The sequence below is a fragment of the Cuculus canorus genome, chromosome 10 (genome assembly GCF_017976375.1).
Source record: "Cuculus canorus isolate bCucCan1 chromosome 10, bCucCan1.pri, whole genome shotgun sequence".
NCBI lineage: Eukaryota > Metazoa > Chordata > Aves > Cuculiformes > Cuculidae > Cuculus > Cuculus canorus.
In genome coordinates, this window is record NC_071410.1 from 15,373,893 (window position 1) to 15,445,981 (window position 72,089).

The following is a 72,089-nucleotide window of genomic DNA, read 5'->3' on the forward strand; positions in this document are numbered from 1 at the left end:
CATCCCTGTGTCTGCATGGTACCAGTGGATCAGTATGTTAAATGTAAACTTTTAGAAAACTGTCACAGTTTAGCCCCATCTGGCTAAATTTTGGCAGCTAAAACCGTGCAGTTGAGCTTCCAAAATCCCTCTTCCCACTCTGCAGAGGAACGGGAGAGGGAAGTGAGAGGAAAAAGGCTTATGGGTTGGAAATTAAAACTACAGCTTTAATGAAATGAAAAATAATTAGAAAATAATAAAATATAGACAAATATATGAGATCGTGCCCCCACTCCTCAATGACTGTGCACCACCACAAATGCTGCAAGGCAGACACGAGACAATGGATCCACAGCTAGGAGGGAGCTGGACCCAGGAACTGGATTCAGGAACACACATATCTGGGATCAGGAACAAGCAGACAGATGAGGTCCTCACAGGACATAGGCCATCACAGAAGAGGATGAGACCCTTGTGATCTCTCAAGTTTATATCAAGTATGATATATATGGGGTGGAATACCCTTTTGGCCAGTTAAGGGTCACCTGCCCTATTCGCCCCTCCTCACAGGCGTGTCCCCCTCCCACCAGCTTGAGGGTGGCCTTGGTTCAGTATGAGCTTTGGCCTTTTTGCATACCAATGCCCTGTGTTATCACTTTCAGAGAGGAACACTCTCTCAAAAACATGCAGTTAGTTTTCAGAGAATCAAGTTACAGCAACTTAGTCACAAAACTGAGTCTAATTTAGCTCAAACCACAACAAAAACATCTTTATTGCTGTCTAACCTTTGCAGTCACCATCTAGCAGTGTACAAATGAACCTGTGGTTGTGTGATGCAGTGTCAAAAGATGTACCACAAAACACATATAGTCTATGAAGTGAGTAGATGAGTGGGAAAAATAGCAGCTGAATTTAAGCTGCCAAAATAGTTTAGTGGGGGGAGACTGTAAAGCATTTTTCATAGATTGAAATGAATTGCTGCAGGTTGTGATGCCCATGACCTTTAGATATTTTTGACAGTAAAGCATAACCTATTTTCATGAGAAGAAAATCCCCGCCACAAAAGGACACCTCTTACATTATTCAGTCGTTTGGTGTGTATGGATAAGTCATTTTATTTGGAAAAGTTGGTATGATTTCATCACAAGGATGCTCTCTGCTTTAATTCAATCTCCCTGACCTAAGTTCAAACCCATCACACGTTGTAGCAACTGCAAATAATTCCTTTGTAAAGATTGTCAGAAGTGAAATGAGGTTAAGTCAAAACCCTACGGCTCTGCAGAATGCATGACTAGTGCATATGAAAGGGTGATTGGCAACTGCTGGCCAGAAGTGTCAGCTTTAAATTGTCCTTGGAAGAGTTGTCATCCTCTATCAACGGTTCAGCTCAATGACAAGGAAATTAGAGAAGTGCCTGTAAGAGCTGATCTCAACTTGAAAATGCTCAACGAGAGGGTGAAAGTTTAAGAAAATTTAAGAAATTATAGAAATGTAACTTTCTCTCCGCAAGAATATTAATGCCTAGTCCTACAGGCTACTTCCACACTGATTTTTACCTTCTGACTTAGCCTTACTAGAGGAAATTTATAAAATATTCTGGGACTAGACATGCAAATAAAAAGCGGAGTTTTCAAAGCATAGGAAAGGATAAACAACTAGGTCTGTCTAGCTGCCTGTAGGACTTGGATATTCAGCCTGACTGGATGTTAAGGTATGTCAGAGGAAAACAGGTTTTTAGCTTCTACCTTTGAGAAGTATTTCAGCCTTTAGAGTCTTCTCATAAAAGCTTTTTTAGTTTTGGGTTGGTGTTTTTGTTTTTTTTTTTTGATGAGATGCATTCAATGGTCTTTTTTGTTTGGTTTTTTTTTTTTTAATGTAGATTTTATTCTGAAGTAGAGTTTAGAAACTTGGTGGATTAAAATAAGGTACCTGTACGCTAACAGACACACAATATTGAGGAGTTGTGTGATGCAAGTGGAGATCTTAACTTGACCTTTGCATCGGTGGTATGCTCACTCCTTTGAGCAGACTCACAGCTCATGACTTTGCATCAAAAAAAGAAGCTTCTTCTTGGCTTTTAGTCAAAGGTTGATATTTAAAGATTTAAGTCCCACCTGTATTAGGAAGGGGGGAAAAATGCATCAGTGTAATTATATTACTCTAGTTAGGCTGGTGCTGGCTTTCTGAAGTAACCACCTTTCTTGCCTTGTTTTTGCTAGAATTAACCTCCCACCTTACCTCCAGAAGAGCAGGGAAAGACACCAGACACAATGAGTTATCACTGAGCTGAAATTCAGCAGCCACTGAGAGATGGGGCCAATGGAAATAATGGTAGTCTTTTAAAAGCTGAGACAAGAAACAAACAAAAAAACATCTATAGGGCTCAGTTTTATTAATGTAACAGCTGTGAAAACCTTAGTCTTTAAAAGAAAGGAGAAACTAAAGGGTAGGAAACATAAAGATTCACTGTACCTTTCTTTTTCTCTCCGTTTTTGAATAATAATGCAAAACTCCAAGAGAAAAAACAGAAAATTCTTTGCCATACTTTTTCTGCATATGTTTAGAATAAATAGAAATGTCTATTTGTGTAGAATATTCAGCTACTTTTACAAGCTTCTCTGCAACATATCTTTCAAAGTTAAGCCTAACTTGACACCTTTCTCAGTGACGGTTAATTCGGTTTGTAAGAGAGTCTGGAAACCTTTGATATTGATATTGTATTGATGCAATTACTGCCTATGGTCCTGAGGCCATACTAAAATAAAAAGGCCTGCATAGTTGGCTTTTAAGTCAATCCCTTAGAGGCTCAATCAGTTTGATTTCTGAAACCTGTGCTTGGCAGTGAAGCTGATTAAATTCTGTTAGTATCAAGGCTCTGCACACTAGGTTCAAAACTTAAGTGCAATGTCACGTTGTAGTAATGGAGATTATTATACCAAATTTTCATGGTTTAGAATCCAGATCAGAGAAAAAAAAAAAGTCTTCAAAGTGCATGAAAAGACACATGTGGAACTGAGCAGCAAATGAGCTCAAAAGAAGTAAATCAAGAGTTAAGGAGCGCAGGGGTTTTGTTCGTGTTAATTTACTTCGAGCGTGTTTCTTGCAGTAGTAACAGAGAGCGCGGGTAGGAAAATGATCCAAGCAGCACAGGGACATCGAGTTGAGGCAGAGGTAGAAGACATGAGCGAATTAATGCCTACACTTCCATGCAAATTTCTGTTGGTTTCTGCAGTATAAGGAAATGCAGTAAATTGCGTCAGAACTAATTCCTTGTAATTAGAACCCAAGGAACTGCTGACTGCCCTGCAGATTAACAATCCACAATGTTTAAAGTCTAACACAGCATCCAGTTTCCAAGATAAATGATAGAGAAGGATGCGGATTTTACTCATCAATTCAACATAAGTTTAGGACTCTCATGGATCTTTCTGGCTTTGAGATAATCTGCATTAGCTTTTGTATGACATTTTCAGGCTTGTATAATATGCAGCTGAAGAATTTGTATCGGAGGAGAACTGATTCCTCCATTTCCAGAGCCACAGAGTTGCACGCTCCAACCTCCTGTTACATCAGACTGTCGAGAAGTGTCCTAGATTACTATTATTATTTTGGTTAAAAAAGCAAGTCTCCTTTTTACCACCAGTGCTCTCATGAATTATACTGGGAAATGTCTGTCATGCGCTAGGAAGCAACGTACCCTTGGAAATGAAAGGGACGGAACTGTTAAAAATAATCCACTCCTCAGTAATTGTAGCGTACATTTCCAAGCCTTGCAGTCAGGGCATTGAGCCAGACAAAAATAAGAGCTGGGTAAACGGGAGAGAGAGATTTTACCTCCTTGTTAGTTAAGGTAACATTTGTGGAACATTGTGAGCCCATAGTACGTCAGCCTAAAAGCCTCTGTCTAACAAGGCGCTTCCTTAAAAGAGGGTTTAATGATTCTTGGTAATTCCTGAGAAAAACTTAAGTCCAGTGAGTGATCATGGAACTCAGTAAATGTAATCTTTTTGAGGGATTGCTCAGTAGTGCAGAAGTCTTGCTTTAAAATAGACATATTAAACTACTGCCCAAAGATTTTATTGAGTGAATTGAGAGCAGATTTGAAGATGAAGAACACTGAGCTATCTTTCCCAAGTATTGGCTGGTGTAAATACTTGCGCTTGTGACCGTCTATAGTTTCTATTTCTCATTGGCTTTCTGAGAGGAAACATCTTGGCAGAAACATTTCTATCACTGAAGTGATTTTAAACATATATGAACGGCTATCTATAAAAAATGAATGGTATTCTTAAAGGTAGTCACATGCCTGAGGATATCTGGTTGTAAGCCTTTTATTGCTGTCAGTAGGAAAGGAAAAATGCTTTCCTATAATAAAAAATAAATTAATCATTTTTTATTCAGTATGTATGTGAACAGAATTAATTCATATCCTCATTAATTTCTGCATCCAGATAACTGAAGAAAACATAAATAGGATGAGCTGTTAGAGAAGGGGGCGTGGGAACTGCAAGTTCTTGCTGTAGATTAACTCTCCCGGGTGAGCAAAGCTGTGAATGTAGCTGTGCAGTACTGAAGGTGTAACTAAATCCTGTGCAATGAGTTCACTATCTAGCGCTGCCCTGATGAAAGGCTTTGATTCTGGTTTTCTGCAGTGTAAAAGAGTGGCCGGTTTTATCCAGCACACTTGTAATTTTTCAAACTCCGAGCTCTGTTACAAAAACTGCCAGCGTCCATCTAAACCTACAATTTCTTCCCGTGGAATTAATGAACCACTACACTGCAGTTGAGCATGGCTGAAATAGCTACTGGGATCCTGACGCTCGTGGGGCAAGGAATTTTCCTGTACCAGAGGAACTTTATTTAAGTGACCATAGTTACTTGAATTCTTCTTAGGATTGGAGGCAAATGCAATGTTATTACTTTTAGTGAAGGTGATGTAGATCCTAATTAAGCGACTCATTAATGTGAAACAAAACAACTACATGACTACATGCAGCTGATGAGAGAAGGGCCCTTGATTTCTCTGAATTAATCAGAAATAGGGAATAAAAAAGTATGAGGCATTATTCTAAGCATAAGAAAATGCATCAGTGAAATGATTTCATTATGGGATAACAGACTTGCGTTTTATGGTATTGCTTTACAGAACGGAAATGAAAAAGCAGTTCTTAAATAGCTATGTATTTACTTTCTAAACAAACTGGATCCCGTTCATTCTCAGCCCTCTTGTAATCCTCTCTTGTTGATGCAGGTTGACCTTTTGCTCCAAAATTTAAAATCAAAATGCAACTCGTCTCTGTGGACACAGATATAGCCCAGAGTGAATGATAAGGTACTTGGAAATAATAGTATAGTTGACATGCAATTGTACATAAGACATATAAGGTCAAAGCAGCATCTACAATCAGTTCTTGGTTCAGGGGAAGGCTGCACTTTTTCATTCGTCCAACAAATACAGCATCAGGAATTTCAGGTTGCTTAATATATTTTTTTTTTCTTTCCCCAAAATAAAAAGATTTTGAAACAACGTAAATAACTATAGAGACAATAAGCAAATTTTAAGTGGAACGTAGTTTGTCTGGGCTTCTAAGGGCAGGCAACAAGAAGGCATGTTCACAAAGTACTGCATGAAGCTCTTTCAGTGGGTTTCTACAATATATCTAAACCTCCTAATCTCTTTTGATCCCAAATAATGACTCACACAGATGTCGAAGCTAAACAGATACAAAAATGTTTTCAAGCCTGTGGGGGTATGGGAGGTTTTTGATGTCTCTTACTGATGTTTTTGACAACTCTGACAATTGCTTATACCTCTGTCGTAACCTTGATGGTCTGGGCACAGCATTGCGTGAATGCTCTTGCTGATTAAGGATCACAACCATAGCAACTCAGCTTTAGGGATTTGGCTGATTTAATGTTTATGCACTCTTGAAATGTGAAGTATCATATCTCACTCTAAACCCAGAGCTCCTATTCTTTGAATTCCATGCATCTCTGGATGTGTAAATGAAAAGATTGCTTCCCCTGAGCTGATTACAGCTTTATTTTTTCCATCTGGGTTCTTTTTTTTATGTAAGAATACATTGATTTTTTTTTTTTATTTCAAGCATTTCAATTTTATTTTTATTAAAGCAGGAGCAAATAGTCTTTGCTACCATAAATCTGAATATTTGTCTTCTACATTGCTTCATGTAAATTGTACTTCATGTGCCTTAAATCCTTTCTAGCACTGGGGCTAGATAGAATGGACAGATGAGTATTGTGGATGGCTATAATTTTTTCTTTCTGGCTTTGCTGCCATGGTGCGTTGGAGGAATGTGTAGGCTTGTGTCAGCAATTACGTAGCAAATAATGATCCAAGGAATAATACAGATCCTGCAACAAACTACCACTGAATGGATGTGTGAGGAACCTTTCACCCTGTGAAAAGTGTCTGAACTTTTTGATTTTGTGGGGTGTTTTTTTCTGTCACCTCCTGCTTCCAGTAACTAATGTTAAGGCATTGTGGTTTGTGTATAAAGTTTGGGGGGAGGTTTTTCTCTGAACAAAATTTCTAGGGTTTTAATAGTTGTATTTAATGACTTCAAGCTGTAGAAGCTAATTGTTGGACCCTATGCTATTTATTTTAATGCATTTTTCCTCAGTGTATAATGTTTATTACTGAGTTGACATATTGACCAGTCCAGCAAAAGAACAGTGGTTCAGAAGTGTCCTCAGCAACTGTTAGACCTCATGACTTTCTTCTTCTCTCATACTTTTCCTGTGGGTCATTCAGACTAACTCTGCAAACTGAATGGAAGGGACGTGCATCAAGTGCTTTGGTTTAGCAGAAATTTAATTAGACCAAGCTTAGGAGTCTGGTAAATGAAAACCCAAGACATTTGCTGATGTGTCCTTGCCTCTACTGTACTGCATTAGGAATTACCTCCAGGTTCAAAAGTGTAAAATGGACAGTATCAGGGTGAGTTATCTTTAACTGATAATTGATCTACAGGTTCTAAGCTACATGAGGAAAAAGCTTAGGAACTTCTTTTAGCGGACAGAACAGGCCTATGCAATGGATTACAAACTGTGGGTTTCTACAGAAGCTATGACACTTAGTGGCATTTACATCTTCACAGCGTGTTGAAGGAATCCTCAGTTGTGCTGAATTCAGATGTTTTCACATTTGGTGGTGGAACAGAAAGGTGCAGGGCAAATTGTATAAAAGGTTTTTCGGTGCATCCTTCATTGAAACTATACCAAATTATTACTTTTCTTGGTTTTCATTAATGCATTTGGCTTTAAACTTAAGAAGAAATTAAATCTGTATTAAATTTCTAAACTCTGGAGAGGGAAAAAGTAGAAGATATTGCAAAAGCAAATGTTCACTGTAAGCATTAAGTATTTCAGGTCTTCATCAGGACTGGAGATGGTTTTTAAGGCATTTTATGAGCTTTTCTTAGTCCTTCCTGTGAAGATATGCTTCTCTGCAAAGGAATCTTTGCTTTAAGTTTTTTTGCTATTTATCATATTGTTCAGAATTCTGCTTATAAACTTAATCCTTAAACAGCACATTTGTAGAATCACATGAAAAATTTCACACTGAATTTGTCTCAGTGTGTTGTGTTCAAGTTGATTATCAGTTATTTCCTGGATTATCTGTTTAGAGTGAAGGTGTTAGAACCGTGTTTTTCTCAGAATTACCCTTTTGGGTTGTATAACAATACAGATTTTTTTATCTGATGTAACAACAGTGCCTCACTTATGGAATATGGTAAAGCAATTCTTAACACTTGGATAGCATTTGAGATCTTCTAAGCAAAGTAAAACCTTGAACTAATCCTTCTAAGCAATACTGTGACAATCATCTATGGCTGCATTTTGCAGTAATGCAGAATGAGAACACCGCGTGACTTGCCACAGGCGAGGAAGTGGTAAAGCAGGGTTTAAAATTTGAAAGCTCCTGGCTTTCAAGCCTACACTCAACCCACTAGATATCACTGACTTTTCTAATCAAACCTCTGAAACTACAATATCTTACCATCTGTTGTGCAGATTTCCTCGGGGAACTTCAAGGCACTTTCTCTTTTACGTTTCAGGCTCTCTGAAAAATGTGTTTTTTTCAAGAAAAAGAAGATAGAAGAGAACTAAAAATGTGTAAGTCATGCATTTATTCTTGTGGTGTGTTGGTTTGGATGTGGGAATTGGATTATTATTGAAGAAAACAAAAGGTGTCTCTGACAGTACATTTCAAATTTTTATCTGCTAGGTAAAAAGTTTTTTTCATGATGAAAACAAAAGGGAAAAAAACCCAGCTTAATTATTTCCATCTTCCAATCGCCTCTATGACACTCCTTTTGATTCAGTGACTTGCCAGAATTTACCCATTGGCACAACAGTTATTTTTAGACATGTTGCTAGATTTCAAGTAAAGCTCACTGGTGCATACATGCAAATTATTCATTTAAGCATTGATTTGAAAATAATAATAATAATATAGATCTCTCTAACAGTATGTCAGGAAAGCGTTAAATGTAGTCATTCTGGAAGCAGTAGTTGTAAGCAACAGTTTATCGAAAGAACATTCAGGTTTGAATGGCAACAGAAAATGCAAGTCACAAATGAAGAAAAGCAGGAATTGAAGTGCCTGTCCTGCACTGACACGCAGAAAACACCAGCTTGCCCGCAGCAGTGACAGCCTTGGAGCGGTATGCTAGAAAACACTTGCTCCATTACCACTGCTGCTTTACAGCAGTCTTGTCTCAAAGGCAGTCAGCTCGGAGAAGCAGCTCACGTGCCAGGGCAAGGAGGGCATTTTTTTACACCTGTTAGCTCATCACCATGGCACAGGTGATCTCGACTCTCTTCTGATCTGGAGCCTCTCCTGCAGGCCATTAATACTTAAAAGGAGATGCCCAAATGCTTTAACATCCTTCACTGTGAAGCACCAAATGATATGCATTTAATTAACATTTTATAACTTTAGCACTGGCCAATGCTCCAACACCTTTGCAATGGTGATGCCTTCATATTTCGGATGAAGTTCTGCATCCACCTCAGTCATAAGTAACTTTACTTGCCTGCACCTTGTTTTATTTAGGTCTCTCCTTACTCATCACATCAGCTGTAAGCTGCTTAGGTACCTAACACCTGGCAGGACATGATTTTTATCCCATCTCATTTATCAGCACTTGTGTTCTGAAGATACTGGCTTTCCCTTGCTTTTTTTTGAATTGTCCCTCATGCAAGAAGTAGTCTCTTTAGTCTGATTTGGAGTTGTTTTGGTCCTCCATCTGTCCCTTTTGTAGAGATTGCTGGCTTGGAGGAGCTGTACTGAAACCGTATCTGTTGATTGGTTGTGGGAAAGTCTGTGGGAGTGACTGCAGAGGGAGATGGAGTGTATCAAATGCAGTGCATGATACCTGTGACACTGTAGAGATCCATGGCAATAAGCCAATGATGTCCATTGCTTCTCTGATTTCTCTTCTTTAGGTGATGTGCTTTACCTATGATACACTTTGATTCTCCTGAGGGAGCAGTTTTAGGAGCACTGGAAGCTATAAGGCCTTATAATGTGGCACTACATGAAGCTTTGTGTTTCTCACAAGGGCAGCGCTGAGCAAGAATGTTTCCCAAGGGTTCTAATCTGTCTCAGCTAGAAACTGTTTCCTCAGTCTATATAGTATGGGGGACAAGAAGGACCTGGTCTGTGTTTAAAGCTCAAGTGGCCTCTGCTGTCCATGTGCAGATTAATCCGTATATGAAGTACGTACAACTCAGTGCTGTAAGAATTTATTAGTATTATCCAAGTCTGTGGTGGAAAACCTGCTCTGAATGTACTTGTCGCCTAAGCATCATCCAGTCTTTGAGAACTATCAGATAGTGACTGTTTGCATATTGTTTGGACAGTGTGCTACATAATAAACAAACTGAAAAAGTTATTGATATTCAATAGAATCCACAAGGCAGGGCAGATGGATTTTTAAAGGGCTTGGACTGTACATATGTGCGTCTGTTTCTACTGTCAGTAACTGTTTTATTTATGTCACTTATTGAGTTGTCTCTGATAAAATATTTACCGACTAGAATTCATCCATTTTTTTTTCCTACTGTAATGTTTGTTTTTGTTAAAATACATAAACTGAAGCCCTTTCCCTGCTAATCAAAATAATTTAGAAGGTTGCCTTAATGACTCCACTGGGACCTAGTCCCCTTAAAGCAAGGCTCTTCCTTGCTATCTTGTATATTTATCCCCCCAAAAAACAAAACAAAAAAGAAAAGGGAGGGGAGAGGAGAAATCCCTCTTTTTTTTTTAAGGATTAATTATCTGTCATGAAAGCTGTAACTTAAACAGGAGAGAGGATCCATTAACAGATAGTGCTAGGAGAGATAAGAAGTAAAAGGGGTTTTCTGTGGAGGGTGCTAATAGCTTGTGCCTTGCCTGAAAAGAGAATTCAGAGTAGTTAAGCTGTTTGTGTGGCTGGTCTACAAACAGCCTGTGTGTCCCGATACCCATCAGTGTAGCATGGAGATACTCTGATTTTATTTAGGGTTTTTTTTTTTTTTTTCAAATGTGGTTATCAGTTCTGACTGAGAACTGTAGCTTCCATCTGCTTCTCGTTATTATTTTCTTTGGGAAGACATTCTGGATATGAAATGGCTTGCTGGCAGATTACAGCTGACTTGAGATTAGTGTGTACCAGAAGAGGTGTTGTACTTCATTCATTCCATTGCCTTTTGTGAACACCCACTTGGAGGAAGCAGTTTTGCGGTTAATAACAAAATCTTGTTTTCTGGGGCAGGGTGAAAGGCAAGAAGGAAGGAAAAGCATGTCCTGCGTGAAAGAGCATAGTGTGCACTTGCCTTTGGGTGTTCTGTGTGTGCTCTGGCTTTACGAAACAATGCTGTCTCCTCACTAAAGGAAGGTGCCTTACAAGTGTTTTCCAAGTAAAATTAAACAAAAGCAAATGAACTGGAAAGTCAAATTGTGCTATTCAGACTCCTGTAGTCCATGGTATAATGAATATAAGTAGCCTTTGTTGTCTGGAGTTACCGATATCGGAGCCCTGCCATCTTTCTCTCATTTTGGACTCATAATCTTTTCTTCAGTGAAACCACAAGAAAAGGGGGAGTGACTGATGTGATTCCTGGCATTTCTAGAAATAAATACAGTGGACGTGGCTAGCTGGACATGAATTAGCTTCCTACTTCAAACTAATTAATCCAATTCATTTTTAGAATGGGATTTCAAAAACAAAACTGAAGTATTAGTATGTAGGCGTTTGTGTTCCCATGGTTAATGTGCATGACAGTAATATTTCAGCCCATTTGAAACAGTGCAAATACAACACAGAGCTGGAACAACTCTGCCAACTGGGTACCATTACCACCCAAGCTTTAGCCCACAGAAAAGTACAGGAATGCTGGTACAGGAAATAGTTCCATAAATCATATTACCAATATGTAAGACACGTGGCTTCACATTAGTTTTCTATTTCCTCAGACAGTAGTGGCTTCACTCTCCTGTTAAAGGGCTATGAATAGTTCTCACCCCCATTTTATCAAGGTAATCCTACTAGGCTAGAGAGGAAATTTTCTTATTTCTGCTGAGAAGCATAGCAAAGGCTTCTGAGTTGAACTCTTACTAACATTACATTGCATAACTATGATAGAAGTGCTGTTCACTTCATAGCTTTGTATTTGAGATATTTCAACCAATCCATGGGTAGTATTTAAACAGGCAAATACTTTGCAGAGAAACTCTTTGAAAATCTTGTTAAATATGTTATTTGACAACCGTTCTTAGAATTGAAAGACCTGGAGGGAACCAAATATACATAATGCATTGGATTACTTGCGTTTACTGACAAATGATGTCTAATACAGTTTTTATAGAAAGAATTCAAATGTAATGTTAAACTACATTAAAGAACCATCATTAAGGTTGCAAAATTAAGCAATTCAACATAAGGTTGTCAGTGCAACCCTGATTCAGGCCTTTGTGTATATGCATTATGACACAGTCTTTAATTACATGATCATATACTATTTGTTTTCCTCCTGCCTCATTCTGTGAGCAGGATGAATAGCACTCACTAAATGAGTAGCTATTCAGTGTTATGTTTTTCCCATTGTTCAATGTGTGGTACCATGCTTTATTTATGGCACACTATTCAAACCCTGCTCTGAAAAGGAAATCTAAATCTCATGGGCTTTTTAACAGCAGCCACCACTGCAGTGTCTGAGAGCTTCACAAGCATTAATGATAACTTTATCTTCACAACAAGCCTGTGAGAAGAAGCAGTGACAGCAACTTGGGGAAGTGAAGCAAAAGAGATAAAGGTCAGAAGTCTTCTGCCAGATTGAGGTGCTCAATTTAAGACCTTTAGTATCTGATACTTTAGTGCCAATATTGCACTCTAACTGTTTAAGGGTAGTTTCTGTAAACTGAGTATCTCTGTCAGGATCCCTTCTATTCTCTGTCTGATAGCATTGCTTAGTTCCCTTAGTTATGAGAGTCTTCAAATCTCATAGTATGGCCAACATGGATAGTCTTCCATGAGGATAATACAGGGAATATCTCTCCTTATTGCACGCCTAATGAATTCCAAATGTTTAGCATCTCTAGGGCTTGGAAGAGAAACTTCAGCTGCTAAGAATTTGATGCTGTGGTAGGCAGTATTTGGCCTTTTTGGTCACATTGTGATGTTTTCCTTTAAAAAGATTGAGTTGGGTAGGGCTCCTGATAGCGAGGAAATTACTCCTTTCCCAGAGAGATAGTGACACTGCTCATCAAGGAAAGGATCAAGAGACTGGAGGGCATAGGCAAGGAAGAGTCTCCTAGCATCTCTCACAGAGAGACTGATAATTCCAAGATCTGTCAGCTGGGCCACTGGGATCACAGGGAAAACTTCCAAAGGACCGTATGAGGCTGGGCAGAGTTTCCTTCCACTCTGTCATCGAGTTACCTGCCCAGTCAGGCTGGTACGTTTCCTTACTGTGTTTATGTGGTGGATGGGACAGTGCAGTAGACGACTAACTTCCATTCTGTTTTCTTTTTGAATTTTTTCTCTATTTAAGTGAAATATTCCCACTTCTATTCTAATAAAAGTCTGACTTTTGGTTATTTTGGGAGACCTCAAAGTAAAGAAATGTATCTAGACAGGTCTCATAGCTCTGACTGAGGGTCACGGAAGAAAATCCGCATGTGCTTTCTTTACTATGCTGTAAAAAACAGCTGAATTATTTTGGCTAAAGTTTGTATGTACTTCAAATCAGCTGGAGGTCAAGACTCATTATAAAAATATTCAGTATTGTGTATATTGGCTAACCTCAGGGGGGAAGAGGAAACAAGCTTTTATAATTGGAAGACAAGGAGTCTTAATAATGCATAGAATTACCAACCTTAGCAATGTAAACGCTAAATTTTCAGCTAGCACCAACGGCAATGACTATACGGACCTCACGGGTGGCATGTTGATAGATCAGCTGACAGTCTTGCTAATATATTTCCTAATAACATCTGTTAAAGATATAACAGAAAAAAAATAGCTGCATTGCCATCTGTAAGGCCCCATTCTGGACACTACTGCATCAAGATACGAAAATATATAATGTGGCACATTCTGTCACAGTTGCTAACAAAATTCAGGTATTTATGAATGTTCTTTCTCACCAGTGCAAAAACCTCATTTTTCTCTACCAATTTGTTCTTTTACTTTACTGGAGCTTTTTTTTTGTGAGGGGAGGCTGGTGAGGGTTTTTTTATTATTGTAGGGTGAAGTTGGTGATAAATCTTTTTAGATTGTGCATTTGTAAAACACCATATCAACCTCCATTTATGCAAAAATCTCCTTCATGACTTTTTTCCATTATCTGGAATCAAGTGCAAACTTGAAGCTTCATAAGTCATGTTTTGGTGAAAATCAAAAGGTTCTTCAACTCTGCACTACTAAACTGAGTTGGCAATCTTTTTATAGGTAGGGTTGCATTGATGGCAATTTGGAGAAGGGTAGAGAGAGGTGAGAGAGAAAGTGGAGAGGACATCTCTAGCGAGTTTTGTAGCTGAATTGAAGTATCCTGAAGATATAGGAGTAGGCTGTCTACAAAAACCCCGCTGGTATTTGGAAACATAGTAGAGTTTGCAGTGCTGCCTCCTTGAAAGCAGGAACTCCTACCTTGGCGGTCTCATTCCATCCTATGCAAAATACTGACTATGATGAATTCCCAGATGTGTAGCACACAGATTTGCCCTGCCTGGAAAACAGTCTGATTCCTTCAATATATGACAGGCTGGCAAACATCAGGTGTTCTTCCTATATTATATAAAGCTGAAGCTACTGTTGAGTTGCACGTATGGGTCATCCAGTGTTTCTGACCAAATTTTTCTGTTGCAGCGATTACCAATGAAGTCCGATTAGCGACACAGTTAGTTGCACTGGCCAAATTGTTCACTGGCTCAGCAGGAAGTATTTCTTTTTGAAATTGTTTTCTATGTGGTTGAAGGAAGCTTTTCTACTGATAACACCACATCAAGTAACAGTTATTCAAATGCATTGAGGTTATCCAGACATTAGAGGTTAGATTTTCAAACAGGCTGATGTGAATGTTTTAATTCAGTAGATACTTTGAGTAGGTAAAAGAGCTCACAAAACCCGTTAATGGTGGTATGCTTGTTTAAAAATACGGTTCTGCAGCTTTTGTATACGTGCTTCATTGAGTCTACATACTACAACTACATACTTATAGTTAGCTAATGCAGCATAAGCATGTAGCCACAGGTTTAGCTGGCCCTGGCCCACAGGTTTGTAGGTGGCTTTGGGGTTGACCTGCTGAATCTGCTAGTCTAGCAGTCTAACTCTGTACTTTGAAAAATCCAGAGAGGAATTTTCTCTTCAAAGCCAATAATAGCCAAGAAACTTGGGAAGGGTCTTCCTTAAACTACCCTTCTCCAACTGCTGACATATCACACACGGTTTAACTTGCAGAAGCTATTATAGCAGACAGTGAAAAGTCATTATAATCCTGTAGTGTGCTGTTCCGTCCTGCATCCCGATTGCACATTCTAATGGGCTGCGTTACAGTGGGCAGCATAGTAGGCTGCCTCTCATACTTTGCACAGGCAAAGCTGCTGCATCTTGCCAAGAATTACAGGGTTCAATGTATGATATTAGGAGCCTGCTAGAGCAAGGCTTGTGTGTGCTGCTGTCAGGAGAGGACAATGAAGGTTTTTGGTTGGTAAAATAAAGGACTACTAGGAAAACTCATTTTTCAGAAAGTACTTTGGGTACTGTGTGGTCTGGCTACTTTGTCAGTACCAGACAAAGTACTGACAAAGTACTTTGCGTTTACTTAGCACCCGTTTGGAGAATAGGAAAACAGTAGCATCTGGAGCAGGGATTTGGGCTGTCTTCTCTGTGTTACCCACACATTCAGAAGTGGAGCAATTCACTTACTGTAGTGCTTGTGCAGTCGAGAAGCGAAACAGCATGCTGGCCTGCTTCCTGGCATAGCCAATTTTTTTGCCAGTAGCTCTAGTGGCAGGATGGTCAGCCTTAAATGTCTAATATCTTAGATGTGTGATGTTTGTCATGGTATCTATCCACAGATTTTGAGGTGAGGCCATTCTGACTGAATCATACTCCTCTCAGGCTTGTCTCATAATCCTCACAGCCAGGTATTTTCCAACTTGTTTAACTTGTATTTCCTCTTCAGAAAGAAAAAAATATCTGTCTATCCCTTACTTGCTACTGAAGTTCTTCTGTAGTATAAAGGCTATCCCATTTTTCACTGGGATGGGACAACTTTGGTAGTGCTCTGATTTTAAACACCCATATCTGAGGGTTTCTCATCTAGCCACAATTACAAAACACTTTTTGCACCCAGCTTAGTTTTAGTTAGTGCTGGTACAGTCAAGCTTTGATAGGAGGTGGAGGCAGGACTGGAACAGAGCTGAGATTTAGTGGTGCTGAGCAACAGCCACAAAATTTTCTTGGCAAGAGCTCAATTTATGGCTGTACCCACAGCCTTTCTGCTTATGTTCTTTCTTTTAGGGTTCTAAAAATGCACTCAAGTCACTTTCAAAAGGCAAAGAAAGGTGCAAAGAGTTTTAAGTTTGCGTGGTGTTTGAGAATGTTCTTCAGACAAATTTATTTTTTATTCAGAAGGTGGCTCCAAATGGTCTCTGTCAAAGACAACATTTTCTATTAAATGTTTGTTCAAGTTTAAGATTAGTGAAAACGGCAGAAATCTGTAGGAACCATACTGGGACAGAATTTCAGAAGCCTTTTGAAGTAACAACTTTTATTAGCTTTTGAGTTTCTCCTGCTGGGATTATAATGGGTTAAACTATTTTAAAGCACTATTTTTTTAATGTAATTGAGAACCCTTAATAAGCTATTAGCAAAAGAGGTTGCTGCTGTGATTTTGCTCAGAATACTTGGGCAACAAACTGAAGGAAAATGAATTCCTTACATTTTGGCACTTGGTCTGGAGCAGCTGTCCCCGAGCTGCGAGTATAGAAGACTTCTTTTACGTGGGATAATCTTTGCTTACCTACTAACTTCTGTTTGGGAGGAAGAAGTAGAAAGAAACAAACTGGAACACAGGAAATTCCACCTGAAAATGAGGAAGAAGAACTTCAAAGTGAGGGTGATGGAACTCTGGAAGAGGCTGCCTGGAGACGTTGTGGAATCTTCTTCTCTGGAGATATTCAAAACCTGCCTGGATGTGTTCCTGTGCGACCTGCTCTAGGTGACTCTCTTTAAGTAAGGGGGTTGGGCTGGATGGTCTACAAAGTTCCCTTCCAACGCCAACCATGCAGTGCTTCTATGATTATAAATGGAAGAGCAGGGAAGACAGACACTAACGTTCAGATGAACATGTAAATCTTCAACATAAATCCACATAATATCTTGCTTTAACAGTAGAATTATCTATCTCTACTGGTGGATAGAATGAATTAATCCCCAGAGCCAAAGATCATAATTCTGAGCGAATCCTTCAAATTCTTTTATCAGGTATCACCTACTAGCTACTTCAGTGGGAAAAAGGTCTTGCTGTGCATAAATGTAACATCGCTTTGGCTTTGAAAATAATTAATGCTGTCACACAGTGAGACTGGTAAATAAGCTGTATTCAATATAGGACTTGCTTTCAGAACTGCACAGTTCATTGCTGACTGTTGTTTGGTCATGTATCTCTCCAGACCACATTGCCAACTTCTTTTTTCCTATTAGTAGAATCATATTATTATTATTTTCTCTGGAATCTTGGCAAAGAAAAAAAATATTTTAAGCAATTTCAGGCAATGGTGTTTCCCAAGGATAGTCACACTTTGAGTGCACTAAAGGAACTTGGCTACAGTTTCTGCTCTGTTGAATCTCAGAGGGATGATTAGCGTGTGGTAAAAGTACCCTTGTGTGTTGGTTTTTGTTCTTCATATACTGTTCTCTCATCTCCTCCTTTATGATAAATCCCTGCACATCCTTTACCACTGCCCTTTCTTCGTGTCAGCCTGCTCAGAGAACCAGGGCACAGATACTGGTTTTACGTGTTTACTGTTGCTGTTAGAGCACTGCTGGCCTGGCGGCAGCATGGTGGGCTGGTCTGCAAAACTGAAAAAGTGAACACAGAGACCGCTTGCTGAGGGAAAAGTGACAGGGGAGTCCTTGAGAAAAATCTTTCTGCAGAAAGACAAAATGCCAGTACACGTGTCCTCACGTGCTGGGCATCATCCATCCCACCACAGGGCAAGGCTGGTGATGGCTTACCTCCTGAGAAGGCCTAGGGCTGCTCTAATTTGGGACAGCAGGACCCTCCAGCAGAGGCTGTTAATGTAGCTTGAGCTCTAGCCAAGGTTCGTGTGAAATGAAGTCCCTGATGTGAATTGAACTTATGAGTTTAAAGTGGCTCTCAGGGCTTGCTGCATCTGTCTACTGCAAGGGTTTGTTTGCTTAGATTTTTCCTTTAGAATGTGAGTGCTAAGGAATGGGCTTTCCTCTGTTCTGTTCGGATATGAGCTTTGAAGAGTACCATAATCTTTTGATGGAGAGAGAGACAGGATATGAGAGAAAATAGGCATCCAGTGTCTAGTGCTGCTTAAATTCAGTATACTGTCACTAGGGCTTCTTTCATGTCCTGTGTCAGATTCTGTCCTGACTCTAATGTGATACTGAAAAGCTCGAAGCTTTTTATGGGTTTATTACTAACAATATTACGAATGCAGACCACAAAGACCAATATTATGTTTGTATTGAGTTTAAATCTTATTTCCACTGAATGTTGCACATTACCATGAAGTACTTGATTTTTCTTGGCTGGCATGGGGAAAGGATCAACCACATGAAAAGTAAGGGACAATATCATATTTTCAGGGGCATTTTAGGGAACTTTAATACTCATTGGTATACCGTATATTTTCCCCATGTTTACCTTTGTATTGAACTGCAATAAAGTTAAACTTATGATTTAAAGAGTTGCTTAACAAGGAATATGTTTTCATTTAACTATGATATTTTCAAAACTTTAAAGCATTTGATTTAGCCACATTTTAATAGTTTAAATATTTCTAGATCAGCTTTACTGTTTTTCAGCCATCTACTGACAAATGTTTATGAAAATCATATTAATACTCCAGGATTTGAAATATTAGTAGCCATAGAGGGGAAAAAAATTCTACTTCTTGGCCAAGTCTATAATTGTTTTCTCATTTAAAAGTGGAGCTATTGTATTGTTGGCAGTACACAAATATTTGGTCTTACTGCGATGTATAATTTTTGTTCTCTTGGGGAGAGGGGGTCTATTTAATTTGCTTTTTCAGTTAAGTGATCTCTGATTAAGTCTGGATGATACGCTTTCGCTGTTTCTGTAGCAACCACCTATTTTTTTGTCTGTATTTTCACATTTCTTTCCAAGAAATTTTTTTTTAACAGTTTTGTTCTCAGAAGTTTTTCTTGAATTATTTTTATGTTCTTCATTTGCACGCTGTATATATGTGGCAGCTCACCACGAGCAATTGAGATACTGTTGTGTAAATTGCCAAAAGCATTACGACGATTATAGCGATTACTAGAGATCCTTATGCTTTCTGTAATGAGTGGAAAACTGATTTTTGTAACTAGGCTTCTTCCGTTGGAAGATGATAGTCTTACCTGATGGAACGTCACTTTTGCAGTCACAGTGACAATCATGATTTGTGTAGTGGTATAACTCAGCCAAATCTACAGATAAGTGAATCCCAAATTGAACTTGAAATTGTGATTGCTGTTTGCTTTGCATTGTTTATGCAAATAATACATCCCAGATATTTTAGTGCTTGATAAAATCACTTTTTCTTCCAATGGCAATGGCTGAAGAATTCAGTATGGATTTGAGACTGCCTGTATACAGAGTGTGTTAGGAAGGGTGGGAGGTGTCATTGTTTTTCAAACCTAAAAGGATCCTCGTTGCTTCTGTGTGTGCGAGACAGAGGTCTCTGAAGGTTTCTGCGAGAGAAACAGAGAGAGACAGAGGTTTCTGAAGATGTTGTTTCATTTTATCAAACCTTTTATAACAGTTCCAGAAGTCTCTCTTTGGATGATGGTGAATAATCATCCCAGTTATCTCTTGCTTTTAGATTCTCTATTCTCAAGCAATAGGTATGCCTATTTTCACAAGATAGTTTTGGTGGATTGACCTTGTGTGGCTGCCTGACACCCACCCAGCCACTCTTACTCCTCTCCTCGTGCCCCTCCACAACAGGATTGGGGACAAAAAGAAGATGAAAAACTCGTAGGTTGATTGAAAGGTGGGGAGTTTGCTTATTGATTACTGCCATGGGCAAAACATGACTGACTTGGGGCAAATTAATTTAATTTATTGCTTGTTAAAACTAGGTTAGGATGATAGAAAATAAATAAAAAATATAGTCCCCCTTCCCTCTCCAGTTCAGACCAGGTTTGACTTCACTCCCACCCCCCGCCTCTCCTGGCTACCCTGCTGCAGTGTGGGAGTCCCTGCCTGAGAACTGAGGTGCCTCCTCCCTCCTCCTGCCTTGCTTTTGGGGTTGTGAGACTGTTTTTTCACACTTTTTCCCTTGCTGCAGCAGAATTTCGCCCTTTCCTAAGCCTGATGGCCAGCAGCCTCCACGCAGCTGGATCTGTCTGTGTCCAGTGTGGCTCAGCCCTGCCGCCAGCACTGGGGCACAGACACTCAGGACAGTTGTTGATCCTTCTTTTTTTTTTTTTTCTTTCCTTTTTCATCTTTATTTTGATTAACTATTTTTCCCCTGTGGATCTGCCTCAAGTGGGCATCCTTGCCTGTGAAACAGTTGGTTTCTCTTTCCAGTGCCATCCCCTGACACCAGGTCCTCCTCCACTCTCGTGACCACTAGCCAGACTGTGGAACAGGGTTCTATAAATCCTGTCTCGACTTTCATCACTCATAGGCTGTGAAACTAGCAGGAGATTTGCAAAACTACTTGAGTATCTCCATATATGCTCGGGCTGACGTGCACTGCTTTAATGGGCTGAGTATCTAACAAGAAGCATCACCCATTGTTGTAATGAGTAGCGTGAAACCTAGTGCAGGTTTTGGGCTGTGTGAAAGAAAGGACAAGACAGCTTTCCTTAAGTGGCTTCAGGTATTTTAGTGTGTTATAAATGCCTAAAAAATTATCTATGCATTTATAAAAGCAGAGATACTCAGGAAGTACAGATTGCAGGCTTCAGAACTGTTGCACTTTCAGCTTTCCACGAAGGTATATCACACTTTATACCTCTGTGCTGTTGAGGCTTGCACATGAAATGACAAAGCAAGTATGTAGCCAGGGCAGCTGCTGCCTTTAATTAGGCTTGATCTGCTTAGTACTTTCATGTTAATGAAGTCAGGAGCTTTTTGGTATTCTCCTGTAATCTAAGAAAGCATCAATATTTCCAGTGACAAATGGATGTTGATTACCTGGTGAAGATTGATTGCAGGCTTTAAATTTGCTGGACTGAAGCTTCTGTTAATGTCCTCCCTCTAATAATCATTCAATTTACTCAAATCTACTCTAATTTTAGGCCTACGATACAAGTACTTCTACTTTCTGGTGACAGTTAAATCCTCATTGATATGAGTTAAGCCATTCGGACAATGTGGTGCAACAAGAATGATGGATGGCTTTAATTTGATATTCTTAAAATGTCTTTGATGTTGCTCCTGCACCCGTGAAAACTTGCTACAGAATTAAATTAAGACTGCATCTGCTTGTGTTTGTATTCCAATAGCCAGAGGGCATGTAAACCCACATTAAAAAAGTAAACAGAAACTTCTTTCTGTGGTTCAATTGGGAGTGGGTGGGTGGATCTGAAACTCTCGATTGAAGTGACAAGGCTAATAGCTAAGACTTCAGTTTTCCTCTTACAGCTGAATTGGTTGTATCCTTTCCTAGGAGATAATAACACTACATTTCTGCACGTATGTGTATTTATATTGCTAAATGGGCAAATAATCTTTTGAGGGAAATGTTTCCTTTTTGTGGAGAGTGTCGCAAGATGTCCCATATTACAAGAAAGTGATGAAATAAAAATGGGGGAAAATATGTACACATAATTAAATGGTTTTTACCTCATGTTGGTTTTGTCATTCACACTAGCAAGTTGAACTTAATCAGTCCTGAACCTTACGTTCTTCTTATACAATAACTTTATCAGTCTGAAAGGATGCATCAACTTCTCTTTCACATGACCACGCACTGTTACCCCTATGTAAGCAAAAGAGGCAGAATGTCTACATCTGTTTGGGTTTTTTGGCCCAGTCCAGGGAACTTAACAGCATAATGAGAAGTTCCAGCAATTTATTAAAAAAAAGCTCTTGCTAACGATGTTTGTTTGTTTGTAAATACAGCAGTTTGGGGTTGACTGTTTAGTGATGATTTCAGAACAGGCCTTTCTATGAGTTTTTCTGACAGCCGGCTGACTGGGCTTGTGTTTGTTTTGGCATGGCCTGGAGATATGCAGGAGGTGCAGGTGAAGGGCAGTGGGTAGGTCTGCTGCTCTACAGGCAACAGCAAGAGGCGCTTTTCTTCCTTTTGGTTCTTTTCCCTTGTGTCCTCTCCTGCTTTCTATGCTAAGCTGCTTTCCTCTTTATGCTGTGGCAGCCTTACACCATGAGGATGCAGAGACTTTCTGAGGCAGGAGAGAAGCTGTTCCCGGGTTTCTTCTTGCTGTGCTGATTGAACCATCAGTTGGCCAGCAAAGGCATCCAGCCTGCCTGTGGTCTAATGGGCCAATCTCATCTGGGCCACCAGGTAAACTCTGTGTCTTCATCAAATGTTTCTTGAAAGTGGAAGTGCTTTAAGTAGTTGTTGTCAACATAATATTGTTTAATCTGCAAATATTTATGTATTCCTTTTGATACCCTTGGTAATTACTCAATCACCCCACCTACCCCTTTGTAATGTGTGAATCCTGAGATAAACAATATCATAGTATCACCAGGTTGGAAAAGACCTCTTAGATCATCGAGTCCAACCATTCCTATCTGCCACTAAACCATGTCCCTGAGCAAATATGAAACAAAAATGTTTTCTTCAGGTTCTAATTGGAAGAATTTTCACATGAAAATATCTTAATTAAACTCTTCACCTTTGTGAAATTTCAGTCAGGTGGCAATTATGAGGATGAAAATGTCTGCCACGTTACACACAAAACTGAACAAATCTATTTCCAGCTTCTGGAGTTGAAACAGCTGAGTTCTCTTTTTAAGCAAAGATTGGAGTAAGGGTAGCGGTGCATATTTGGGGGATAAAGATGCTGTTTGTTGCTCTGGAAGAAAAATCAAACTGAATAAAACCAATTACTACTTAATCTGAAGTTTGCTCGGATCAATGAGAGCCTTTCTGATGACTTGAATGGGCTTTGGATTGAGTCTTAGTGCACAATTTATAAATACTGTAACTAGGTCACTTTCTTCAAGAAATACTTTGAGCTAGAGACGATTCAATTTCCCACTAGCATGTGCCCATTTAAGATAGTTCCTCAAATAGTAACACACTCACTGACCTAAGTCCAGTCTATTTTACTCTGCAAAGGCCACAAGATCAAGATCTTGATAGACTTGTCAACACCTCCACCAGTTCCGTTTGCTCAGTTTTGTGGGGACTTCAATCCATTCAATAGCCTGAATAGATCCGTATCAGTAAAAGAGAGAAAATGAGTTTTACACTGTTGAGGTGAAGCACTATTTACAAGATTCAATAAGATACTTCCAAAGCTTAACCTTCCATTTGGACGGTAAAATAAGTATGGGTGAAAGTGTGTACTGTCTGGGCTGCTCTTTTGTTGCATGCTTTGTCCTTTACAGGCAATGTGCATCTATAGTTTTAATTAAATGTCTTCCTGTATCCCATACGAGTAATTTTTTAGAATATTCTAGATACACAAGTTATTGAAATACTCAGTTGGCATTTCAGAGTGTGTGTGATCCTGTACTGGCAATGTTACAGGGGTAAGAGTCTCACTAGAGCTGCACAAAATAACTGTTTTTATTTCAATATATATCTGAGAAGATTGCTTGTAGGAGGAAATCACTGAATATGTGTTCCTCCTGCACTGGAGGAAGTTTAACTTCCCTCCTCCCAGCTTCATTCTCCCCTCACTGGAGCTAAGTTATCCTAGTGCCAGGGCACAGAGAAAGCCTGTAAGTGGCTGTTCGTCATCCATGAAAATTAAATCCTTCTGACTTGGACACCTAAGGATACTGAAAGAAAATTGCACAGATTTGGCATTCAAAGACTTTCACTGTTCTTGATGGTTTTAATCACTATGAACCAATTCTCACTTTAAACTTGAGATTCAACTGACTTGATATCAGGAAGGGAGCCATAAAAGAAATATATATTTCACAGAAATATTCACAGCTGTAGGTTGAATAAGTGTGTTTTTGTTTATGACAGGATGAATCCATATTGATTTAGTCAACTTATCTTTTGGCATGTGAATTACAAAGAAGAAAAAAAGTAATTTTCTTAATAGTTTTGGGATTTGTACAGATGTTTTCCAACGTGTGTGTCCTAGCATTTCCTCTGAAGTTTTAGATCAGAACACTGTTGAACCCAGCATTACTTCCTGGCCGTTAGGCATGGAATCTTTTCTGTTATATCTGCATCTTTTTTTTTTTAGTTGCTTATATTAGTTTCATATTTAAATTGGCAACACCTAGCCTCTCTAATCCCCCAGTGGAGGGAGAATGGAGAGAATACCTGCTCACGTTTGTTGTTTTTTTCGGTCTTCATTACTATTATCAATAGGACATCCACACATCTACCAATATATCAGCACGGCTTATATTAATACGTTTTCCCTTGCTCCTTTTTTGATTACTGAATGTTTTATAACTTTATTTCCTATGATATTTTTAACAAATAATGCCTTTATATTCTTCTATGTAATCATGGGATTCTATGATTACAGGATATTATCGTAGTATGAATAGAATACTAGGACTATCAGGAACTTACATTCCTTGGCCAGTATAAATTTGGTTGTAAATTGAATGAAGTAGGTGCTGAACAAACTCATGAAAAAAACAAAATTTCCCTAATTTGTGTTTGCAGTTGCTTGGCAGGACTTGAGAAAATCCTGAAATACCCTGTCCAAATGGTATTAATGCAGGTATTTCCCGTCATCAGTCAAAACTTGCAGCACCTCTGCCTTGGAGAAAAGGTGAATCAGTTTCTTAAACATGGGTTTTAACTTTGGTTTTTCTCAAACAAGGCGTTAGTCTCTTAGGTCAGCAAGGAGTAAAATTTAAACTTGAACAGCATATCGTTAGTCTCCCATCAATCGTTGTACTAAATACTCACGCTGCACTTACCTATATGTACTGTGATAGCAATCACAATTAGTAGGTGGAATAGTGCATTTATATTGTATATGAGCATCCCGATTTCTGGGTACTCTGGCAGTGAACCAGCAGATGTTTGAGGATATGCTTAACTTCAGGAGAAATGAGCTTATTCTTTCTTTTACTGAAATCAGCATTCATGGTGCAAGTTCAGAGCTCATTGGAATTATTCTGGTAAGGCAGCAGTGAGGATTTTTGGCGAAGTATAAAGGATAAAATCAGTGGAAAAGGCTACCCATATCTTTAATGCACACAGAGAGCCTTTATTTGCTAATGCCAGAGTTCTCAGTACCTTGCATGACTGAACCTATTGTGAGGACCAGAAAAAAAGAGTTCAACATCTGCCGTTGATTGTTTAAAATAAGAGATTGGGGCTGGGTACTCTGTCTGGTTTACTATGCTATTGCGTGCTTTAGTTATACATTTATTAAAAATGGTTTGTGAAGTTGAAATAACACACTCATTCCTGGCTTACAATGTGATTTGTCCTACTTAATCTATTTTGCTTATCTTCGTTTCCCTTATCTATTTTCAGATTGACTTTGTCCATTTTTTTTATAACTATTTTTAGAGACGAATGTCCTTTGTGGTATATTTTTAATCATGCTGAGTTGCTATATTATGTTAAAGTCTTATTAATAACTGACATGAACTGAGAATAGTTCATTGTACTGGGCAGTAGAGTGCAATAACTTATGACTTCTTAAAATATCTTTGGTGTTTTGATTTCTCATTTTCAACTTCAGAGAGGCTGGAATAAAAAAAATTAGGACCTTTAAATCCCTTCTGTTACAACATCATAAATCCTTTGCTTATCTGCATTGCATTATTAGCATCGAGTGACAAAGAAGAGGGAGGGGAAAGTTTCTAGTACTTGTCCTCATCCCCTTTCACTTTTGTTTTGAGTCAGCTGCATTTACGGGTTGAATCATTTGGGAGTCTGGATGGTTACCTAATGGATACAAGGTGCCTGTATCAGATACATCATTGAAACCCGCACCTACAGAAATGCTCAGGAGACCTTAGTGGGTTGTTCTTACTGATTGGTGGGCAGGAGAGATGATAAAGATGACCTTTATGGGGACAGAGTTCTTCGCATAAGCTGCTGACTGATCTCAGTCTATGTGCGGTAGGTCTGGAAACACGAGCCTCGCTACTACATTGTCATCCTGAGTACTTCATGTTTTCTAGCACAACTGTTAGTAAGAAAAAAAGGCCCTGGCCCCTGTTTCAGGACTGTATGTAGGGATTTATGGCTATCAGAAAGGCATCAAGGCTAACTCTCACTTTCGTTCTGGTGCTCTCCTAATGCGTTGTACCACACGGTTGTTAAAAATGATGGCTAAGGCATACTTCCATGAACTTATGACCATTTATGGAAGTATTTGTATGGACTTGCTGTGGATGTGCCCAGTCTCTACAGGGGTCTGGCACTGCATCTGTCCCTTGCTGTAGACTCACATCTTTCACAGCCTTCCTACTGCTGGAAAAGCATGTGATAGACCTCACTGTGGTCAGTAATGTTACCTCTAACTAGCCGAGACTTAAATGTAGGTGACTCCTTAGAAGTGTTGGTAACAAACGATAATGGAATAAAGGTACTGTTGCTCAGTGAAACGCCGAAGAGAAGCACACCACATTCAAAGCTAACCATAATTAACTAATGGCAATCACATTGGCTAATTTTACTTCAGCAATGAAACAAGATTCTTGAAACAGCCTCCTTAGGTCCCCTCACAAAAAACACTGGATCTTGGGAGCAAGTTTTGTTCTTTCAGTCATGAATTCAGGGAGGTGATATCCCTGGCCAAGAGGAGTTATGGTGAAACTGCCTAGGCAGAGTGAATCTCCTGTGGGTGGTGGCACTAAGCTAAAATGAGGTCTTGGAGTTCTTTCTGTGAGTGCTGCGGGACTTACCAGCCCGGCTGTCTCAGGTGGAGTGCAGCAGTATGTGGTCTGGTGTCTCAGGTTGTATAAACCAGCATTCCTACAGCTGTTGGCATTATCCATGAGCTTCCTTTCCCAGCGATTTTGGAAATAAGGTGTCCAAAGATAAGGATCAGGTGAAAAACATTTTTTATCTCTTTTTTTCCTTTCTATTCCCATACTAGAGAGTCTGGTTTTATCTTGTTTTCTATTTGTACTGTTAGCTTGGTATAATCCATTTCTGTTATCAAACTGCCCTTCTGTGCACAGATTGTCCCCTTGATTAGTTTTCCCCTCAACAAGAATTAGAGGTATGTGTATGAAGGAAAAAAGAGGGCTGTGAGAAGGGTTAAAGGATTGATAGATCTGTCTCCTCTTTGTCAGTCCCTGAGTGATGTAGAGGAAGAATGCTCTGCTCACTGGACCTTCGCAGCAAACTTCAATGTTACTTTCAATAAGACAAAATGTAAAGATTTTATAATCCTCTTACAAAAGTTTATCCATACCACGTACTTACTCATGGTGAGGTGATATAGGTGCCACGTGCGAGGAAGTTGTGTAGAACTTGGATTTGGAACCTGGAGTACTGTACTGTGATATGAGATTGGACAGGGTTTATTTGAGTGAATGCTTCAGTTTTGTTTTTGTCTTGTAATCTGAGTGAAAAAATAAGAAGTTGATAGGCAGATAGGAATGGTTGGACTCAATGATCCAAGAGGACTTTTCCATCCTTGTGATTCTATGATTCTAGAATTTGCTGTTCTTATAAAAAGTGCAGTGTTAATCTGCCTTTAGAGATGATAATGGCTTAAATAGAGATGTCTACAAGTGTTTTCTATCTTCTTTTTAACATTGTAATCTTCCACTATATTTTAAACATGGAATTAGTGGTATTTAATTTTCTTGTTATGGTCTTAGCTTTGGACTTACTTGGGGTTAGATGCATTAAGAGGTTTCAGGGACATTTGAGGACAACAATAGAATCCCATTTGAAGCTGGAAGGGGTTTCACCTGTAGTTATCACTTTGCCTGCAGGGACCTCTCTAAATTGCTCAGTCTGGACCCTGATGTGCTCGAAGTCTCTGCTCTGGGGCACTAGCTGGTGGCCACACTGTGGCTGCGACTGAGTTGGATCTGTAAGTTTGGGGAAATGACATTTTGAGACAGTCTAGTTTAAGTAATTGTCATTTGGCAGTTCTCAGTTGTTTTAACCTAGGAGTTGTTCCTAGGACAGAAGCCTGACTGCTTCAGTGATACTGGAAATTCTCATGGGTTTTAATAATGCAGTACTTTTTTATAAGTAGACAGAATCATCTCATCAGACAAAGACTCCTCAGATTGTTGATGCATTGGATAGCGGAGTTGGTGAGGTCGTATTTCTGAACTTCCTCTCTAAGCTTTGCCTAGAAAATAGTTGTTTAACAAACTCCAGGGACGTAACAGGTGCATAGGCTCTGTGTGTACGTGTTTGCTTGTGAAACTGTGTTCTCCATTTTTCCTGACTTCTGAGTATATGGGTTGTGACTCCTCTCATCTTTAATGTCTGTGGGATCTCTGAATCTGAACTACCACCTTGCTAGAGAGTATTGACCCTGGCTACTCATGTAGGGCTTTGCCCTTAGCAGTAGTAATAAACACTACTGTTTTCCAATATCTGAGAAAAGAAAGCGAGCTCTAAAGTGACCTTTCCTGGGTTCTCATAGAACCGTAAGATCTTCGCCTTTGAGAGCAATAAATCTGGGCTCTGCCTGGGCATACTTCTTATGAAAATCATTCTTCCCATCATAAATTGGGGGTCAGGGACTAGAGTGAAATTTCCGATTCCAATAAGATGTCATGAGAGATATGGGGAAGAGAGCTTTCCCTTCCCTTCTCTGGACCTTGGACCTTTGTGCTCTGTCTGAAAAGCAAGACCTGAGCATAGGCTCATTCCTGTCCTCTTAGTATAATTTCCATAGAAACAAAATCCAAATGCAGGGGCTGTGTAAAAGCTGTGATGTGCTCCAACAAATATAGATTTGGCATATAATACCAAATCAATAAAACAAGGTAAGTGTATCAATGCAGCATGGTTTGTGTGTTGTAATCCAGTTTTTGCCCTGAAAACCTTGGGCTAATTTAGGTTTTGGTGCTTGTTTTACTACAGACTTTACGTGAACATCAATCTCTTTGCTGAGCTTTGGTGAAGGGGATCTTGCTGTGCAATGGCTTGGTTAAGGTATTAGTTAAGGTTCTCTTGCATGGTTTCATGGCTACTGATTAAGCCTACTCACTCTGTTTCAGATAACTGTGTGTTTTCCCCAGATCAGTTCAGAATTCAGGTACAGATTAAGCCAGTCAATTAGATCCATATGGTTAGGCACACTAGTTGGCTTCAGCAGCTTTGTTGGCTTTCTTAGTCGGTTTTCAGCAACATGAATGCAAAGCAGTGGGAGCCTGCTGGAGGATGTCTTTCTAATAAAATGTGCTTGTGCTATTTCAAGACATTTGATTGAAAACTATACAAAGAGCTTTCTTTGTTACGCTGAACTATTCTTTACCTGCAACTTTTCCAAAGAGTATCTTTGCTTTGTAGATCTGGAAAAAAAACAGCTGAGCTGTCTGCTTTCAGTTGCACTGTAGAAATGTTCACAAAAGACTGAGTTGGAGTAACTCAGTGCAACAACCGGCAAAGCCAACTCCAGGAATGACCACTGTAGGGTTCTTTAACGAGCTTCTGCTACATGCTGTTGCATGTGAATTATTTACCATCTTACACTTATGAATAAAACACATGCCTGAGGAAGTCCAGCTGGTGTGTGCCCTTTTTATACTGCCTCCTGTCTTTCCCTTCCTGCTCCCCCAACGTTAAGTTTACATCCATGTTTTCTGCATTTGCAGGCTAGCACAAGTTTTGTGATTTAGTCATAAGATTCTAGGGAGTATCTGTTATACTTGAGCCCATTCAGAAACAAATACATCAGTGCTTATTAGCTTTTTAGTAATAATTATGAGTTTTCTAAGTGGGGATTTTCTGCACTTGCTTGCTGTGTGTTACAGAGCACTCTTCACAGGCTGACTACGCTCTTTCACTGTATTGGTAGACACACTAGCAGAAGATATAAATCTTTTAGGCTTTAATGCATTGTAAACTTATTCCCATCCTCAATGCAGAGTGTATATTGGAAATCTTTTTGTACTCTGGTAAAATAATATTAATTTTCCTAAAACATCGTAGGTAATATGGTGCTCACTTAAAACAAACACTACCACCCCCCACTGAAAACCATAATCCCCCAAAGTTAAGTTCAAATAATAAGTACACCCTCATGCCTCCCACCAGCACCATGTTTGAAAGGCTTGCAGTATAGTTAAGTGCTGGAGAAGATATCCTTTCCTTTCATGTATCCTTGACTTGAAATGCCCCTGGTCTGGCACTGGACATTTACTGATCAGAGAATGTCAAATTCAACGGAAGTCTCTTGGTTACTTGTTTATGTCTTAACGGATTAGAATTAGATCACAAAACTATTTTTTTCCCAAAGTTTAAAGGATTTAATTGTTATAGAAGGGGAAAAAACAGTGCGTTGACCTCTTCATGAAATCTGTAATCCTGTTTCTTCCTCCCCAGCAAGAAATATGGCTGTTTTATTAAATAAAACATTCAGTAGATTTTACAAATCTTATTATCGGTAGACAGACCCTGGTTCAGTTATTGTGTTTGCCGCTGCACTCACTTGGCTCTGCAGGAGTCAGATAGGAAGAAACCACAACAGACTGAAAACAAATGTAGCCCTTTGTTATGGTTTTAAGACTTGGTGAAAGATCTTGGGTGATCAAAGTTGCAGTGGTGGGTCTTGTAAGTGTACTGTAGCACTAATAATCATAATAGTGATAAAGATACTAATGAACTAATCAAACAGTAGTTCTAACAGACATGCTTAAATTCAGGATTATATTAGAAGCTTTGTTGTGTAATGTAATAAATTCCAGGACAATGCAGTACAGCTCTACACAGCCTTTCATCTCAAAGGACTGTGAACGGCAGGGAAAAAACTAGTGTTCATAGGAACTAATAACCTGGCAAGAGACTTCATAAGGGCATATTTTTCCAGATGCATTACCTGGAAGTGGAAATCTTTTTGATTGTTTTGTCCATGTAATTGCCCTTTTGGACAAGCTGAAGTACGCTAGGAAGCAGTGGCATCACTATTCAATGGACGTGCAAGAGAATCCTTACTTCCCGTCCCTCTTGTGTTGGGCTTTGCTGCCATCTAAAACCCTGCTTGGGTTGGCCAATGCAGGAGTACAGTCGCCAGTTTATTTTAAGGGCTTAAACTGGTCATTTACTGGGTGACTGCTCTGGGATGGGGCAAAATAGAAGTAAGGGAGAAAGTCATAAGCAAATTTAGAAGAAACTTATCTTCATCCTTCACCAAATTTGAATTTAGTTTTAGGCTCTTTATGTTAAATATAGAAAAGATTTTATGAATAACAGAATAATGGTGGAGAAGCAACCTTTAATTATTAAGGGCCCTAATATCATTGCAATGTACCCTTCACATATCCTCTGACAGTAGAAAACAGTGCAATGGCAGCTTTTCTAGTGGAAAAGAGAAACTTGAATGATCAGTATTGTGTTTTTTTCTCAAATTGGTTTCCCCTTCTTGGTATCCATAGAGAGAGCTTTTTTCAATCAAATATTACCGACAGCAGAAACATTATCTAGTGTATAGACAGATGGCAGGACGATAATTGTTTAGAGTGACAGATGGTAGTTTCTTGTACCTACTTTCTAGTTTCTGTGTTTTTAAAGCTCAGCAGTTGCATTGTGCAGCATTTGTGGTGCCATAAAATACCAACCTCTTTAAATAACTCTGAACCAGGCTTTCTGAGTGATTTGTTTAAAAGGAGCCAAGCCTATTTAAAACATGATCAGCTGAGGATGCCTAGATATTTGACAAAGCAGATTGTAATTTAGAGAAATAGTGCCTGACTTGAAGCTTGTATTCTCAGCAAATGCAGAACCACTCTGCCTGCTTGCTGTTGGAAATAAGAAGGCTGAAAGTACAGAAGAGGAATATTCCTTTTTTTAAAAAAGGAAATAAAAAACTAACTGAGCACTAAAAAGTGGGCACCACAGGAATAAAAATAATGTATGAGTTGGAGTGAGCTGCCACCAATATTTTTTGTGGCAGACATGCCTGGAATTCCAAGTTAATTTATCCCACAGACTACAGTGAATGTGATTACACCCATAATGTAAAGAATCTTCTACATAAATGGCTTACAATGGAAAAACAAATACCTAGCTGCCCTGTGAATCTGAGGATTACATGAAACAGCTTTATATCTCTCTACAAAAACAAGGAGATTTTTTTCAGGAGTAATTTTGTGAAATGCATGGGAATGCTTCAGGCTCAGTCTTGCATTGTTTAACAAACCTTTACCTTGGAACGTGCTGGAACACCTCTTCTTCCTTCCTGCCCTCCCTTTTGTTTCACGTCTGATTCTTGGTAACGTAAGCAAAAGGAAAGAAGAGACATCTGTTCCACAGGATTTCTTTTCAAAGTTAGATTGATGGGGAAGCTTTCAGCATGACTGACAAAACCTTCATCTCACAGGACGTCAAGAGTCTACATCATGAGATTGTTTTCTAGTGGGCTTCTTTGAACCTCTACATAGTTCCATTTTATACAGCGTGTTGAAATATTTGCAGGCTTTCTGGAGTGGGGCTTTCATTTGGAGGTGAACTGCACGGATTCTTGCCTTTGCTTACTGTTTGTACAAGTATAATATATTGTAATGAAAATTACACTGAAATAGGTACATATAAATGGAACATTATGAAGTTATTAATACAATAATTTTTGATATAGCAATAGCCATAGGCGAGAAGCCTGCATTCCCAGTAATGATCACATGGCTTCGGGGATGGCGTTCTGCTTGAAGAGGGAAACAAATTAGCCACCTGTAACTTTCAGTGCTCAACTTTCAGGATGCTATGCTATGCTACGAGAAGCTGTTCAGTCCAAGATAGATGTAAACCACTAAAATAATAGTTTCAATGAGTTTTAAAAAAGATCTTTTATATACGTTCTCTATTAAGCTCCTGTTAAATAACTTTATGGAGAATGCATAGGGAAAAATACAAATTTTAAATTAACTTTTAGTGAAACATGTGAATACTGATCTTTCAGTACTGAACACAGACTTCTCCAGTACTGACACTTGTGGTAACCTAATCTAGGAAAGGAAAAGTGTGCAACACTAGGCGAATCAGACAATTCAACTTACTTTGGTTTTTTTTTTGTTTGTTTTGCTTTTTTATATCTTGCATAGTGACAATAAACTGCTTATGAGCAATCTGGAATCTCTGAATTATTTGAAAAAGATATTTTGCAAATAATTGCGAATAGGGAGCATACATGAAAAATGCCAAGTGTTCTTGGACAATTTGCAAACAGGAAGAAGCAAAATTAATCAAGTAAATGATTCAGTACATATTAGTTCAGTTTTCTTTCTGAGCTTGGAGCCTTGTAGAGATGAAAATAATTTTTGTTTTTTTATTAAACCTTTCTTGTTTCTTCTTTCATACTGTAGTCATGGGTTTTGAACCATTAGTGTCAAAATAAATATAGAGGAACTAAAAATATTAAGAGACTTTCTTTAAAGTTAAACCCCTTCATGAGCATCACTGTCTGCACAAACACACACGCAGAGCCCTGCAACAGTTAAGAGCCTAAATTAGGTGGGATTTTGCCTTTAAAATTGTACTAGCCTGTTTGATGTGAGCCTTGCCTACCGAAGTGTTTTTTATATGAACTGAATGTGGAGGGGTTAATATTTTCTTTTTCCTGGGGGGAGATTATTGAATTTAATATCTGATACCACTTTTTGGGGGTCAGCCTCCCCTTCTGACTTTAGTGGGGAGAGTCTGGTGTCAGTGCTGAGCACCGTCTCTAAATGCCACTTTGCAGTTGGTAGGCTGAGTCCCTATCTGTTGTATGCATTGATGCAACTGGCGTGTTCATCTGAGAATGCTCTGGCTGTCCAGTGGTGTTGCCCTTCATTTCCGCTGCTCCAGTTAGCTTAATGCTTTTCCTTAACTGCTTCTGAACTCTTTCATGATAGCAGATATATAGCCAGTGTCATCTGACAGATTTTCAGGCATCTCTGTTGTAAACATGTAAGTATTCATTTAATGCTTGAGTTGCTTTACCATCCTCTGTGGCTCTATTTCTCATTCCTTTCTGAAATGATCTTTCTTCATCCTTGGCTGAGTCCCTTTCTATGCTCTGAGAAAAAGCTTCTTGATATCCAACACTGCCAGCTATACTTCCTCCAAATTTGTTTCAGATTCTTTCTTGATTCATGTGTTTGTTTCTGGTTTTTTATTGCAAGCTCTTTCTTCTTGTGCTCTGTTGTCTTGATTCACTCTATTTTTTTATTTTTTGCATTTTTATTTTAAACTTGGTTGGAATCTGAAGGTCTTCATAAAAACTTAAAAAGATTGCTTAAGAAAAATCACAAATGGCTGCATTGGTTGGTTGTTTTCCTGGCCTAGAGAGCAAATCTGAGCTGACCATACCTCAGCCAACTCTCGTGTCTAGGAGGAAGACTTTCCCCCTGTATTCCTCCCAAACGGCAACATAACCACTGAAAAAGGATTTCTTTGGCTGTTGACATTTATTTTCTTGTGGAGAAGTAGCAGAGCCATATAACTCTCAGTAGTTGACTGGGGAAGGTGGCAGGCATTGCGCTGAAGAGCCTTGGATGTCATGGGTTGGTCAGTGCTGTATCCCGGCCATGTCTTCCTGACCTGCCACAGCTTGATCCTGATGTGGAAGGTGAGATCTGGGCTGTGAGGACCCTTCCTGATGACACGGTGTTTAAGGTGCTCTTACCAGCGATCTTGTTGTAACCCACTCAGAAGCAGAATTATTCTTGTTTGTATGCCCAACAGCGATATCTCATAACAACAGAGTTCAGAGGAGTAACTACAATGACTAAATCTTTGAGGGGAAGTCATGAGGCAAAATAAGATAGTGATAACATTCAAAAAATTCTCTGTATAGGAAAGCCTGGTCCTTTGAACTCTATGATGAAACCTTAGCCTTCAGAAAGACATGATTATCTTGTTATTCATAGGAATGGTACTATCTATTCTGAAATCTATTGCACCTATACAGAACTATTTCTAAATTTAAAAAAAATTCTTCTCTTGTCATACAAACTCCCCAATTCACGTATGTCTTCCTAAACCAGCTACCTACGAGAAGACAATGTTTTCTGTTAGCCTTCGTAAGTTATGGAAAGCATACTTCAAAAATAAGGGCAGTTGAGTGTCTGTGAGATTATCAGAAAATATTTGCTACTTCATGAGTCTTTGATTCCCCTTCATTCTCCATTAATCTATACTACTTTGGAACAAATGTTTGCATTAATTGTGCCAACTTTTGAATTAGCAATAGATGAATCTCTAGCGGCTTAAAAATTGGCTTAAGTAAACAACCAATGAATCACACATTCCTTGAGGGCTTTTTGAAAGTAAACAACATTTTTTTTTTCCAGTATGAAATGGGACATTTCTGTTTTAAAGATAGACTTTCTGCTTGAGATTGGACATAGACATAACTTTTCTAATGACAAGACAATTTTTTAGAATTATAAAAATGCAGATTTCTGGGCTTAAAGAAATGATACTTTTAATGACTTGGAGAAAGGCTGCCCTTTCTGGCAACACTTAGCTTTACTTTGAATTGACTTGAATTTGAGGGTGGAATCAGGCCAGCTACAGCAAAGGAGCTGGCATCTTGCAAACTGTTGTCTCCTCAACATGTTCAGTGTTGTGCTGTCCTCTGTGCTGCTGTAACATGCTGACATGAATGATTAATCCTTCCTTCTAACAGGGCACCTCAAAAACTAAAACCAAGTGTAAACTATAGAAGAGGATCACTTCAAGAGATTCTCCAAGGCTTGTTTGAATGGAATCTTCTGTGTGTGCCACATTGTGAGGGTTTTTTTTTTCCTCCTAGCACTGCATTAGTCATGTTGCTTGGCAGTAGAACATTTATTCAAGAGACTACTTTCATCAATTATCTGTCTGTTTTTCACACGTGTCATAAAACTTAGCGGCTTTTCTGCCACATGTTGCGATGAAACAAGTGATGTTCAGGTGAATGCAAACTACCCTGCTTCTGTTTCTAACAAACGACATGGATGCAGGCTTGCACTGAAAACAGTAAATGATTGTCAGTTGCTCTGCTACAGTCAATACCATTTTGCTGCTTTCAGTTCAAGTTAAAGTGAAGATGTACTCTGTTAGCTGTAAGGGAAGACTTATTTTTTGAATAATTATTTTTATGAAGAAATAGAAATACTTCAGCTTTGATGTCAAAATGTTACATGGAACCAGTGATACATTCAATGTAAATGGCAGTTTTTCATCTACATTTTTCTCATTCGCATGTATTTAATAATGAAAACAAAATTCAACATTGTGACTCTCTTGCCCAGGAGAGCTCAGGTTCCTAAGTCATGGCATGTGGGTTTGTGAAGATCTCTTTTAAAGTCTGAGATCCTGTTGCAAAGCAATAAATTACTCAAGGTCCTTATTTTTTTTAATTTTGTGCTTGGCTCACCATCTGACATTTTCAAAGCTTTTACGTAACAGCTTTTCTAGGGGTCGTGACATTTTAGGTGCTTGTGAGTTGCTGTTCTTAGCCATTATGTAATTAAGTTTAACACAGATTCCTGCTCATTCGACCAGGTAAGCAAGCAAGTTAGCTGAGTAGGTGAACTGTACAGGTGCAGACTTGAGAGCTGACACTTGCTCTTATGTCAGCTATTAAACCAGAGTGATAGGTCAAAGATTAAATTCTTAACAGTATTGGCACAGTAGAGTTCAACCAGCAAGGATTTAAAGATTTTCTGGTAACCAGAAGTGATAAGTAACAGAAAAACACTTATCACAAACCAAACACTACAGTAACCTAAAACCTAAATTAAATTATGGGTAAAAGTGAAAGTTCGTAGCAGAAATTCACAAGATGACAACAACAAAAATGAAATCAATAAGAGAGAAAGGAAACAGTTACACAAATTCCAGCTAACACTCTGGAGATGGTGTTTTAGAAGAGCTGGATTAGACAAAAAAAGTCACTCAGAAGAACGTATTCTATGCTAAAAATCATGATGAGATTGCGAAAGGACATCCTGATGCATAGAGCTGTGGTGGGAGTATGCGTCGCTCACTGCCAGGAGTCTCTAGCCCGGTGAGTCCGGACCCCAGGAGGAGCTCCGGGGCTTGTCCCCGCATACAGCTCCTTCCAGAGCCCAGTGGGTGTAGGCCAAGCCAGCCTGAAGCAAGAAAGCTTAGAGAGAGACTGGAAAACAAGAGGGAAGGAGAGCAGATGCTATTTGGAGGGTCAGGGAAAGAATTTTCTGGATCAGCTACGTGCTGGTGGGTGCCTTTTTAGTGGATAGGCACAGCAGGTTCTTACATAGCTGGAGGTGTCTGATAAACCATTATTTCAGCACAATTTCTTCTGCAAATTGTCATGATTGAATGGGGAAGGGTCCATTCATTCTCTTTCCTCTGTAAAAGATTCAATGAGGCATGATTTTTGCGTTATTCTTTCTTTACAGCTGGATGAAATTATAGAAGGCTGAGATAAAATAGTATAGTATGAACAGATACAACTTTGTTCTCATTATTTCTCACCTTTCTAAATGTTTTCCTTTGCTCTGCAGCTACAGTGTTGTGACATAAAAATATTACATAGAATCGTGGAAATCCTAGAATACCAGGTTGAAAGGGGCCTCAAGGATCATCTGGTCCAACCTTTCCTTTTTTCTAGACTGGCAAAAGCACAGTCTAGACGTGGTGCCCCAGCACCCTGTCCAGCTGAATCTTAAAAGTGTCCGATGTTGGAGAATTCAATGCTTCCCTGGGGAGATTACTCCAATGGCTGGTTCCTCTTCTTGTGAATAATTTTCCTCTTGTGGCCAATCAGAATCTCCCCAGGAATAACTTTTACCCATTTCCCCTGATTTTTTTTCATGTGCTGCCTTTTGAAAAGGAAGTTGCATTTGATTTAGCTTGGCTGCTGATAAAACGTATGATTTCAATATTGTTATTTTACTACTGTCAGTTCTTTGAGTCAGAAAGTGTTGGCTACTAATGTTGGATGTCTTTGTTAATCTTCTGCTTCTGTAATGTGGCAAAGTATCGTACTGATTGTACTGTGATTAAAATCAAAAATAAAATCAATTTGAATTCCTTTTAATTGGAAGGAGAAAGATTTGGATTTGACACTAGGAAGAAATTTTTTACAGTGAGGGTGATGAGACACTGGAACAGGTTTCCCAGGGAAGTTGTGGATGCCTCCTCCCTGCAAGTGTTCAAGGCCAGGTTGGATGGGGCCTGGTCTAGTGGGAGGTGTGAGTTCCCATGGCTCGGGGGTTGGAACTAGATGATCTTTGATTCTATGACTGCTGTGGCCCAGGATCTTTTTGCTTCTTTTCAAATACGTAACCGTAGAGGTTCTACCACAGTACGTGCAGCCCCTGCCACCAAAGTGTGAACTATAAACACATTCTGAGGCTTGGGCACTTCCCCTTGGAAGTCTATGCTCTTCTCTTCACACCAGAGTTTCACAAGGGCCAGTAGTGTCTCTGCTGCTTCTGCCCAGTTTGGCTATGCCTCTTCAGAGCTTGCTCAGGCTGATCTGGCTTTAGATTTTATTTAGTAGCTATTTTATTTCAGCCAACTTTTCCTGGCTAGGCATGGTAAATGACAGTGAGTCACTGAACAGATTCTTTTTTTCCGAAATAATATACACTTTCCAGTGATTAATCAGTTCTCGGCCTCTCATTTTATCTTGGAATGTAACTTCAAGTGTCTCCTCTGTTGTTTAAGAGGCTGCAAACTCATCACATAAACAATACACAGTTCTGTTCGTTTGAGTGTATAACCATTAAAAGAAATATGACTAAGCTCTGAGATACCATGGGCAGTAGAAAGTTAATCACTGTTTCCTCGTGCTTTGTGTATCCTTCTCTTCTGGTACTCATTAAAAAAGGACATCAGTCCCCCACTAAGTACCACACCAGATGCTACTTATTCTGAATGAGAACTGAAGGAACCATAATAAAGGGAAAATTCACATCATTAAAGTGTGCACTGAAAGCCATTTGCAGTTGTGGAGGGAAATACTGGTTCAGAATTTCTATTAGTGAATTTTCCCAGGGATGCGGAATATGATGATGACCTCCAAACGTCAATATGTTTATTTTCCAGGAGGTAAGGAATAAATAGATTGGGGTAGAATAATTCAAACTGGTGCTAAATGATGAGTCATTCTCTATCTTCTCTTTGCTGGAGGAGGTTAAACTCCTTGCAGTGTTGTTAAACCATTTTGACCCACATGCTGTATGAGTTTCAAGGAGAAATCATCACCACCTTAAACAATGTCATCTTGTAATGTTATGTCTCTTGGCTTTCACCTCTGACCAACTGGTTATTTTCTGACTGTTTGGATATATCCTACGTTTTGGGGGAAAAATGTACTCATGCAATGTTGTATATCTAAAGATCAGGTGCATATATGAATTTTAACTTAGGTAGGTCTAAGGTGAAATACCTCTTTTTTCCTGCTGGCGCTCCTGTTCACTGGGGTGTTGGTGTTGTGCTTGGGATGATGGCACTTTGGTGGCTCTTAGGTCTGTGCGTTCACTGTGCACCTTTGCTGAACCCTGCAAAGAGAAGCCTTGTAATGACTGCACAGCCCACAGCCCCTTTCTAAATCAAGGACAGAGCTTTCTTAGCTGGTACATTTTTTTTTTTTGTTTGCTTCAGGCATTCAAGTAATTCTGTAAGTATAAACTCAAAGATCTATTTGCACTCTTGTTCAGAATTTTTGCTGCAGAGTAGTGGTCTAGCACAGAAATGAGTAAAAGCTTTATGACAAAGTGGTGGGATTTGTTTTGTTTGTTTTTTTTTTAAAAAAAATAGCATATTTGTCCAACATTAAAAAGGCATGGGTAATATTTGATTTTTTCAGCTAACTTGAGTGCTAGAAAGATTTTCTTATATCTAATGCAACACTGTGGTTTGGAATAGCATTCTCCTTCTCTGAGCCACTGGGAAAGAAGGAAGTGTGACCAAATGTTTGTAGATCTAGACACCTGCAACAAACACTGGAGGAACAGTGACCGTAATGTGTTTGTACCAGTAGGTATATATTTACCAGAACGCTATGTGGTACATTTAAAACTAGAAGTTCTCTTTCTCCTTCCCCAGTAAGCCTAGGAAATAAATTCAGTTTAAACAAACAAACATTTCTCTGCTCAGAAGTCTGTGCAGTGGCTGTCAGAAAGGACATTTTAAATTTATCGGTTACCGAGAAGTTGGTTGGCCCTGCACACTAACAAAGTGTTCTCTGCTGCAGTTGCTCACTATACAAAGTATACTCAAATCATCTTCAGTGCTGCTGGTAGCATTTTTATAGTTCTGGCTTCTGAGAACAGTCAGTGCTGAGCAGTCTCTGTTTTGCTTTTTTTTTTCTTTGATGAAAGTGGAAAATTTCCCAGCCTATACATCTGTCTTTCTGATATATAATTCTGAAGATAAGGTTGACCAATGAGGCTACTTCAGAACTACATTTAGTTATGGGATGTGACATACTCTTTCTCATTATTTCTGTAAAATAAGTAATGCTGGTCAGATCTAAACTTTAGCCTCTGGATAACAGGAGATCACACAGCCGTGTGCTGGTTGATAGAGGCACGCTGAGACCTGTCTGCAGCGCACTCACACCTGGCGGAGGGGATGCTAAAGGGGGGCTGTGCTACCCTGGATAAAGGACAGCCAACAGTGCTCTCCAAGATTTGCTCTACCGTTGTCTTCCCTCTCATCCTTTCCTGTTTTACTCATGCTCTGTTCCTCAGTAAATCCCTTGATTTTTGATGTGATTTCTTTGCCAAAAAGAGGAAAACTTACTGCAGTATTGACAGTGCACTGTTATGTACTAGGAACTACTAGATCTATGGATATTTTACTTGAACTTTATATAGCTCTTTGAACTGTAGGTTATGCTCCCTTTATGATATTAAGAGGAATACTAGCACTATGCCAGTGTTGGAAAATGTCTGGTCAGACATGATCCAAATAGTGTGCTTTCTAGTAACTGTTGCTTTATAAAATAGCACTGCTTTGAAAATACCAACCTTTGTAAATGATGGAGGCTGAGGGGTAGGAGAAGAGGAGGTCCATGCAGAAATGCCTCTATCTCTTCTGTCTGGCACTCTATGTAGTATTAGTTATTTATTGCTGATTTTATTGCTGGGCTTTGGCTGAAGACACTAGTGGCCTTGTACTTGGCTTTCCAAGTGGTACAAGGGGCAAGGACATGCTGCTTGCAGGCAAAAAAAGACTCCTGATCCTTCTCAGGTAATTTCCTAGGATCTGCTGCTTTGTCTCAAATTCAGAACAAATGGACTTGTGGTCTTTCAGTATTTTTTGACGTTATGTTGTGACTTAGTCTCACTCCACCTCTGGAGCCTCATTTGAACTGGCAAGCCTCGCTCCGTCTATACGGGTCTTGCATGTTTTGGCCTCCACCTCGTATTCTGTTGGTATAACGCTGGCATCCTGTGCATTTGGAGCACAAGCCTGTGGTGTATCCCCAGGCTTGGGAGAAGGGGCAGCATGAAGGAAGTTGTGCTTCTGGGACTCCCGTCCCAACACACACAGGCAAGAGTGCACCACTGAGAGCACTAGGTACATTATTTTGTGTATGTGCTTACAGCATAAAACTCTGGTCCAATGTCCTTTTCCTTGCTGCAGACGAGTGAGAAGGAGGTTAGCACAGAATGAGGAAACAACCGATATTAAGTTAGGTTTTGTAATTTAACCTTTTCCCCAGATTCACTATTTACATCATTACCAAAATCAGTCACAGCTTTTAGCACAGACAGCGGTTTAACTTAAAAGCCAAACCTCTTTTCCTTCTGCGTGGGAGCAAGCTTCAACCAACCAAGGTTTGCTGGAGAGTCGTGGTGAAATGTGACTATCCACAGGCTACACAGCCCACTCTGACCTGATGCATTGTCCCTCCACTTAGCCGACCACGGGGTGTAGCTAACATAGGGTGTCCACGCTGGGTACCATGGAATCCCAGAGCAGCTGGAGACACCAGGTCCAGCTAGTCTGAAGCTGTTCGCTCCCTCCTTGGGGTTTTGCAGGCCATGCGCTGCCTTTGTGGCATTGAAGCTCAACTACGCTTGGGGCTTCCTCTGCTTGGGAGCAGAAGATGCCCAGAGCTCTGCTGTGCAGAAATATCCTGGCTTTTGTAAAACAAACTACAGCTTGGGGATTTTCCTGCCTGGTGCTGTTTCTTTTGCATTTGGAGCAGGCGGGGAATGTGTTTGGCTTAAAAGATACTCTGCAGAAAGAAAAAGAGAGAAGCTTATGGAGAGGGCCATGAGTGCAACAGCAGTGGTGCATGGTTGTGAAATTGTGTTTTCAGTGAAATGAATGGCATGACTTAACTTGCTCTTGTATTTATTTTGCTCCTACTTTATGCTGTGTTTTTCTGGGAAAGCCTAGTAATACTCTTTCTATTAACGTATTTCCCTAGGCTCATGTTTGGGTATTGCCACTCCTGAGATCAGCAGTTGTGAGAGTTTGTGTTCATGCTGGCTAGAAGGCTGTTTAGTGCTGTGGTTTTGGGGTTTACTTTTTTTTTTTGCACTGCTGCATGATTCTGTCCCCCTTCATGCCAAGTAGTTACTACTGAGCCCTGCAAACTTTTCTTTTTGCACTAATGTCTCAAGGACATGGAAATAACTGTCTCCCCAGCCTCCTTTCTTTGTATCAAGGATGTAGCTCTATGATGTAATCACCAAACAGGGTCTAAATAAGCCTCCCAGCCACTCCCGCCTCCTGTCCAAACCTAACTGTTTTCTGTGAATGTGCAAACTCTGTCATCACTATCCTTAAGAGAGAACATCTGCTGTTGTCTTATCACCAGTTATCCCCCCCCTTATAGCTTTGCTTTCCTCTTGGGTATGCTATCACATAGATGCCTTGTTTTCTTATGTTCTGCGATACATCCTCGGGGTTTTGAAATGACCTGAACATTCACCAACCTGCTTTTTATTACCAGGTTTCTGTGTCTGTTTACCGTCTCCTCTCATGTTCTGTTTTGCTCAATGCTCTTGCTTTTTCCTCTCTGCTACTTGACCATCCGATTTTATGCTGTCTCATGATTCAGACATGAGATCTGATGAGGCTTTTCCCATTTCCTTATCTCCCTGCCCCTTTTTATTTTCCCTGCAGACTTTTGCAGGTTCACTTTGGTTAACTGTGCTTCTGTTTGGCAAGAGTTGCTGGCATAAGCTCTAACACAGCTTCTTGAAGAATCTTACATCTTTCATTTCTCTGGTTGCTTTGAGCTTTTAACTAATTTATCACCCTCATCTCAGAAGCATAGATTTTGTCATGAAGAACAAAACCCTATGATTTCTTGAGATATACATCTGTACATACCTTGTGGAATAGTATTATGAAAAGCTTTGCTTGGTATTTGTTAATGCTAAGCTAGTTTTTGAATGGAACCTGATATTTATTGACTATCCAAATCCTAACGCTTACCTGCTGTGTGAGCTTGCTCTGATCTCTTTGCCTCAGCACAGATTTCTGAATAGCAGTAATAGTTACAGAATTGTATAAATAGTTATTTTCCAATGGTTTTCATCACACCACATTTTGCCAGCTTTATTGTTTTGGTTTCCGAGTTTTTTGTTGTTTGTTTTAAACAAATAAGTGCAAAGAGTCTTTTTCCAGGGGGAAAAGCAGGGAGGTGAGATCAGTCCTTCCAGGATTAAGCTCTTATGTACAATCTTAGTTATAGAAGGAGAGGTATTGCCATCTGTTCTTGCAAAGAACAATGTAAGATGCAGAGGATTTGCCTGTGTCTGGAAGGCACTTTTAGGCAAGTATTTTAAAACAAACAAAACCTACAGTTGGCATTTGCTTCCAATATAAACAGTACCATTTTTGTGGACCGCAGTGAGGACCAGGCTTACTCTCAGTGCTGTCAAAAATGTTATAAATTAAACCTCTTAGAGAAAAACCTGCTATAATGAACAAATAATTAATATTTCATGTTATTATATGCTGTATATAGTTTTGGTCCAATTCCTATTTAAACTTATCCTAGTAACGACTTTCCCAGAATACCATCAGGCTTTAAGTTTCTGTGAAATACTCTTGTAAGACTAGGAATGTTCTACTTTCCTTTGCAGCATCACTGAGAGGCAGTAGCAAAAGTGGAATATAATCAAGTCCGCTGAATTACATCCGTATGGGGCGACTTAAAGAGTTGGCTTGAATTTCAAAAAGAATTGTGAGAGAGTTCAAGGAAAGAGTCATTAGTGGAGTCATTTAATGTGCTTTGTTACGCTATAATACCTAAACACTTTGTGTGTGTGTGTGTGCTGTAGGATATCCAGCATTAACAGCTTAACGTTCCTGGGAGCAGTAGAAAAATAGTTTTGTGCCAATATCCTTTGTGTTCGTCTGTGTTCATGATGAAGATGAGGTTGATTGGTCTTAACTTTTCCATTGAATTGAAGTTTTGTATTAGGCTTAAATGCAGATAGACTTGAGCCCTGTTGCAACTTATTGACCACGTGCACATGAGGAAAGTACTCAGAATACAAAACTATTTATGAAAGCTCATTTAATCAGCTGTGCTCAGCAAAAGTTTTCTGTGGTTCACTCGAAGGAGATTCTGGTTCAAATATGGAAAATGGGCTGCAGGATAATAGGGAGCCTTTACCTGGCAAATATCCAAGCTGAGCACAATTTGAGTTACTGTCGAGGCATTCTCAATGTCTAAAAATTTTTCAGACTTTAAGGAATATTTTAGAAATTAATCTTGTCACTTAGTACTGCTATCTTACTAAACCTTCCTTTGCAAACAAGAGGTTTATCTTGGTTATAATAATATAGCATAATTAAGTGGATGAATTTATTAATTACCATTATAAAACTTTTAAATTAAGTGTAATGGTGAGGGGCCTCCCAAGGTCTGGCCGTGCTGTAGATTACTGTGTTTTCATACACAATTCTAAACATTGAAGAGGATGTAAAAAAAAAATAAATTTAACTGCTGACTTAAATTGCCTGATTTACAGTTCTACGACTTCAATCATGAGTTTTATATGTGTTAATAGGTGAATTTCATCCTGAATTTCACCCTCTACCTCTGAGTTTTTGTAGACTTGGGAAGGCAGTCCTGTATGGCCCAAATCCCTGGTCTTCATCAGACTGAATGTACATTCCAAAATTTACATTTCAGAGCCTTCCACGTGTGTGGTGCTGCAAGGAATTTTCTGTTCTTTCTGTGTTTCCTTTCACTTCTGTGCTCTTTTTCCTTAGCCTATATTTGCTGTTGGACACTTTCTGACTGACTGGGAGAGGGTGGTGAACTCTTTTGGCTTGTTTACTAATTCATTACAACAAGTGCTCGCCCAGACGACCATCTGGACTGAACTCCATCAGCTCCCTAACCTCTAGGCTACTGCTGTGCCCTACTTTTACATGGCCATGCAAGATCATGGGGCATCAAAACACTTGCTGTTTAGGCTTGGCCTTAGGGCTGCCCTCAATCTAATTTATTCTACCTGTATAGATCCCATTTGGATATTTTCTGCCTTAGCTTCACTGAGAAAATACAATTTCTATGAAGAGAAGTGACACTAGGACAGCTGGGATCATTACTCCACATGAAGTTAACAACCGACCAGAATATATGTGAGGCCCCAAGGGAAGAATTTGAAGTTTGATGAGTTCCTGGTGTGACGGACCTGGGCTATGTCCCCGCTTGTCCATCTCTCATTTCTTACTTTAATTTAAATTTGATCAACAACTGCCCTGCAGGCACTTCTAACCTTCCATTGAGTTGGAAAATTAGAAAAAAAGGAGAGTATCCTGGATTATTTGCCAGGACACTTCAATCTGTGAGGAGAAAAGCTTAAACTGTCTCTTCCTGCTTCATTTAGGAGGCAATATTTTTTTGTTAAATGTGACAACTGTTCCTAGAAGTAATAGTTATTCATATCTGGTTAATGGGATTGTTATGTTTAGCTGTGCCAAAAAGATCTTGTTTATATCTGGAAATGACAATGGAAAAGGACAGTACATGACACTACTGAAAATGTCTTTAATAAGGAAAATGCTGTCAATTCCTGCTGGCAATCGCAATACCAGAAGTTATAGAGAAGTAAGGGTTGGCACAGCAATAGTTCAAGCCAGCAGTAGAGGCAAGTGGGTATTCATACCACGCATCCAGATGAACATAAACTCAAACATAGCCCAGTGCCATCGAAGATACCGGCGCAGATCTACTCCCACATTGGCAGCTGTGCTCTGTTATTTTTAAGGTGTGGGGAGGGTGCTAACCAAGTTATGAACCCTACCTCTCCTTTGCCAGCTTTGTGTCCAAGAGCCTGTTGCAATCCTAACAGTAGACAGAAAGATAGACTAGTTGTGAAGAAGAAACTTTATGTTGGTGTGGGTGAGGCTGCAGGTTGTAGGAAGATGGGCAGTAGAATCGCGACGTGCGCTGGTGTGGATTGCTCTGCACTGCCTCTCATTGTTGTCACTTCTTGGACTCGCAGCTTTCCCTTGTGTTGCAAATAGTGTTTGGGCTATTGCGGGGAGATGGTGGTGGTCCTTGTACGGATCTCAGCAGTGACTGTTCCTGCAAGCAGCTGCCTACTTCTCCCTGAAGTATATTGCCCACGCAGTAAGAGCAGCTTGCTTCAAGAACAAGGCAAGTATGCAGGTTTTTCCTTCAATAAGGCAATTCAAAGCATTTGCTGGGATCTGCTTTTAATATGTTCTCCTCTTCTTGATGGGCTTTCATTTTGTTACTACTTTGTGGCTGGAGAAAGTACATTTTTGCCTGATCCATCAGTGCAGTAGCAATATAGAAAATGATTTAAAGTTCTAATATATATTGGAAATCTAGCCATGTGGTCTGTGCTGCAAAGAAGAAATCCAGGCAATTATTCATGGAAGCTGATCTAAACTTAAACCCACCATTATTGATATTTTAAACTGGTGTTTCAGGAATAAAGCAGTTAGCGAAATTCACATGCCCTGTGTCTTCAGGCATCTTGATTCAAACAACCCCTATGAACAGTCCTTTTTCTGTGGTTACCTCTGTTTGAGGTTTGCATTCCCACAGGGGATGGATCTATGCAGCACACCATAAGAAATAATTTCATGCACCACTGCAGTCTCTTGAACCTAATTTAACATCCTATTTTGTTGCAGTACTACTTTGTGGTAACAGGCACAGCTTACAGCCCACCTCACATGCTGGCCACCTTCCTCCTTTTTTTTTGTTTGCTTTTTTGGTCTTGTTTTTAGTACTTAGCATTTACCTGTTTATATTAGCACTGCTGCTAATTAATGCAGTCTAGTCTAAACAGGTAATCATTCTCTTTTTCCAGGTGGCTAATGGGGGCTTCTAGTAGTATCACCAAGGACTTGCCAGGAGTTAAGTGTTTGTTTACACGCACAAAGTTGTCCTCTAGGGTGCTCTAAAAGGAATGCAAACCCATGTATTTTTCTGTATATAACCAAAGTCTATTTTACATAGACTACTCTTCAAATAATGCAAAGTAATTCAAAGGGTCAGTACCCTTCTATTTCTGAAAAATTTCTGAGGCACACTTAGTTTCTCTATGAGTTAACTAAAAATATTACCAGAAGCTATATAATTGTCTATCTAAATTTAATCTTAATTGGTACTCCTGGATTAATTGAGTTGTTGCCAGCAGTGTTTGCTGGGCCAAAAACTTTTTTTCCCCCTTATCTCAAATATTTATATCTTAGCTCCTTTTGAGGTCTCACATGGGGATTTTCAGAAGTCCCTGCAGCTGGAGTCCATTGATTTCTATTCAAATGTGTGCTGCTAATCACTTTGGGATGGATTAGAAGGAATGCTTAAGTGTGACTTCAGCAGTAGGTGCTTAAATCCAAAACTGAGTTGCTGAAAAACCTTCAGCTAATACTAATGTTGGAGGCCCTCAAGGGTCCCTGAGTGTGGACCACAGTACACTCTTCCTCTGGCTTGGAGCAGGGGTCTGTCGCCAGTGTGCTGCAGCTGAAAGCTTGTTTTCAAGGAGCAGGTTTTCTGAAGGAAGCGTTCGTGAGCGGTCTCTCTACATTAAAAGACAACGGGTTCTTCTACCTTTGGAAAAATCTTGGCCTTAATGGTTACATGAATGATTAAATGTGGTTGTCAGAAGCCTGCTGTGGTGGTTACCATAAGACATTAGACCTAATCTCTTATGGTAGTGAGCACTAGAAAATCATCTTGAAGCAACCTTCTGAAGACTGGTAAAGGTAACTGGAATGTGGGCGCCTGCACGGAGTGTGTCTGTATGGCATGTCTTGCTGTGGCTCAGTGGAGGGCAGCCTGGGGTTCTGGCTATGCCCCCCTGGATCTCCAGGATCCCAAGGTTGCCTTGGACCCAAGGTTCTGGCTGGCCCAACTTAAAACTACAGTCTTTCCTACAGGCCAGAATTTACCATATGTTGGTATTTTCTGAGATGATATAGAACGCTGCAGAATTGTTGAAGCTTGTGAGGCAAGGATTGTTTTGCTCAAAACCATTTCGAAGGCAACTGATGTATCTCATTTTGACTGAGGTCAATCATACCAGCGTGAGGCCAATAATACCAGCTGCAAAATAGAAGAAAATAGTTGTTAATCTGTGTGTTTAACAGTATTTTGATGTCTGTGTGGTCAGTTACCACCTTCAGTTAGTTTGTTCCTTTCATAAAACTTTAGCTCAGTCATGTGAGGACACACAGAATATCATTGGAAAAGAGCTAGAGATTCATAAACAATTAATGGATTTAAATTAGTGTAGTAACAGGGTCATAACACTTCCCAGAAAGGAAACAATGTCTAAGATAAAAATAAAACAGTGGAAAAAAATGAATAAAGTTTACACTATTTATGTAAGGCTCAGCTGCATTCTGAGTTTAAGTTTTAGTATATGGAAAAAGCAAGGATTTGGCTTGCTTAAGGAGTCAGCAAAATGTTATCATCACTTCATCTTTAAGTTTAGTGAGAAACATTTTCTTACTCAAAGGAGCAGTGTGTCCAGTTCACTAAATTTCTCCATCACTAGAGGGCTCATCACTTTCAGGACACTGTGCGTCTGAGCCAGCCTTGGTGTTCAAGTCCTTTGCCTTTGTGTAATGTATTTGTGTTTATGTACAGAAGGGAGAGGAATGTTTCAGTTCATCACGTTCTATTGTACTGTATTCTATGCTTCTGACTTGCTTTTCTTTTACCATTAGAAAATTCTACACAAACAGCTAAGATATCCTGTGTTCTACCCCATGGCATATCTGCATTCTTATTTTTCGCATTTTCTATGATCTGTTTACATCTCTTGGCTTTTGAGGCTTTTTTTTGAGGTGAATCTTTGAAAATATATTTTAAAGCAAGTAGATCTGTAAGGTGATCAGAACATTTCAATCTCTGTGGCAGTACCAAGTTTGCCTGCCAAAGTCAGGAAACATTTCTTTACTGAGAAGGTGGTCAAAGGCTGGAAAGGCTTCCTAGAGACGTGGTCAATGCCCCAAGTCCGTCACTGTTTAAGAGGCATTTGAACAATGCCCTTAATATACTTTAACCTGGTCAGCCCTGAAGTGGTCAGGCAGTTGGACGAGATGAACATTTTAAGTCCCTTCCAACTGAAAGAGTCTGTTCTATTCTAAAATATGAGATGTCACTCTGGTATATGACAGAGTGAGCTCTTAACAGGTAGACAGGCTTCCAGGGGTTCTGATAAGAGGAGAATTGTGGCATAGATGGACAAACCTTTCATTTGACCCTCTTAAAATGCTCTTTTTGGGGGGACTAGCCCTTGTGTGGGCAAGCAACAGTGCTGCAGGATTACTGTAAAGGTTTTTTTGTACTGAGTATTCCTCATGCATTCAGTAGAATGTGTTTCCATCTTGTGGAGAAGTGGGGTTGTTTTGTTGCTTTTGGTTTATTGTTTTTTTTCTGTTCCTGCATTAATTTTTTTTCTCTGGAATCTTTGTGAGGCAAAGTCCTAGTGATTACACCCTGAATAGGCTTGTGGCTATCTCAAGGAATGTCTGAGGTCTGTGTTTCTCGTCTTAATGGTGCTCGCAGCCCAGCAGTGAGAATCCTGAAAAACCCAAGAGGACATATCTTCCTCACAGCTTTTTATGGTACAGTCATCGGAGTTTTGTGTTCAGAGCACTCAGAAAGCCAACATAGCCCTGCACCTGCAGCACGTGCCAGGGACTTCTGGGAATTTAAAGTGAGCTGCCAGCAGACAGAGGAGGAGAGTGAAAATAAGAGTGGACAATCTAGCTGGGCTTCCTTAAAGACAGCTAGGAATGCCTTATGCTTGAAATGGGAACATGAGTGATCTCTTAGCAGAAGCATCACAGATATGGTTGAAGTCCTTTCACTGAAGGTGTCCCTTCCTTGGAGTCCCAGTTGTGGAAAAAGGAAGAAGGGATGTTTAACACAAATTCCTTAGGCAGTTTCTTTATATGCATTCTTAGGTTGTGGCTATGGTACTCGTGAAGCTGTGGATGCAGTTCAGCTCAGGGGAACACGGGAGTCTTTGTGACAGCTCCAAACTTTATTCAGGCTTTGTTAAACTGATGTTCAGAATCTACACACAAGCTTTCCTTGCCTGAGTTTCTGTTGAATGCATAGGCTTACATAGGTCTTAATTCTCCAGCAAAACAAATTCCTAAAGAAGTCTAAATTCTAGATCGTAGCAACGTTTTCAAGCCTCTTATGTTCTTAGATGTTGAATCTAAAAGAAATTGAACGAATCAGTGATCGCGATAAGTATTTTTAGTGCTTCATATAATCTGAGTAACTATTATGTGTGTAGTAAATGATACCAAGAAACTATGTTGTGTTGCTAAACTAAATCAGTAGTTTGGTTTTTAAGTTGTCTTGTATAAGTTCCTGGCTTATTTCATATCTGGAACATTTTTGAACCCAAATCAAAGTTCTTTTTATTTTTCATAACTTTCACATTGGCAAGAAAACATGTATTTTGGGTAGGTCTTGGAGGAAAATGAAGATGTGCTGTTAGATGTGAAAGACACATTTGCTTACTTTGTCAGGTGGAAAGTGGGCCAAAAGCTTGGTTCTACTTTGAAGTTCATCAAGGTAGGAAAAGTTTTGTAAACTCAAAGCTATATTCAGTCTATGGTTAAGTTTTGTGTTCTCAGCACATAGTCCTGAGCTGCATTTTGAACAAGAGTGGGAGGCTACTGCCTCAGCAAAAATTTGTGAATAGAACCTTGATCTCATTCTTTGTTACACTTTTGGGAAAGTGTCCATTGGATTTGATGACCGAAATGCCAGCAGTGTTCTCTTATGTCAGTGATAAAGTTTGTCTGAATTTGTAATTCATTCCCAGTGAGGAATGTTTCCAAGTTTGGAGTGACTGCTGTTTGTACCACTGGTAAGAGAAAAGAAAAACAAACAAATTATTTATTTATTATTGCCTTTGATTTGTTGTGAGCATTTAAATAGCTAAAGTGCAGCTCCTCTCAGCTTGTGTTCAGTTCCATGAGGTGTGCCAGTGAGCCTGTTGAAGAGGCTTGTTCTGACAGTGTGTCATCCCCAAAATGCATAGTGCATTCCCAGGTAAAACTGCAAAGGAGTATCTGTCCTTGGATCAAACTTTGAAGGTGCATGGTTTGAGGAGCTGTAGTCATCTTCCTTTCTGTCTCTTGGAGAAATTGGGACGCCTGTCTCGTTTCATTGTATATAAGAAGCAGATGGGTGTTATTTTTGTCCTATATGCTAAACTCTGGAAAGTCCTGTAAAGAAAAAATCTCCCAGTCATAGGTGGCCAATACCTATTGCCCGAGACTTCTCGACTTTTAAACTTTGTTCTTGGTGCTCCCAGGAACCTTTAGTGATGTGGTTTCACTAATCAATTGGCTCTGATAATGTCAGTAGTAGATTTCATGGTTTTCCCATCACTGTAGCCTCACAAAGTGCTTTTCACCTTGTTTTTGATACAGGAGAGCTAAACAAAAGTACAGATACCTGTATTGTCATCTAAGCATAGTGCAGAAGAAGAGAAATTGTCTTCAATTATTTTTTCCATCCGTCCATAGTTGTTAGGTAGGGATGAGATGTCAATGATTTTGTTACTTCATCCCCTGGAACTGGTGACCTCTAGGTGAGGGTGAGGCACTTCTACAGTGATGTTTTGTAGCCTGAACAGTTTAACTCTGTTATGATGCTTTTACGCTTTTTCAGTTAAAGCCTCTGAAAAACATTTTTCTCTGTTTGGAAATCTTAAAACTTGCCTTGTTTTTTTGCAAGAATAATTACAATTGTGTTTCCTGAAGATGTGCTTTCCATTAAAGTGACAGTAAAGTAGGGAAGATTTTGTTGAATGATTTTAAATCGTGATACACAGCAAATGGTGTACCAAGACATTCATTTTGTCTACTGTTAAGACTAGACTTGAGATGTTAACTAGTTGGGAATATTTCCCTCCTTGCACCCTCCTACTAGCTGTTATTCATAGCAGGAAGCAGCACTCAAAATTTTTTTTTTTTGAAAATTTGTTGTCACTCAGGTGTTGATTCACACTACTCCTGTTCTATCAACAAGGGGTTTTTTGGTATTTTTGTATTTCTTGTAAAGTTATTAATATGACATATATCTGTGGTTGAGAGCTTTGTTTTGTATTTCTAAATATAATTACCCTGTGCTGATTTGAAGAAATTATTCCAGAGTGTTCAGACAAGAGAGTCAAAGTTGGGCAAAGACTTCTGAATGCATATACATTTCGTTGAACCAAAGAGCGGAGGAGTGGATCTCTGACTCAGCTCCCCCTCTCTCTGCTGACAAACTGTAAGCTTGTAGCTGGGAAAGTGCTATGGGAGATAAAAATGAAGGCCAAAGTCATAGTGTATGGAGCCATGCCAGAATCTGAGAGGAAAATTCGCCCAAGATAATGTCAAAGAATTACCCGAAAAAGTAAAAGGAGAAGGAGGATTGAGAAAAGATGACATTTCGAGAGTATCAGCATGGTCACGTATGATGGACGTATTGGACAGGGCAGTGGGAACAGGATGGTGTTTCTGAGACTTCAGCAAGATGAAGTAATTTGTCTTGGTTAGAACAAATTCAGAGAAATGCCAAGAGAGGGATAGAAATAGTAAGCAAGAAGTATATTACAGAGGAGTTGAAATGGAAGACCAAAGTAGAGTTGAAGGTCAGGCACTTTAAAATGGCAATGACTGAATTGTGCTTGTATTCTAAGAGGAGAGACTAGAAAAGGCCAAAAAACATCCGAAAGGAACTACAAGGAAAGATAGAAGAAGGAAGAGAAAACAGAAGTTGCAATTAGTAGGCACCTTGAGCAGCCTCAGGTGTCGGGAGTCTGAGCCTCTCAACAGGGCTGGGAAGAAGTGAATGAGAGGAAAAGAAGGGGTAAGCTAAGAGGTGAGGTGGCACCTATGTTATAGAATCAGAATGGTTTGGGTTGGAAGGGACCTCAAAGATCACCTAGTTTCAGTCCCCCTGCCATGGGCAGGGACACCTCCCACTGGCTCAGGCTGCCCAAGGCCCAATCCAACCTGGCCTTGAACACCTCCAGGGATGGGGCAGCCACAGCCCATAGGGAGAGATGTGAGGATTCTGTGTGAGGAAATGGCACCGCAGGTAACTTACCTGCCTTGTTGGCACTTGCATATCTGTCTTACACTCCTCTACCACACTCCACAATCTTTCCCTGAACCCACACTGCTTTGTAGCACTTCCTGTGTTAAATTATGTTGTTTTAAAGTGACTTTTATTGATGTAATGAATTGCCTCTACAATTTTTCTTCTCTTGGTCCTATTTGATGAACAAACAAAACCCTGGTTCTGCTGTCATTTGATCAAGAGAGAGCAGAGGAGATGTACTAGTGACATTTTTGTACTCAGTAGACTTTGCCCTTTATAATGATGCATCAGAATGTCATGCCCAAGTCTGCTCTGATGAGGCACATGCAAATGAGTGCCAAGACCAGGGCAGGATGTCATAGAACATAAGAAGATTGAAAATTATACTTTGATTTTTGTTTTATATTTGATGGTGCTCTTCCATAAAAGTAAGGGGAATATTTTGGGTTTGAGTAAGACAGCCTTTTTTGTACAACAGTCCTCAGCTAGTGAAATTGCTGCCTTTTCCCTGCTGCCATTTCTTCTGCCTCTTGTGTTCACTGCTATGCTCCCACTTCATTGTCTTTCTGCTTTTGAGAGCAGATAGCGGTAGTAGGTCCCTGTTTCTATCTCCACCTTCTATTACTACGGGATCTTTTGTTTTCTACTAGAATAAATGAGAAGGGGTTTTGGTCCAATTTGGCTTTGAGTTTCTTACTCTACCTTAAACTATTTGTAGGTTCTCTATGTTAACTCACAAATTCAGGCTGTGATCTTGGCAGCATTTGGATGTTACCTCACTCGGATGAGAACTATTTAGTAGCTTTGTGGACTCTCCTGTGTAGCTGCTATACAGTTCAATTAAATGCTTTGCACTGAATGGCACAACATTGCAAATGACACTGTGAACAGGCTCTTTTTCTCCTCTCCCACCCTAGTGGTTACTGGAAAATATCTAAGGAAGTAGCATTTTGGTAGAAAGCTTTGACTTCTATGAACCATATGTTAAAAATAAGATGGTAGTTTGTGTGTTGAGAAAACATGCTCAGAAGAGCTGTAGTTTGCACCCGCCTGATGTTCTAATGCTCTGATAGACCGGGTTGTCTGCGGTACCTGATGCTTTGCCATGCACCACCAGGTACCCAGAGGCACTTGAGTTGGAGTTGTATCAAGAGGCAACTATCAGGAGTGAGTGGGAGCATCAGGCACTGAGAGACATTTTTGGACTTTCCAATTTTGTCTCAGATGTTGATGTATTTCAAGTCTCATCCCAAGCGCGGACCATTGCTTCTTGTTCCTGCTCTGAGCAGAGTGTGATAATGCCGTATTCAACACAGGTTTCTGTCCAGGTGGAACTGGTGTATTTTTGGTGCTCAGTGGCACTCTTACGTGGTCATGCAGTGTGGTTTGATCTCCTCCCTGTTCTTGTCTGACATGAGAAGAATGAATTTGTCTGGTGAGCCATTTATACCCCTTTCTGGAGCATTTTCATCTTCCTTAAACCTCTAACATCCAAGTTTGTTTACTTATTTGTGTTGTGAGGTCCAGTGAAGCTTGAAGCTCTGTGTGTGTTCTCTGAAGGAGTTGCCAGTGGAATATATACTGCTGAGCTGACTGCAGCACTTCTTACTTGAGCGTACCTGTCAAGCGGATGAAAGAATAGCATGGTAAGGATGCAGTATCCCTTTAGTTTATTTAAGGAAGAAAACAGCCCTCTGTCTGTGGTCAATCTAGAATTGAAAGTGTCAGCCACAGAGTACACCACATTAATCCATGGTTTCACAGTCTCAGTAAGTTCTGATTGATATTGCTGTGGAACAGGCTTCCTAAGCAAATCCTAGGGCCCTTCTGCTATCTTAAAAGGAAAGCCTCAGGAACCTAAGACCTAGATGCTTACCCTGAGCTGTACTATGTAAACCTGTGTGTGTTCTGTATGCCTGAAAAGGAATTAATTTCCATGACAAAAGAGTATCTCTGTCCAAGTCCAACAAATATCTCTCTTTCCAAGATTTTTCCAAGTTATCAAATCCTCACCTCAAACCATCTTTGACACTGTTTGTGCTCAAAAATACTGTTCAGGCTCATAAGGGTAGGAAAACACATTCCAAATGGGCGTACATTGCTACCAAGTTCCAGCCTAGTACAATTAGCTAACCTGAATGTCCTTTGTGCCGCAGAACAGTGTGTGCTGCTATTCCATTTCAACTGAATAATGAATAATGCTGTTACTTATTATATTAATATGTAATTATTACCATGACAGTCTAATCCCCTGAAACCATTGGTCACTTGGTGTATGTTAGCTACGAATGCCTTTCATTTTCCATTTGTATTTTATCATTTAATTGCTTTACTGTATTCAACGTCGCCCTTTTTTGATCTGTTAATCATTATTTGGAATGAGAATTAGCCCTTAAGCAAACAGTGCCCCAAATCTATCTTGCTGCATTGTGTGTAGTGATAACCTTGTGTTGGACAGGAAAAAAAAAAAAACAATTAGCTATTACTTCAGATTTATAAGAAGAGTTCTCTTAGTTATGTTTGAAAATTGCAGTTAAAAAAAAATCTTAATATTTATTCATATTCTAAATCAACAGACAATACTTCTCAAGGAACTCAGACTCTAGACATCTTCTGAAAGCCTAGTGGAAATCTTTCCTTAGTTAAATAAATAAACGCCCACATCTCTTTTCCTAAAAGAGGTCTAGACACTTGTAATTTCTACAACTTTTGAAGGAAATCAAGTTTGTAAGCATCATTTTTCAAAGTAGATGTTGGTACCCAGGGCAGTGATATTTTCACACCCAAAATTACGTGACAACAGTATCCTCCCTGGAGCTGTATGAGCTGGGCTGCAGAATGGCAGCAGGAATAAAAAGACAGGGATTGGAGAGCTATCTGTGATACACTTGGGAAGCCTGTGTAGCTCTGAAATTCCCTCCTGGCCTGTGTATTTGTCTTCCTTCCAGAGAAGTCTTGGATGTGAAGAGGTATCAGGGTTGTCCAGAGTCCTTTGAAGAAAGCTAGCACATGGATCTGGGGATTTGGTTTGCAGGTTGCACAGTTGTGATAACCTTCCACACTGTTAAGACAGCAGTCATTCATTGCTGCCCACTTCAGAGAGGCAATCCTTTTCCTCTGAGTCAGTAGTACGGCATTTTCTTGACTGCACTGAAATTATTTGTAAGCCCTTAATGCGTATGTGTCTTCTCATAAAATTAATGAGCACCCACCCTCTTAAAAATCTCATTAAAGTTTGTCTTTGGCAGGTTGCCTCCCGAAGTCTTGACAGTACTTCGGGTACTGATGATCTGATCAGAGTGTCTTCTCATTCCCTCCTCCTTCCCCATCTGTTTGTATCCACCTCTTGTGTTACAAAAATAAACTGTTTGGGGTAGGAACTGTCTTTTCTGGTAGTGCTTGGTGCAGTGCTGTCTGGTGCACAACTTCCCTGTGGTATGAATTATCCTCTGTTGGCCACGGCTACACCATCTCCTCTGTCCAAATGAGTTGCTTGAACTGTAGGTTGCACGCTGGAGCATGCGTGTGGCATACAATAACACAAGTGTTATGGTTCCCTGTGTACAACCTACGTCTCAGACCATCCATTTATGCTAACAACTCTGGCAACTTCCTTAGAATCAGAGGTCAAAGCAGAGGGCTCTTGAGGAGAGGAACAAAGGCACAGAAGATCAGAGTCTATGGAGCTTGTAGAGGAAAAATGAGGTATGGTCCCTTCTCTTCAGCATAAACTACAATGCTTCCAAAGTGTTGGGAGTGTTGGGAAGCATGTGCACTATATATGCGAAAAAGTAGCTCTGTTTTTAAGAAACTTTAAGATAGTTCATAAAATGCTGCTTTTTGTCCATGATATACCACGATCTGAGATATGAGGAACAAAGGAAGGATACTGGCGGCTCAAAGAGCCTACAGTAGCAAATTCTTTACTTGTGTGCTTTTGGATGTGTTTAAGTTAAGATTCATTAAATAGGGCTTTAGGGTGTTCAGCCATCATTTAAAAAAGCCTTCTTTAAACAAACAAGAAATAGTATAGCCAAATGCAAGTAAGATAAAAAATATATCAGTGTTCTTTGGTAGCCCTTTATTAAGGATTTTTCCGTAAGCAATTTTGCAGCAGATTGCATAGTCAAGTCTATTCAGTGGGCTTTTAGAAATTGGGGAGATTGTTGTTTAGGAATATCAAAGAACTTTTGTACTTATTATGTAGCTCTGGTGAACAACCGTTAATCGTCTTAAAAAAAACGGGGACAGATAACACAATAAACTGCCACTGGGATGTATTTCTGTTTTATCAGCCAGCAGTTATAAGTTAAAGGCAGAAATGGTGCTTCTAGCTAGTTTTGTTTAAAACAGCAGGAATGAAGAAAGAATTTATCAGGATGTAAAATGCATTAAATCATGGCAAGAAAATTCCTTTCATCTGGAGTATGGCTGCTGACTGTCAATAACTGAGATTAATGCTACAGGAAACAAAGAAGAAATGCTAAAAATAATGACATTTAAAGAATAGCAATAACCAGTATATTAAAGGAAAGTGGTTTGAACTCTGTGAGGTTGGCGAATGGAGTTTTAGAAGCATTATAAGATACTTTTGCCTCTTCTAAATCATCATAGGAGTAAATTAAAATATATCATCTAAATAAAATCTGGTCTCTCTTTGTATTATCACCACTAAGGGATATGCATACTCCTAATTTTTAAAAGGAGCTCGAGTGTCTTGATCATGAGCCTGAAATTCTGTATCCCAAAAACTTGCCACTTCAACAGCTTTCCTATCTGATGTGAATACACTGAAACAGAGGCTGCTTTAGCAGTACATGTTCCATTAAGAATGAAATTGAGCTGGGATATTCTTTAGCTTGCTTTTTTGTCCCACAGCTTTCTCCCTTTCCTGAATTTAGTTGCAGCTCTTGACAATACTTGGTGCTGCTTACAGGGAAGCCAAGAGCCAGGCTGGCAAGAAAGGCTCTGTGCCAGGGAGAATGCATAACAGCTTACCTTGGCTACCGCTTCAGTCAGTGGTGTGGTATTAACCCGGGTGTCTTTTGCCTCTAGTAAATTAAATTCTTACAAGTTTTGCAAAAATTGTCTTTAGGACTTCTAAGCCCAGTTGCCGTGGAAACCTGGCCAGAAACGCCTCATGGTCCAGTGACTTTGGCAGAGACAAAAAGCTCAACTACCCTTTTAGTGGGGAAACTACAAGGAATTTCTCCTTGAAGAGCTTGGTTGGGAGAGATGTTGATTAGAAGCTATGGATGATGATCTCTGTAGTAACTGTAGAATGACCCTTGGTCTAAGACTTGTAATGTATTTGTGAACTGGATGGCTCTAACTATCTTATGAGGCACAGTGCCATTTACTGCTTGCCTACTGCTACCATCACCCTTTTCTTGCTTGAATGTTGCATTTATTCCATTAATTCCTTCTCCATTAACGTTATCAATGTCTGTCACTCAGCTGAAGTCCTACATGTTCTCTACTAGATCAGCTGTGCGTGTGTCACTTTGATGAGCACCTGTTTCTTCTAATCAATTAATTCCAAGGCTAGATGGACCCTGTGATCCTCTTGCTTGTCCTTCTGTATAACACAGACCACGCAGCTTCCCTGAAATAATTCAGTGATTATTTCTGCCTAACGCACGAGCAGCTCCTATCAACACAAGCAGGATGTCTTTTGTGCAAAGCTCCTGCGCGGCTTCAGGTGTGACTGTTGGCAGCACACAGCTGTGTGCGGAGCCTCAGTACGCTCCATGTCAGCCTCCTGCTCTTTTCCTGGCGGTTTTGGGTGGCATCCTGTAAATCATGGGAGCTGTCTTCTTGCTGTCTAGTGTGAGGAATGAGTTCTGCCACTGTAGGATCTTGTTGAGACTGACTTGCATCAAATGGTATCAAATCTGTTTCCTCTTAAGGGTAGTGTGAAATTTTGCTCATGTAAGAGACAAGAAGCAGAATGTGTTCAAATGTGAGCGGGGCCAAGGACTATTAATGCATAATAGAATGTGGCCCTTGAAGATACTCTTCTGGGAGCAGCTTTCATGGTGATATAGTAATTATTCCTCTAATAGAAAAAAAAAATCTGCAAGCATTTAACTGCAGCTGAAGAAACAGCAGCATCAGAAGGGATCAAAGAGAAATGACATAAAGGCTGATAGCAAATAAGGGTGGTAGGTGAAGAAACAGTATTGACCTTTAATCTGAACAATTTATATTCTGGTTTCTCTGGAGAAGACAACATACACGCTATTCTGTTTAGTAGCTATCCTTTTTCTTTAGTAATAATGATTCTCTGCAACTAATTCTATAAGTAATAATAATTCTCTGCCCCGTTGTTAATTAAGAAACCAGAATCGCTTTGTGGCAGCCTAGATCTAGTCACAGCATCTGTGTCTGCTTTTTGATCTTATTTATGTAACTATGGCTTGAGATGGGGAATGAATAGCACTGGAGACTGCTGATGTTACAGCACTGGAATGACAGCATTCTTTATTTTATAAAACTAGCACTCAGTAAACTTGCATAATCTTCAATTTTTATAGTAAAAAAGAGTGATGTAGGAAGGAACACGTGACTTTGGCTCTGAAAGTCAGTGTGATAGCTCTGTAGCACATGGCAGATGAACTGAATTTTCCTAGTTGTGGTGCACAAGAAAACATATACAATGCCATACAGTCAGCGTGGTGCTTTGGGTTTTCCTGTGTGGTAGGGGCCACTGATCAGCCACAGAAGTCAATGTAGGCTGGGGATTTTTTGTTCTTTGGGTTTGAGTTCTTATTTTTTGTTATGCTAGATCGTCACGTTTCACCTAATATAGATGTGTCTTTGTTACTATTTAGAAGATTATTTCTTTGATCCACCATCTAAAACGTCACCATGAAGTCCACAAACTAGCCAGCAGTCGGTGTACATCTGGACTTCTGACGTTTTTATCACAGATAATAGAATATATTTGTAATACTGTTTGTTACTACTGTATTCATGTTGACTTAAATGATGATTCTTACCAATAGATGGTATGTGGATTTAGAGGAAGAAATGTTTCACTGAGCAGATTATCAAAAACTGAAAGGAGAAAGTAGTTTTCCAGATGACTTGATGCCTCTATGTATGTCACTAAAAATAACAGAAACTCTGAAGCAAATGGATGCAAGTTTCTGGATCACACAGCTTAAATAAAGGCTGTCTGTGACAATGCTCTGGTGAGAATGAAGCCATCTGTAATGAATGAAAATACAGCAAATGGAGAATAATTTTAATAAGGAACTGAGATTCTCTTAATCATGAGATAATATTGACCAAGATGAGCAAAAAACTGGCTGAATTTTGGCTTGCTCTGTCGGTAGGCATATTCTCTACAACTGCAGCAAGGAAAAGGGCTTCAGGATAAATTGAGCTGGGCTCCAGTCTATGGAAAAGGGATTTCCAGCTGCTGTGAGCACTGGGGTATGGAGGCTGAAGCACTGGGGCGACTTGCCCACCCTCGTGCAGTGTCCACATGTATGTTGTGCTCACCCTTGCACTACATGTGACTTGTTCCATTTTGGGCAAGTAAATCCTGTGTGCCGGTGGCAGGGGATTAGTGCGGAGGTGGAGAGAAGCTGAACAAAAGTCTGACAGAATATGCTATTATAGTTAGGTATCCTGCTACTGCATTGCATTTGGGCTCGCATAATATGACACTGGATAAAGAGTTGAGGCTTATTGATGGAGGAGTAAATTGGCAGAATATCCCCAACTGTGGCTGTCTGCAACTCTATTTTGAGAAGTCCTGTGTAGTAGCTCTCTGTGCTTCGCATTGCAGCCATAAATTGAGAATTGCAATAATATTTCACCTGTTCTTTCAGGGAAGGAATATTTTCTTAGCAATGACAGTGAGAGAATTCAGAACTGCTTCTCCTTGTTGGCTGAAATGCCACAGGAATGGTTTTCCCTGCTGCATTTCACTCTGCAACAAACTGGCTGCATTAAAAAGTTTCCCCATCCCAAGTGTTAATGATTTTATTGTTCTTGGTATTATTATACTTCTCAACTTCAAGTGTCTGGCCTGCTGGGTTATTTGGTTTTGTTGTTTTTGGTTTGTTTTTTTTTTTTTTTTTGGGGGGGGGAGGAAGTGTGCAGGGGATTTTGTTTGAGTTTTTTCTGGCTGTAAGTTGGGTTTTTTTCATTATTACATGGGGTTTTAAATGAAAACAGAATAACGGTGTTTAAAATCTGGGCTATTGTCATTTCTAAAATACAAAATAATAGAATGGAATATAAAAAGTAGTCAAAATTCAGTTAAAAGTCAGCATTATCTTCAAATTGGGTACTTCTCTTTTGTTCTGTGGGAGGTTTGGTGGGGACTCTATCTGTGATGTTCTCAGTACTTGAAAGATTACTTTTCAGTAATCTGTATTGGGAGGTTTGATAATGAATGCATAATTTCCCATAATCATGAGACAAGAGTTTTCAGTAGTGGTCTGAGACTCCTCTGGGTCACTCACAGCGTAAATTAACTTCTGTCAGTTCAGTGGTTGTTTTTTCATCTTTTCTTCAAGCTGGTTAAGAATTTTCTCTTATCTATTGAATCTCACTTACAAGGATTAATGAAGAGGAAATGGGAGCTTTTGTTGTAAGAACTGACTGAATCTTATGGCCTTTATAGAAAACTATTTGTTGATTTAGTAGAAATTGTGTTTCACTAGCAGGGTAATTCATCAGCATCAGACACCAGTAGTATTGTATGTGCTGAAATCAATTTTGTGTGAGGTTGAGAGCACAGTAGAAATCTTACGCTTTAAAATAGCTTTCTGGGTATGACAGAGAAAAATCAAGCGATTACCCTAAACCGAAATAAACAGACATGCTAAGACATGTCAAGCTTTATCAATCAATGCTTTTTAACAAAAATCTCTATGCATTTTTCCATTTTCATTCATGTTGGTAATAAATACTTCCATTTTCTGAAAAACTACTTGGGGAAATTTTTATCACATTGAGCTCCTCAGACAGTAGGGTGGTAGATGAAAAATGTCAGAACTGCTATTAACTGGAAACAGTTTATACACTGGTAAATGATGTATGGGTGCAATGGGCCACGATGGTCAGACATAGGTTTTGCTTGGCTGGTGGTGAGAGATGGGAGGTTTTCGTTTCTGTGCTTCTCTTCCCCTTGTGTTTCTGGAAACCCTGTGAGAGAGCATCCATGCGGTCACCAACAGTAACTGGATGCAGCTGAGTGACTGTTCCTGGATGTGCCACAAAGGGGCATAAAACATGGACCGAGACATAAACGGTAGGGGCGTGATTGGGGGTGGCGAGTGTGACTGTATCCAATAGAGAATAAAACTACCTGCAACTTTATCTCCTGACAATATTTATATACAGGAAAGCTGTATAAATCTTGGCAGGACTGTGAATGGGAAGGGGCTCATGGATGAGGGTTCAACTAGCTTTGTCCTACAGGTTTGTAACTTTTTATTTCTTTGTCTTTTTTTATTCTAAAGGCAGTTTCTTATATCTACATTTTCCCGCTGAAACCTGATGTATATTTACATTAAGAAGGAAATTAAGAACTACTAGTGAAGAAAAAATTAATTGCATGGTAAATTGGGCTTGCATATGGACGTTTCCCCTGTTTTATGATTGGTCAAGCTGAGCCATCCACGGAAAGATCTACTTAAAGCTGAATGCCTGGTGTATCAAAATTGCCCACAGTTGGAAGCTAATAATACGATATAGGAAAGCAAAGTATTATTTGTGCTAAAAAAATATATTGATTAAACTCTTTGCAACATATTGTTGGATTCCTCATATTCAGACTCTCGCTAAAGGTTCACTGAGACACATCAGTTTTCCATTAACCACACAGTCATTCCTGGCTTGAGTTTCTGTAGACAGCTATTTTGCGGCATGTGCGCTTCAGAGCTTATCAAAGACCTGATGTTAGTCACGCTTGTAGTAATATTAAAGAATGTTATTAGTACTGTCATTTCCAGAGCAAAAACACGTCCAGCCTTGCCCTGGGAAATTTGCTTGGAAAATGACACAGCTCCTTTTTTTTAAGCTTGCCAGGGATTTATGCTCAAAGAATCATTTATTTGCATGAAGCTTCCATGAAGTTTTAAGCATGAGGCGTATATATACCTTCATTCTAAAACCTGTCTTCTGAGCTCCCATGAAAACCTGGCACTGCTGTAGCACTCTCTTGTATGTTCATACTATATTTCTGACAGGTTCATATCAGCTAACCCTTATTTTGCGAGTATGAGTGATGATTCCACTTTGTTATAAATTATTATTTTGCATCTTCTCTGTGGGCCACCTCTTCTAATCTGTGCCCAACACAGATGCTTAGGGTTTATCTCCACGTATAGTTAAATTGGATGCTAAACTTCCAGTACTAGCTTTACTTTAGTTTTCTTCTTTAATAATGTTGAATAAGTTGCAGTGGCTCTGTATTAAATTCCAAGTATGTTTTCAAACAGCTGGTTGGGGTACAGAGAGTGCCAAAGTCAGATGATGCTGATAGATTCACTGGCCTTGTCGGTTATAAGTAACTGTGTGCCATGTCCAGTGAAGTCCTGCGACTTGTTTAGAAGGAAATCATCGTATCCTGGTGATAGTCTGTGACTTTTATTGATGGGAATGGAAAGCACTGCCTGATTAAGCCTGTGCTAAGCTGGCTGTTACCTGACTTCTGGGGTAATCTGTGAAACTATACATGTAATTAGTATGACTTTGTTTTCAAATAAGAAATTGTATATGTATTTAAGACTGTAGCACATTATAAGGTTTATTAGTCTGTACTTCTTTCTTTAAAGACAAACGCCCAGCTTAAAATGGATGACCATAATCATTGTACTGTTCTGACAGCTCTAAATTCAGGGAGGGATGGCTGCAGTCTTGTGGTATTCCTGGTGATTAAAATGTGCTGATGAACACAAATTATTGTCTTTCATGCTTTTTTTCCTAAGGGAGAAAAATTAACACCATTCTCTCCCTCAGAGAGAGCATCCATAAGTTTGTATTCAGAAAGTATCTCCTGATTTACAGCTGCTTACAAAAGTCAACCTTTTTGTAATCCCCCCCACTAAACTGACTCTCAATATTTCCTTTGTGGTCATACCTGTGGTGTGCAGCCTACGGGAGGAGCACTGGGAAACCACAGGGTCCACTTTAGGGTGTTGTTGCTAGTTTTGGTGCTGCTGCTTTTCCAGCAGAGCCGGTCTGCAGCCAGAAAGCAACTGCTTTGGCAGAAGCTGAAATGGAGAAGCCCAAAATGAACCAAGGAGATGGAGAGACTTGTTTATAGCATGCCACAGTTTATTGCTTATTTATTGTCCAAATCTTTACAGATGGGCTAATGGAGAAGGGGAACTAATCCCGTGGGTGTTGAATATCTTCTGATAGTGAGAAACGCAAGCATAAAATTGCAGTAAAGCAGGACAGCCTCTGTAGAATTTTCCTAGAGTAAGCTTTTTTCCCTCCTACTGTGCAAAACAACTAGAAAATTTCCATTATAACCATGCTCTTCACCCGAGTTAATAGCTTTGTGTCAGGGGCTGACTTGCCTAAGTAGTCTTTCTCAGAAGACAGAAAGAGAGATGTAAAATTTTGTATGCTTTAAACTTCACTTTTAACTTATGTTTGGTAATTCTCGCTCTTTGTTGTGTCAATAAAGATGGAAATGTCATAAGAGAAAAATAGAACAAGTAAAAACGCTACTGAATGTAACCCAGGAAAGTTAAATTTTTACTTTTTTTTCTGCTTACCAGCAGATAGATCCCCTTCTAAATACCCCAGTTCTAGAGCATACCAACATGATCTGATGATAATGTTCTTAAGAATAACTAAGGTATAAATATCATATTTTCTAAGTCTTGTCCCAGATCCCAGCATTTCTTCCTCTGTGGTTCATTCCCGAAATCCCTTAAACTAGAGTCAGAAATCTCTCAAGCAGATTTCTTCTGTCTTCTATTAAACAATTGAACAGAATTAGTATCCAGGAAGAAATTCTTATGGGTTTGATTTTTGTGAGGTTTTTCCTTCCAAATCTGACCTCATCCATCTTTTAGACACTGATAATCAAGAGGAAGGGCTAAAACCAGTGAGTGCGAAGAGAAATAAGAAGAGAAACTGTTGATATTTGTTTTCAAAACTGTACGTAGCCCAGGCATACGCTCGCTGCTCTCTTCTCAGATTTGTTCCCTTTAAATGTTTTTGGTTTGAGGAATCTGGGTTATGTTGTGGTTGCCAGAGGAGTAAGTGCAGGCTGCAAAGAACAGAAAGGGGGAGAAAGCTTTGAGAAGAGCTTGTGGGAGAGCTGGGTCACTGCAGAAGCAGACTGTCTTAGTTTGGTTTTAGTTACTACGCCGTTACTTTATTCCTACAAAACTACTAGCAGTAAATTCACGAGCTAAGGAAAGTTCTAGTCCCCCCACAAAAAATTCCTACTGTTCTAAGAAAGGATAGTATTCTGATCTGAATTCATTGTACATTGAATGATAAATCTCATTCTTTATTACCTTATTGTGGCACCAGCCACAAATTTGAGCTGAGTTTGTAAGCTGAATTAGGGTTCTGAAATGACACTGAGAACCGATTTGTTTTTCTTCCTGTGAACCAGTATCAGTAAAATCATAAAATAGATTGTTTGAAAGACGCTTGTATGCAATGAGACTTTCAGTCATTGATCTTCAGAATGTATCGCACGTAAATTTGTTTCAGAATTTCTTCCAAACTTTGTTTTTTTGAATTTATTTTTGCCATTGAGCTGTGCTCCTCCTGAAGTAGCTGTGGATCTAGCTGTGGTCTGATGTGAGAGCCTTGCTCTCTTTTTCCCTTGAGCATTAAACCTCAATAAGTGTTAGACTGTAATATCGGCAACCAGAATACAGAGGACTTCACATTATCATCAGCTGTCATTCTGATCTGACAATACCATATTATATTCTCAATAGCTACTTTTGAGAGCAAACAATGAGTGGCATAAATGACTGTGCTGGTCTGACATGGAGAATTTGACTTGTCAGTAAGAGAAGAATAAGGCGAAAATTGTATACATGGCCAAAATACTTAGCATAAAACTACTTGCGCTCCTTCTCCCTGCAAAAGGAAGAACAAAGTTGAGAGGGAACAGAGAGGCATATATTTAACAGATGGAAGAGGCTGCCTGATTGTACTACCTCTGTCAGCACTGTCGTCTTCTGATAAATGAAGTGCCCTGCATTTACTGCACAGCTGCGGATACTGAAGGAGAAACTGGAAATGCATGTTGTTCAGTAGAAAAGCAAAGATTATTTGTATGAGCTCTTCATTTATCGGGTGACTCCAATATGTGTGGTGGCAGGGCTGCTGGGTAAATAATTGGGGTTACATTCTTTCGGAGCAGACCCTCTTATGGGCTCTGACCTTCCTCGGCTCATTGCCTAGAAAGCAGGGTATTTCAGCGGAATAGAGCCTCATGAAAGATACATTGCCAGTTACAAAGGAATTTGGCCTTATTTAATATAGTCTAAGCAGAAATATAACCAATTTACTTACAGGGCTCAATTCCTTTAGAGTGGCTTAGAAATGGTGTGGATTACATCACAGCTTAGTCTAGTTTAAAAAAAAGTATCTTTCAATCATCTTTAAATACGAAAAAGAAATCTTTTTAGTATGCAGTTACTGCTAGTAATATGACTGTAATTCTGTTCAGCAGAACATCTCCAGAGACACAGTAATTTACCTATTATGTGACTTTACTATATCTTTCTTATAACTGACCTTTGTGAGCTGGTGTTCATTACATGATACTTCAGCCCTGCTTCCTGTGCCAGAATGTATTTTCTTAGTGTAAGAAGGGATCACTAACTAGATGATCTTTAAGGTCCCTTCCAACCCAAACTGTGGTTCTATGATCTTTCAAGATAGAATAGTTTGTGTTCCAATGGAAAAGACCGGTCTTATGCCACATAACATTATACGACAGTACGTATGTAGCAGAAGACCAGTCTTTTCCATTGGAAGCTTGTATCAGCCTTGTGACCTTAAATGAAGCAGAATGTAGATAACAGCTGTAAACACAACTGTAGCATCAGCAAAATAAAATGGCTGCTTGACTGTAAGGTTTACAGGTGCTTCAGAGGGATGCTTTAACTACAGGAGAGTTGTTTCAGAGTGATCGTGTATGTGATAGAAATAGCGCTTGGGGGTGTAGCACGGATCAGAGCTTTTCTGGTCTAGCTGCAGTGCAGGCTCAGTAAAAATTTAAAAAGCCAAGACAAACATGAGCGATAAAAAAGACCAAGGGAAAAGTGTTTTACAAGTGGGGAAACTGAGGCATATTGGCCAAACTGCTGATTGCACCTGAACTGGATTCTTAATTTGGCACTTCCACAATAACGTAATAATTTCTCTTGAGAGAAGTGCACTTTCTGCAAAATGGACTTTAAAGCACTACTTTTTTTCTTTATCAGAAGAGGATTTTAAAGATATCTCTGTATTTTATCATAACTGGCCCATCTAAAATGGAAAAGACCATCCCATAATAGAAATTGCTTCTTTCTTACTGTGTAGTACACTCTGTCCAGAAATGTGCTTGGGGGTGGTGCTGCTTATACATGGATCATTAACTAAGCATTTGAGGTACTTTGACCTAACCCACTTTCATAGGATTAAATTAAATAGAAATCACAAAATAACTAGTTTTACAGATCTTCTCACCTCTGTCATTTTGTACTTGTATTAGTGGAATTATACACAACAGTAGACAAGATGATTTCCTCAGGTAAGAGAAAACTTAATATCATGTCAGGAAAATAACTGCTTTGGAAAGTGGAGGAATCTAGGAAGACTATAGTGAAGGTGAATCACTTTAAACATAGGTTGTGTACTGAGTTTAGAATTCTAAGATCTATCCTGTACAAATAAAAATAGCGCAGATAACAACATGGGAATCTCTGCTGCCTGAAAACCCTAAAATAGAAAATAGACGCTACAGTGGTTATAGAATTTTAAGTTCATTAGAAATAGGCTCTTTGATTGAAGACCTTACTCATGGTTGCAATTTGGGTATTTCTTATTGTTTGTTTAGTTGAGACAAAGAAGGGGGGAAAAGTCAATCTACTTCTGTCCTCTCCTCCATTGTCTACTTTATCTGCATGAGAGCTCAGGAAAGCAAGGCTGACTGCCTCCCACCACCTCTGGCTATACAAACAAAAATTCCTGTGCAGATTTTATGGTCAAGCCAACATGTGAAAATTCTGAGGTTAGAAACATCACTGGGGCTTAGCAATGCACACGCAGTGAAATCCATTTCTGATACAGAATCTCGCCATCCCACTAAGAATTGCTTCTTGTAACAGGACGTACAACGATGAGCTAGTTTACTGCTCGCTTAAGCACCAAGCAAGGTGTCTATACTCTGAGAATTTGGGATTTGAGGGCAATTAGGATACAGCATTACCAATGTCATATGTTAAAATGGCAGTGTTAAAGTGAAAATAAAGTCACACAGGAGGTAACATAGCCCCAGCAGGTTTGGAAAGACCCTTTTGTACTACAGCATCTTTTGTAGCATTGCCACCTGTGTCTTTAGGGCCATTAGCTCTAGCCTCAGCTTTTGAAATTATGTTTTTTTTGAAGACAAGTTCTGAGTTAATGTGTGATTTGACAAGCACTTGTTTTGCACCACAGCTTAAAAATCTCAGAGAAAGGAAAGTGGTGCATTGTTTGCCTGTGGAGATGCAACGCTGACAGCAAGACTGCTGCAGACCTGCAGCTGTGTAGTGTCAGCATAGCAGCTTCCTCTACTCACTATCCTGATCTTTGCAGTAAGATTGACTCCTTTTTCTTTCTCTACTCCCTGTTTAAATAAGCTTTCTACTGGTGTTTGAATAGATTGATGAATGGAAATGTTCCAGCCATGTAGATATTGTCTTATTTTCTTCTACAAAGCCTTTCCCCCCGCTTGGAGATTTCAGTAAGAACATGGGACTGTTCCTCAGCCGACTTAACTCATCATTGCTCCATTGACTTTTGTGGAGTTCTGCCAGCGGAAGGTAGCAAAGAGCATGGCTGGGTCAGCTGCTGTGTTGGGCTGGAGAAGGGAAGGTGGCACCAAGTCCTTGCTAGGGATCGATTTTCAGGCTGTGTGACTGATCTGTGATGACATCTACCTATTTTATATTAAAAAATGGTATTATGAGAAAATCTTGATTCAAAATGAGGGAACTGTAATAACTTGGGAAGGCGAAATTGTTCTGCCACTGTGTACATCTCCATTAACTTCCATGCCAGCTGCCTCGTGCAGAACTGAACTGGCACTCGTGCTTGCTCCTGCTGCTGCTGAAGGGATGAACTTCCCTGAAGAGCCACCACAGCAACTGGGAGGAGAGGGTTTTAGTCTGGCTCTGGTTGTACTGATGACAGATTTCATTTTATTTAGTCTTATTACCTAGAGATACTCACTGCAGTATATCTTTTCCTGAGAATCATGTAACTTAGTTAATGTTTATTTTAACCCCACTCTTGGAAATACTGCTTTGTAAGGTGGAGCATTGCTTGTAGATTTCAGGACGTATGCAGAAAAATCTGAAAGCTTCAAAAAGTAGGGGTAGAGCTGCTTCTTTTCCTTTCATGGTCATTCTGCAAAGCTGTGCCTCTGGATCATTAGTGTCTCAGGCTATTCTGATAAAATCCTTCAACAAAACAACAGCTGTAGTTCTTTGTAAGTAGAACCAGTTGTTGGAGGGAGACTTGGAGATTGCCATAGGTAAGATGGCAAGGCCAAAAGTGAAAGTTTAGACACATGCTCATCAGTCTTGCTGTGATGGTTCAATGTGTTGGTCCAACTCACACTTCCCCAGCTTTCTACACCACCTCTGCCACCTTGGAACAGGTGAGGAAAAAACCCAAGTGCCCATGCCTGGCTCCCAGAGAAACTGGAGTGTGTCGGCTTAAAACCATCACATAAGGGGTTGGCAGTTGAGCACTGGCTTTGCCCTTGGTGGGTAGAGGGCATTGGAGCATCCCTCCTGGAGCGTGCAGCTGGCTGGGAAGCAGTACCAGGGATCTGGTGGCAAACAGATGGCAGAGGGAGGCTGGCAGTGCTTTGAGCCACCGCAGTGTTCGGTAGGTGAACGTGTGTCATAGTCTGCTTTAAGTAGTTTGCATTTCCATTAAAAAATGCTCCAATCAAGAAATACAGTGTAGTTGGTGTTGCTGACCTCCCCTTTAATAGGAGTATCCTTTGGTATCATTTGCCATATGGAAAGTGTTGTTTATTCTTAACCATAATTATTCTTTTATATAATCTTGGCCCTTTAATCTCCTTCTGCCCTCCTTGCCAGGAGGATGTAAAGGACTCTTATTTATGGAAAGTTTTGATTATAAAATTAATTTTCTTGCAGACAGTGCATTTTTAAGGCCAAGAAATCATTTTCAGGATAGTCACATTTTCCTATAATATCGCATGTGCTGCATTACCTTGAACAATTCCTAGGCACAGTGTGGATTTCTTATTTAAAAATATGACCATTGCAAGTCATATTGTAAGTAACTCTTTTTGCTTTTTTTAGAAATAAAAAAATATATTTTCATTGTGCTGAGACAGACTGACTACTTAAATTTGTGCATTCCTTTGTGCTTAGCTTTGAAACACCATTTAATAGCTGTTATAGCTCTCTTATTTTCACTGCATTTTTAAATAAATTTGGGAATAAAATTAGACTTCATTTTTTTTAAGAAGAACCAGTGGTCCATGAATTCTCATTGAGTTTGGAGGAGATTTATGCCAGTTTATCAGCTGGTGAATCTGAATCAATAATTCAATAGTCAGCTGTCACTTTAGAAATCAAAATTTGTTGGTGTTGTACTGAAATGTTACAGTTTTCTTTATTTATAGTACTTTACAGTTGTACAGCAATTTTCACTTAAGGGTCTCAAAGCATTTTAATAAAGCAGAAAAAAAGATTTTTACTTCCTTTTCTTGCAAGTGGAAAAACTCAAAAACACAGTGATTAACTGCCAAGGTAAAGAACCTATGAGTTCATTTGTCATGCACAGGACCATTCCTGACCCTGAAACATCTGGTACGTAGTGGCCTGTGTCCAAGTTACTGAACTCTCAACTCCCAGACAGGGATCTGCACTCCAACTGCATCTTGTGAGTTGGCTGGAGATCCCTCTTAAACACTGCCGGGGGAGTGGGAGGCAGAGGGGCGAGTGGCTGGAATTTAAGGTGTATAACAAAATATTTGCATGGCAGGGAATGTTCTTATTATTGCCTTTTTTTTTCTGAGATCCCTGACCCCATGGATTCACCCATTAGATGCCGATGCGTTGTTGTCTGTGGGGGAGACTCAGTGATTTGAGCCCAACATTGTTGGGTTCGCACATGTCCACAGGCAGTGGCTGTCCTGTAGGAATCCATAATACAGTGTCCTTAACGTTGCCCAAGGAAACGCTGTGGGAGAGGAGGAGATGGGTAATGGGTCTGTCTGGGCTTGCACCTCCTGAGGATCTGGCCTAAGAATCTATAATTGCAGGCAATTTTTCCTTTGCAACTGAGCTGAACAAAAAGTGGATATAGACGGGAACTATA